The following is a 72089-nucleotide window of genomic DNA, read 5'->3' as shown; positions in this document are numbered from 1 at the left end:
CTTCAGGTTTCACTCCACCAAATGCACAGACCCAAACTGAGATGTACGTACGTAGACCATCCGTCACAATTAGGCCTGAACAATTTCAGGCTGGTGCTTCAATGACAATGAACTTTCAATCTGGATCAGATTCAAACGTAGGAGATAACCCAACTAATCCTGTTATCCCCGATTTCGATGAAGTGGTGAAAAAGGACAAAGCAAAGGCGGAATTACCAAAATAGCTAGAAGATATGTGTAAATGGCTGGAGGAAAAATTCAAAGTAATGAAAAGTACTGATAGTCATCATGGAATTGACGCTAAAGATTTGAGCTTGGTTCTAGACTTAGTCATTCCTTACAAGTTCAAAATACCATAATTTGAAAAGTACAATGGGACCAGTTGCCCCGAAGCTTATATCACCATGTTTTGTAGACAGATGACTGGATACGTTAGCAATAATCAACTGCTAATACACTACTTTCAGGACAACCTGGTCGGGGCAGCATCCAAATGGTACAACCAATTGAGTCGTACCAGTATTGGTTCGTGGAGGGACCTAGCACAAGCATTCATAAAGCAGTATAGTCATGTAACAGATATGACTCCTGATAGAATTACTGTACAGAACATGGAGAAGAAATCAAGTGAGAGTTTTAGGCAATATGCATAGAGATGGAGGGAAGTTGTCATCCAGGTTCAGCCGCCCCTTCTAGAAAAAGAACTATGATGCTCTTTATCAACACTTTAAAAGCCCCGTTCATCACACACACGCTAGGAAGTGCCATAAAAAGTTTTTCAAATATAATTATGAATGGCGAAATGATCGAAAATGCCGTAAGAAATGAAAAGATGGATGTAGGAAAGAGTAACAAAAGGTCAGCCTCAAGGAAAAAGGAAAATAAGGTGAACAACACAAGTACGTATAATAAGGGTTACTCAAAATCAGTTATTGTAAATCAGCCAAGAAAGGTGGTTTCTGGTCAACAAAGTTCATCAAGACAAGAACCCCGCACAAAGCAAATCATTGAAAAACCCCAATTTATGTCAATCCCAATAACATATAAGGAGTTGTCTCGAAGTTTATTCGATGCACATGTCGTTTCTCCTTTTTATTTAAAGCCAATACAACCTCTGTACCCCAAATGGTATGACACAAATGCCCAATATGAATACCATGAAGGAATCACGGGGCACTCGATAGAAAACTGCACTGCTTTTAAAAAGCTAGTTGAAAGGCTCATCCATATGGGCATTGTCAAATTCGATGACCAATCTAATGCAAAAAATCCGTTACCCAATCATATTGATAATAGGGTAAATGCGATAAGTGAAGATGTGGGAAGAAGAATCAAGGCAGACATTGTAGAAGTAAAAACTCCTTTGAGATGGGTTTGGAAGGAGATGGTAAAAATGGGGTCAATCATTTCGAATTCAGGAAGAAGTTACGAAAAGATGAGGAACTACTGTGAGTTCCATCACGAAGTGGGGCACGAGATTTGAGAGTGCGGGGAATTTAGAGCCTTGGTTCAAGGCATGATGGACAATAAAGAGATGAAGTTCTGTGAAGAAGTTAAAGAAGAGGGAATATATGCACGTCAGAATCAACGATGAATGTTCCAAAAGTCAATTATCCTGTAGTCATCATTTCGTGACCTAAAAATAATGAAGCTAGAGTATAGGTGACACCAAATATCATAATTCAGAAGCCTGCAGTCTTTGCTTATAAGGATAGTAAGAGGGTTCTCTGGAATTATGATTGTAATGTGAGAATCCCGGGAAAAGTGGATTTAGCCAATGCATCAAAAGATGATCAAGATGCAGGTTCTCATACATGTAGTAGGAGGCACTACGATTCGATATATGCCTGAACAAAACCTATAAAAGGAGAAGCCCTAATGGTGGAGCAAAAGAATGGAAAAGCAGCCGAACCTGAACCGCCAATTAATGAGCCAGTGAAAGAGGAGGAAACCAATGAATTTCTGAAGTTTTTGAAACACAGTGAGTATAGTGTTATGGAACAGCTGCATAAACAACCAACTCGCATATTTGTATTAGCTTTACTCTTGAGTTCGGAAGTACACCGAAGTGCATTGATGAAAGTGCTAAACAAGACATACGTGACCAATGGTATTTCGGTCCATAAACTAGACCGGATGGTTAATAATATAAGTGCTAATAAATTATTTTCTTCAACAACAATGAAATACCACCAGGGGGTATGGGATTCACTAAAGCTCCGTACATTAGTACCAAATGCAAAGGGTACACATTACAAGGGGTTCTGATCGATAATGGATCGGTACTGAATGTATTGCCCTTATCCACTTAATAGGTTACCTGTGGATAGTTCACACATGAAGATATGCCAGAATATAGTAAGGACATTTGATGGCATAGAAAGAAGGGCCATAGGAAGAATTGAAATACCTCTGTTGATTGGCCCAACTACCTATGAGGTGGACTTCCTAGTAATGGATATCAAGCCTTCGTACAATTATTTGTTAGGGAGACATTGGATACATTCGGGAGGGGTTATAACTTAATCACTACATCAAAAGTTGAAGCTAGTGTCAGAAGGTCGGTTAGTGACAATAAATGCCAAAGAAGATATTATTATGGGCGTAACCAGTGGTGCGCCGTACTTGGGGACAAATGATGAGGCAGTTGAATGTTCTTTCCGATCTTTGAAGTTTGTGAATGCAACATTTATTATCGAGGGGAGTAGGATTCTAGTACCAAAAATATCCCAGACTACAAGGATGGGTCTGCAGCTGATGGTAGGAAGATAAGCCTTACCAGGAAAATGACTAGGAGACATCTTCAGGGAAGAATTAAGGCTCCAGTGCTGAAGGACAAGCATGACCGTTTTGGCTTAGGGTACAAGCCAGATACAAGACAAAGTAGGAAGGAGTTAGAAAAGAAACAGAAAATAATGAGAGCATATTTGAACGGGGATGAGGTCAAATGGGAGCCTATGACCTTCCTCCATATATCTAAAACTTTTGTATCGGGAGGGGCTATTCATCCCGAGCGAAAGACGCTAAGGGATGAAAGTATTAAAGAAATATTGGGAAACGTTCACATCAATGCTATATACGAAGAAGCAACTAAGGGAGGAACCTTGTTAGATATCTGCCCTTATAAACTAGGGAGTGTGCTAAAAAATTGGACTGCGAAAGAAATTCCTGTAGTTTTTAGAGCTTACTCAGAGTAATGTTCAGAACACACTCGTTGCTTTTAGCCTAGAAGTGATAAGAATCCCTCTGTGAAATAGGCTCATGTCTGAACATCATTATTTCAATAAAATACATCTTTACAAATATTCTTTCATCCTGTCCATACTAGAAATTATTTTAGATTCTTTCATTCTTTTCGAATTTTCTTCCAAATCATTCTCTCTTTACATTTACAGTCATACCAATAATTATTCTTAAATTCATACATTCTTTGTATTTTTTGTACCTACAACAGGTTCCTGGATATCAACGACATAAGCGACGCTGCTACAGACTCAGAATCCCTTTTTGAACAAGACATATGTTTAAAGGGATCCAATGACTTTGAAGATGACGTAGAGTGTGGCTTATCTCCGGATTTGTTGAGGATGGTAGAACAAGAGGAGAAACAAATCCTACCTCACAATGAATCAATGGAAATTGTGAGCTTAGAAGAGGAAAAGAGGTGAAGATTGGAACTGACATTACCACAAAGACGAAGCGAGACCTCATTGAGTTACTACAAGAATTCAAAGATGTTTTCACATGGTCATACCAAGATATGCCCGGGTTAAGCACTGACATTAGAGTACACTGCCTTCCTATAAAAGAGGATTGGAAACTAGTTCAGCAGAAACTTCGGAGGATGAGGCCTGACATTGTGCTAAAAATAAAAGAAGAAGTTAAAAAGTAAATTGATGTTGGGTTCTTACAAGTGGTCAAATATTCAAAGTGGGTAGCCAACATTGTCTCGGTCCCTAAAAATATGGGAAAGTATGAATTTGTGTGGATTACAGGGACTTGAACAAAGCCAGCCCAAAAGACAATTTCCCATTGCCTCATATTGACACTTTGGTGGATAATACATCAGACTACTCACTGTTTTCCTTCATGGACGACTTCTCTGGATACAATCAGATAAATATGCATCCCAAAGACATGAGAAAGGTTATATTCGTAACCCTGTGGGGAACGTTTTCCTATAAAGTGATGCCATTCGGATTAAAGAATGCGAGAGTAACGTATCAAAGAGCCATGGTAACCTTATTCCATGACATGATGCACAAGGAAATCGAGGTTTATGTCGATGATATGATTGCAAAATCCAGAACAAAAAAAGAACATGTGCAAGTCTTGAGAAAATTGTTCTTAAGATTGATGAAGTTTCAGCTCAAGCTCAATCCAGTAAAATGTACTTTCGGAGCTAGTTCAGGAAAGCTGTTAGGCTTCATAGTCAGTGAAAAAGGAATCGAGATTGACCCAGATAAAGTCAAGGCGATACGAGAATTACCTCCACTACGTACTCAGAAGGAAGTTCAGAGTTTCCTAGGAAAACTGAATTACATTACCCGGTTCATTTCACAACTAACCGAGAAATTTGACCCCACATTCCGTCTTCTGAAGAAACATAATCTAGGTGTATGAGATGAAAAATGTCAGGAAGCTTTTGACAAGATAAAAAAGTACATGTCAAATACTCCAGTACTGTCACCACTTAGTCTGGAAAGGCCACTGATATTGTATTTAACAGTGTTTGATAATTCCATGGGATGTGTGCTAGGCCAACATGATGAGACATGAAGGAAAGAAAGGGCGATATACTATCTCCGTAAGAAATTCACCGATTATGAAATGAAATACTCGCCTATTGAGAAATTATGTTGTGCTTTGATCTGGACAACTCGGAGACTGAGGCAGTACATGTTGTATCATACGACTTGGCTAATTTCAAAATTAAACCCTTTAAAGTATATGATGGAGTCGACTGTTTTGAATGGGAGGATGGCCAGATAGCAGATTTTACTTTCTGAATTTGACATAGTTTATGTGAGTTAGAAGGCCGTGAAAGGGAGTGCAATAGCAGACTTTCTAGCTAGTAGAGCCTTAGAGGATTACGAGCCTTTGAACTTTGATTTCTATAACGAGGACCTGATGTATGTGGCAACCACTGAAGAAAATTCCCAAGTGAGTCACGTTTGGAAGCTAAATTTTGACGGAGCCTCAAACGCTGTAGGTAATGGAATTGGGGCAGCCTTAATATCCCCAAGCGAAGATCATTATCCTTTGCCTAGAAAATTGGATTTTAATTGCACAAACAATATGGAAGAATATGAAGCGTGCATCATGGCCATCCGTGCAGCCATAGAACGCAAAATCAAAATACTAGAGGTATATGGAGATTCTGCATTGGTGATATACCAACTCAAAGGAGAATGGGAGATAAGAGATCCAAAATTAATTAGCTATCGAAAGCTGGTTCTCGAATTGATTAATGAGTTTGATGACATTACTTTCTGTTATCTTCCACGAGATGAAAACCAGATAGCTGATGCATTGGCTACCCTAGCTTCCCTGATCAAAGTAAACAAACAAGAGGATGTTAAGCCTATCCAGATGAGTATCTATGGGACCCCAGCTCATTGTTACAGCATCGAAGAAGAGGAAAATGACGATCATCCTTGGTGCCAAGATATACTACGATATGTGAAGAATCGCGAGTACCCTGACCAGGCAACTGAGAATGATAAGAGGACATTAAGAAGACTAGTCATTTATTATGTCTTAGATGGGGAGATCTTATACAAAAGGGGAAAGGATCAGGTACTATTAAGATGCGTGGAAGCTGTGGAGGCTAAGAAAATCTTGGAGGAAGTCCATGAGGGTATCTGTGGAACGCATGCAATTGGTTTTACAATGGCTAGACAGATTATGAGATTTGGGTACTACTGGTCTACCATGAAAAGGGATTGCATCAATTATGCCATGAAAGGGGAATGCACCTCATTCACCTCTTCACATTATGACTTCTCCATGGCCTTTCTCCATGTGGGGCACGGATGTCATTGGGCCAATATCGCCAAAGGCTTCTAATGGGTATCGTTTCATCTTTGAGGTCATTGATTACTTTACTAAGTGGCTAGAAGTTGCTTCATATGCTAACGTCACAAAGTCGGCAGTAGATAAATTCTTGAAAAAAGAGATCATATGTCGATATGGGGTACCAGAAAGAATCATTTCTGACAATACGCTAAATTCGAACAACAACACAATAGCGGAGGTCTGCAGTCAATTCAAGATCAGACACCATAACTCATCACCTTATCGCCCAAAAATGAATGGTGCAATGGAGGCAACTAATAAAAATATTAAGAAAATCGTGGGGAAAATGACTGAGACTTACAAAGACTGGCATGAGAAATTACCATTTGCCCTCTTTGCTTATCGAACATCTATCAGGACCTCCACTAGGGCAACGCCTTTTTTTCCTGGTTTATGGAATGAAGGCAGTTTTACCCATCGAAGTTGGATGAAGTAGAATAGATTCAATCTCGATATGATCAATTGAACCTAATTAAAGAAAAAAGGCTAAAAGCTATTCACTATGGTCAGATGTACCAAAAACGAATGGTGCGAGCTTATAATAAAAAAGTTCGTCCCAGAGAATTCCACGAAGGGGACCTGGTATTGAAAAATATTCTTCCCCTACAAAAGGATTTTAGAGGGAAGTGGATGCTAAATTGGGAATGACCTTATGTGGTAAAAAAGACATTTTCTGGAGGAGCATTGATTTTGACCGAGATGGATGGCAAAAACTTACTTAAACTTGTAAATTCAGATTCAATCAAGAAGTACTTCACCTAAAGAAGGGGAAGGGACCAAGGCAAAAACCCGCAAAGGGCGCTTTGAGTCCTAAAAAAATAGAGAGGATAAGGTAAAAACCCGCAAATGGCGCTTTGAGACCAAAGGGGATTTAAATTGAAAACTCAAAAAAGGGTGGCTCAAATTTTGATCAAAATGGAGTGCAGTGATCTTACTATACCTAAATCTGAGGCATCGACAAAGTGCTCTTGATCTCCTAAACACATGTCAAGCTCAAAATGGTTTTTAGAAAGTTTGTACAGAGAAGTTCAAGCTGTGATATCTGGGGCACCTAGTCTACATATTACTTATATTGAATTTTTTATTCTTGGAATACTTTATTCTTTTAAAGATACATATTCCCAATCAATTTCTTTTTTATTTTTTACCATCATTGATAATTTATTCATTTCGAACTATGTTCCAAATCAATTCTATTCTTATCCAGTGTTATGATCCTTTGCAAGCATGTTGCATTGGAATGATGATTAATGGATTAGCAATACTTTCACAAAGAAAGTTTTGCATATTATTCTAGAAGTTTCTAAATGATACAAGAACCTGAAACAGGACTATTGTTTAGAACACACCAAGTTTAAAGGTTAGAAATATCTGAAAAGAAATAGTCTAAATTGAGACTATCCATTCGGATTTTGCTGTCAAAATGTTGATTGAACAAAATGATAAAATATTGTGTCGGTGATAAACCTTCAATAAGCAAACAAGCTATGGTCACCAAGCAATAAGAGGAGGAGGTTATTCTTGGAGAAGAAAATTCTACATTTATGCATAAACATCTGGTCACGACACCCTGGGAATGGTGTAAAAGACCCAAAAGATTCACATCTTGTACCCTTGAATTGCAGTAGGAAAGGATTGAGAAAGAGCCAGGTATTATATCTCTGAGTTATAGTGGGGGCAATCTGATTAAGTAGAACATAGGTGTTTCTTTGGAGATACCAGCGAAATAGGATGACGTTATAACATGTCGGTGATAAAGTCTTAATGAACAACGAGCAATGACAATTCAAACATTAAGGAATCATTCTCATGACATTCTGCATTCATTCATACACATCTAGTTAGGAGATTTTGATTCATTCTGATGATTATATCCTAATCACTAGGCATAAATAAGCCCATGAAATAGATTCTACAGGTCATGCTCCTCAAAGAACAGATCAATGGAGTTACAAATCCTATATCCCTGAAGTTGCAATGGGATGGATTGAAGTCATTTATGGCGGATCTTATCTCCCTAAAGTTGCAGTGAAGCAGATTAAAGCCATTAATCTTATCTCCCTGAAGTTGTAGCGGAGTAGACTGAAGACAGCGAATCTTATTTCCCTGGCGTTGCAGTGGAATAGATTAAAGCTACAAATTATGGCGGATCTTATCTTCTTGAAGTTGCAGTGGAACATATTGAAGCCACCAGCCTTATCTCCCTGAAGTTGCAGCGGAGTAGACTGAAGATAGCGAATCTTCTTTCCCTGGCGTTGCAATGGAACAGATTAAAGCTACAAGTTATGGCAGATCTTATCTTCCTAAAGTTGCAGTGGAGCAGATTGAAGCCACCAGCCTTATCTCCTTGAAGTTCCAGTGGAGTAGATCGAAGCTACAAATCTCTTCTCCCTAAAATTACATTAGAGCAGAATGACGCCACAATCCCTATCTCCCTGAAGTTACAGTGGAGCAGGATAAAAATATACAAACCTTATCTCCCTGAAGTTACAGTGGAGCAGGTTGAAATTACCAATTCTTATCTTCTTGAAGTTGCAGCGGAGTAGATCAAAACTACAAGTCTCTTCTCCCTGAAATTACGTTGGAGCGGATCGAAACACCAATTCCTATACCCATGAAGATGCGATGAAATGGAATGAGGCTACTTGAAAGAAAGAAACACCATAAAGTCAAGATTCAGTGAGACTGGACAAAATTGGTCTTCCTTGAAAGTATTTGCTCCATTCTCGTTACACAACAACAAGTAAAGAGGGGCAGCTATAGAGCCCAATTTTAGCCAGGGCCCAAAACCAAATAAATAAAACCCAAACTAAAAAATAACAAACAGACCATAACCCAAAAATTACAAGCCCAAATGCCCAATAAACAAAAAAACCCATATTACCAAACCCTAAACCAAATAACAAACCCAAATGGCCCAAATCATTAACCTAGCCAAGCAAAAAACCCTAGGCAAAAATAACAACCAGCCGCCGCCGCCTCTAGCCGTCAGCCACGTATGCCGCTACGTGACCACCGTACGGATTTGTACCTGCAAAACGAACTAGAAGAATTTAGGAGCAAAAATCATTGAATTAAAAATTTTCCAAACACTCAGAGGTAGATTTGTTTTCTTCTTGCGCCTATCTTTCTTCTTCTTTTTTTTATTTTTTCGGTTTCATTTCATTCAAAAATAAAAATAGTAAATAAAATAAAAAGATAAAACGTACATTTTTGTAAGAGAGGTGTCGATTCTGATGAAAATCAGCATTATTTGAGGTCGGGAAGTCGAAAGGCCCAAAAAATGGGCTTTTTTTGGTTTTCTGACCACCGTGGGTGGCGGCGTTGTCACCGGCGGTCGCCACGGTTGACCGACACTGAACCTGGCTAGATTCTGGAAATTTTTTTGAATTGAAGAGATTTTTTTGTTTTTTTTCTATTTTTTTTAAAGGAAGGAATGAATTTTTTTTTAAAAAAAATTGGTTTTATAGGCTAATGAAACGGTGTCGTTTAGGGCTGATCTCTATAGCCCTAAAGCGAAGTTGTTTCGATCCTTATACACCCCTAACCCGAATGTCGACCCGACCCGAGAGAGATTCGCTCGTTTTGTGAAGAAGGGTTATTTGCGTTTCAGGCCTTCCACATTCTCGGTCTGTTTCAATTTAGTCCTTTTGCATTTTTTCTTTATTTTTCAAATTGGACCGCAAATTTATCCAGGTTTTCAATTTGGTCCTAGATTCGTTGGACCTCTAGGGAAGGGACGCGTAGCCTGGAAATTGGGTTTATTTCCCGTTTAGCCCTCCTTTCTTCGTGCGTGTTTCATTTTAGTGCTATTTCGGTTTTTTCTTTAAATTTATTACGAATTTTGCCTCAAATTTTATTCTGATTTCAATATAGTCCTTTAATTAGTTTATTTTTATTCTAATTTAATTAATTTTATAAATTATTTTTCTTAATACTCATTTGTGTATTTATTTATTTATTTATTTATTTATTCTCTTGTTCTTTTAAATTTAATATTGTCTTGTTATGTGTTGTTTTATTTATTGTTATTTTTGTTGTTATTCGTTGTTATTACTTATGTTATTCTTTTTATTGTTAATATTAGCTTTAAAATGATGTATGTTATATTATCATTGTTGTTATATGTGCTACGATTTGCTCATTAATACACTCGTTGTAATCATTCGATAGTTTAATGTTTTATTCACATATCACTTTAAACATTACATTAATTTTCATCAAAATTCAAAAAAGGAGAATTTTTAAAAAATAAGCAATATTTCGTATTTTGGAATTCGAAAGATCGTTTCCTAAATTACGAGGTATCGATTTTTCGATAAATCTAAATATACGAACCATTTAAAAAAACACATTTTTAAAATTATCTCGAAAATTAAAAAAGATCGTGTTCCAACTCACGGGATATGATTTCTTCTCCAAAACCGAGATAATCAAAATTTCTAAAAGTAAAATTTTTGGTGAATATTTTCGTTTTGGGATTTAAGAATATATCCTAACTGACGGGGTATAATTCTTCTTCTCGATTGACGTGAAATACGTTATTTTTAATTTTTAAGTGATTCTCACAAAAGGGATCATATTTTTTTAAAATTCTTTTTCGAATTTTTTATTTTTTCGACAATAAAACATGAACTAATCAATTAGGTACCAATTTTGGGCGTTACGAGGGTGCTAACCCTTCCTCGTACGTAACCGACTCCCAAACCCATTTTTTTGAATATCGTAGCCCAAAATTATTTTAATAAATTAAACTGTTAAGAGGTGACCTGATCATACCTCATATAAAAAATGATCGGTGGCGACTCCCATTTTCGTTTTCATTTTTAAATGTAAAGTCGACCCCGTTTTACAAAAAAATTGGTTTCGACAATGACATTATGCATTCATACAAATATCATTCATATACATCTACTTAGGAGCATTTCATTCATTCTGATCATAACATCCTAATCGCTTAGCATAAATATATGCCTATGAAATGGATTCTACAGGTCATATTTCCTAGAGACCGGTGTAAAATATCAGTGAAACCACAAATCCTATACCCCTAAAGTTATAATGGGTCGAATTGAAGTCACCATAACAAACCTTATCTCCCTGAAGTTCCCCAGTGGAGCAGATTAAAGCTACAAATCTTATCTCCCTACAGTTGTAGTGGAGTAGATTAAAGCTACAAATCTTATTTCCCAGAAGTTGCAGTGAAGCAGATTGAAGCTACAAATCTTATCTTCCTGAAGTTGCAGTGGAGCAGATTGAAGCTACAAATCTTATCTTCCTGAAATTGTAGTGGAGCAGATTGAAGCGACAAATCCTATACCTCTGAAGTTGCAGTGGGTCAGATTAAATCTACCATAGTGAGTCTTATTTCCCTAAAGTTGTAGTGGAGCAAGATGAAGCTACATCTCCTATACCCCTGAAGTTGCAGTGGGTCAAAATGAATCTACCATAGTGAATATTATCTCCCTGAAGTTGCAGTAGAGCAAGATGAAGCTACAAATCCTATACCCCTAAAGTTGTAGTGGGTCGAAATGAAACTACAACAACAAATATTATCTTATTAAAGTTGCAATGGAGCATGATTTTGCTTTCCTAAAGTTGTAGTGAAGCAGATACAATGAAGTAGAGTAACCAATGAAAAGAGTGGGTTATTTGAAAAAGGGAAGCACTAGAGAAGGCGAGATTCAGTGGGACCAGACAGAATTGGTCCTATTTTGATATATTTGCTCCCTTCTCGTTACATGACAACGAGTAAAGAGGGGCAACTGTAAAGGTCCAAATTCGTCCGACCTGATAAACAAAACAAAAAATAATAATAACAAAAGTCCAGTCCATCATACAAACCCAAACTGAGGCCCAAATACATTACCCAATCTAACAAAACCTTAAAAGCCCAATACTACATCAACCCAAGCCCAAAACCCTAAAAAACTAATAGAAACCTTAGCAGCTTCGGCGCCGCTCCTTCACCACGTCAGCCAATGCACCGCCTAACGCCGTTGACCTTACCACAAATACCTGCAAAGAAAAAGGGATATAAAGCAGAACGTGGAAATGGCAGAAAAAGAAAAAAAGATAAAGTATTTTGTAATATATGGCTATAAAAGCCATAGCAATGGCATGTAATCGTTTACGGAAGATGCAAATACAAAAAAAAACAGCAACAAGTTTTACTATTTCTCACCTGCGTCATTTTGTTCTTCGCCGTGTGAGGCCAATGCCACTGTCTCCGATGAAAGACAGTATCGTCGGGGTTTCGTCGAATGAGAGAAATCGAAAGGTTTCTTAAAAATCTCTTAGGGTTTCGTCGTTTTATTTTAAATTGGGGTTAAAATGGGATAAAAAGGTTTATTTTTACTCTGGTCACCGGAGGCGATGGCTGCTATTGCCAATGACTGGTGGCCATGGTGGCTTGCGACGACTTAATGGTCAGACTGGGGGAGGGCTAAGAGAAAAAAAAAAGGGGTTCAAAGTTTTCTTTTTAAAATCTAAGCTGAATGAAAATTTTTAAAAAAAAAAATGGTTTCTATAGGCAGGACTAAACGACATCGTTTTGGCCAAGGTTCATAAGTCCCAAAATGGCGTCGTTTCGAAGCTTGAACCGTCGACCCGACCCGGATCTCCTGGGATCCGCGTGTTTTAATGTGAAGGGTCTAATTGCTACCTTGGTCCTTCCGCCTTTTAAGTGCTTTCCAATATTACTTCTGGTCTTTTTCCTTTTTTAAAAATTATACCACTTAAGTTTGGATTTTTTTTGTTTTGGTCCTGTGGCCATTGGTCACTCTTGGAAACGGTGCGTTTAATGGAGTTGGGAATAATTTCCCATTTGGTCCATGTTCCTTTTTGCGTGTTCTATTTTAGTCCTTTATTTTGCCTTATTGATTTTTTTTATATAATCCATACTTTAAATTTCATCTAAATTTCAATTTAATCATCCATTTATTTAATTTCACACCTTTAATTACTGTTTTTTAATTTTTTAGCACTTAAAATTTATGTTGTTTATATTTCTTTTATTTTTATGCATTTTTAAATGGTTATTACATATTTTTATTTATTTATTTTGGTATTATGATAATAATATGATTATTATTAGTATTGTGAATTAATATTTTATTTATTGTTATGGTTGCATTATTATTATGGTATTTATGCATTTATTTATTATTTATCATTTTTATATAGATGTTTTACCCACATAACTATTTTATATTATTTTGTTGTCGCTATATCACGTATCAAGTTTAAATATATTTGTCCATTTTCATACTATGCCCAAATAAGTTAAATGCACATCACTTTAATTGTTACATTCATTTTTACTCGATGCATAAAAAAGGAAAATTTTTAAAACTGAGGCAACGTTTTTTATTTAGAGATTCGAGAAGTTGTGCCCTAACTTACGGGGTTCAACTCTCTCTTTGAACCTAAATAACCGAACACATTTTTAAAAAACTAAAACACAAGAGATTTAAATAATAATTAAATAATGAGCAATCTTATTTTCGAAGACTCGAGATATCGTGCCTTAACTTACGGGACATGATCCTTTTCTGAATTGACACGAAATAAGGGGGCTATTTCCATAAAATTCAATTTAATTTGCAATCATGCAAGAAGGGGATAATATTTTCTTTGAATTCTAATTCTCGACACTAAGACATCAAGTAATCAATTAGGTATCAGTTTTGGGCATTACGAGGGTGTTAATCCTTCCTCATACGTAACAAACTCTCGAACTCATTTTCTGGATTTTTGTAGACCCAAAAATAATTTTAAATAAATCTAATATTTTATTAAAATGACAAGACCTTGAGGTTATCCGATCACACCTAATTAAAAAGGATTGGTAGAGACTCCATTTTAATTTTAAAAAATGAAAGTCGATTTCCAAAAAGGTTTCGACAAGTACCTTACTAGGTAAAAGGTTATCAAGAGTTTCAATTTCGTACAACTAAATATGATAATATGAGATTAGACGTGTTTACAACCTGTTTTGGGGAATTGGTACTAGAGCCTTGGGATGTGACATGAATTGGCATTAACCCACCTTAATAGATCTCTTTGGAATTTGGTAACAATCACATGACCTCCAAATTAGTAGCGATCCACTTTTGAATGAAACGAAGACTTCCCAAACAATTTTTATCGAGATGTAATGTAGTTAGGGTGTTACAAGTTTTTTCAATTTTCCAAACAACCTTGATTATGCTGTGCATTATAATTCAAATATAATTATAAGGTTTCTGAAATAATTTGTTTAAAATCCAAAACAATATACTGCTTTGTTTGTAGAGATACCAGGCAACATTTGCAACTACAGTAAAGAGCTTGAACGGCAGTGCATTAGATGTGGCAATGGGTTTGGTCTAAATTACTCAATTAGTCAAACTAACTTGAAATAATATCAGTTTTTCATTTAATTTTTTAAAAAGAGAAATTAGGTAATGAAAGCTTCTTTTATACAAATTTTCTATTTTATCAAAGATAATAACTGAAATGTGAAATTATCAAATAAAATTTTCCTTTTAGTATTTCCTTAGAAAATGAATAAATAAAGTATTCAAGAAATTTCAAGCTTAAAATTTGATATTGGCATAATAATAAATTTAGTTTTTAATGTTTATTTTTTTATCATTTTGGTCTTAATTTTTTTATACTTTATAAATATTTTTAAAAAATAAAATTACTAAAACATGCAACAAATTTAAAAAAAAGGTTTATACTTTTCTTAAAATTTATCCAATCTAATAATGAAGTACACATAGACTACCATGCATATTGTCACGTCAATGTTACTAAAATTTTAACAATTTAGTAAGCTTTTATGTAAAATAAAAAGCAATTTGACTAAAATTTGAAGGTTGAGGGTGAAAAGATTAACAAAGAAAAAGAATTAAGACTAAAATGATAATTTGATAAGTATTAAGTGTTAAATTTATCATTATGGCTTGAATATTTAATATTAGATATAGTGATGGTGAAACATACCCTAAATTTGTTTTTGTTTTGTTGGTGAAAGATGCGAAAACTTGAAATAGAATAGGATCCGATTGTTCTTACCCAAGTTGCCAATATCTATGATGAGGGACTCAAAATCGCTAGTGGAACTCGAATTGCATTGGTTGATTATTTGATTATGTCAAATTATGGAATAAAATTTTGAAAGTTAAAATATACTCTAAGTCATTATATACTTCATGCACTGAATTTAGTCCCCTACTTTTATTTTTAAAAATTTAGTCCTTCTACTTTTCAAATTTAAAAATTCAGGTCCACTTGTTACCACTATTAAACTCTTTGGTGTGAACTTTGAAATAAATAAAAATTCACTTGATAGTCATGTAAAATAAAAATAACATTGAAAATACTGATTAATATTTTTTCTTAAAACACTTATTTGAATTTGTCATGATAAATTTTTTTATTGGAACAATGTTCTTAAGAAAAATAGGCATCAACATTTTGATTGAAATAATTAACAATTAACTATTTAGACTAAGTAATAACATTATAAAAGTTGAGGGACTAAATTATGTAAGAGATTAAAGTATATAAACTAAATCTCAAGTTTCAACATAATCTAGGAGCCAAATTTTAAATTTGACCATTATCTCATAATGTCAAGAAAAAGCAATGCAAACCTAAAAGAAATAGGAAGTCATGTGTCAATCATATTAATTATTTAGACTAATTAATAATATTATAAAAATATAAAGACCAAATTAAATTAGAAATTAAAGCATAAATATTGAATCTTAATTTTAGGCGTAATTGAGAACCAAAACTAAAATTTAACTATTTTTTAAAATGTAAAAAAAAAATGAAGAAGAAGAAAAGAAAAGCATTTAGCATGTCAACAAAAGAAGGTCCCTTTGAACCTTTCTTTTATATATAAGTACTAGTGTCACAGGATTAGAAGTTTAGCAAACCGCGTGGTCTTAGACGATTTTTTTGCTTCAAATTCTCTTAATTCAACCTAACTCTCGAAAATTGAGAATTCCCAAAGGAAATTCTTTAATATGCCGAACTACAGAAAAGTTACAAGAAAACAATGCACATAAGATGTTTAATAAATGCTCTCAAAAGCTTTTGATTACTCAATAACAAGATGATTACAAATGAAGGGGAAAGTCTCTATTTATAATTGAGTTCTCCCAAATCCAGTGGTACAATTTAAATTACATCGATAGTCGAGATTAAGCCCATCCACAAGTTTGAGAATGCTAAGTGATTTAAACACTTTACAATATCCTTTACAAATATCCTTTACAAATATTCACTACGGTAACTTCGGTTTTGCTAGAGTGTTCCACTGGGCCACTAAAACTTTTAAGTATATGGGTTTATCCATGTGTTCTACGAATTGTGCCAATTCAAGTGAGTTAAATAAGCCTCATTTGATCAGTTGACCTCCATAGTTGAGTCTGTGCACAATGGTCATGGGCTTTGATTCGTGGCTTGTGACATCAGCATGTACTTCGCATTGGATTAATTATTTTTGGACTAAATTACATAGTTAAAATTTAAAGGCTACAATATATTTCAAGTTTCTCTACTCTATATATATTTGAAATTTAATCCTTATATTTTTAGTTTCAAGAATTTAATCCCTCCACTTTCCAAAGTTAAAAATTCAGGTGTAGTTGTTAACATTGTTAAATTTCTATTCTTCTCTTAATTTTGTAAAATTAAAAAATCTTTACTTAGTACCATGAGACAAAAAGAAGAAGAGTAGAATATTAATAGTGTTAGCAATTCTTTAAATTCATGTCAACATTTTAATAAAAATAAAGTATTTAGATTAATTAATAATAATTATAAACATTCAGGTGCTAAATTATGTCAAAATTTAAATATAAAGATTAAATCTCAAGTTTAAATATAGTATAGGAATCAAAATTAAAATTTGATCATTTTATATAATCTAAAAATAAAAAGGTCAAAGCTGAAATTTAACCTTTATATTATTAATGAAAAGGCATATTGACTTTTTAGCCTTCCAATTTTACAGAAAAAAGTCATTTTAGACTTTCATTTAATTTTTCGTCTTTTAGCCCTTGAACTTATATTATTATTTATTAAGTCACCCCAAATTGGATGAAAAAGTTAACATTTGTTAACTTTACTAAAGTGACATGCACATGAATTGTCGTGTATATATCACGTTAGTAATTATTTTTTTAAATTAAAGAAAAATCATAATTCTCTAAAGGTTTAAACGAATCTAAATCTATCTATATTAGATTTAAAAAGTTAGAGTAAACTACATAAATGATCGATTATTAAATTTTTCTTATTAGATCATTCGACTTTAAAAAATTATAAAATATCACCCAACTTTTATTTTCATTCCATATAATTTTAATATTATATTATAATTAAAAAAGGGTACTTACATCAATAGTCACTCAACTTAGGGTAGCTGACAAAACAGACACTCAGGTTTCAATTCAGTCACTCAACTTTTGAAAAATAACAAATCAATCACTTAAGTTATTGAAAAGTAACAAATCGGTCACTCATTAATATTTTCTGTCACAGACTTAACGAGATAGCTGATGTGGCCAGTTAACTTGCCACGTTGGACGAGTAGTTAAAGGGTCAAAAAGAAAAGAAAAGATTATTGATTTAGGGTAAAAAGAGAAAGGATGGATTGGGGTTTACTTTTTTCCTTCACTATGTTTTCTTCTTTTTCTTCTCATCTTTCTCTTCATCTTCTTCTCCCTCAACCTCTTTCTGCTTATGCTTCTTTTCTATTTTTCTTCTTCTTCTCTTCTTTCTCTTCTTTCTCTTCATCTTCTTTTACCATCTCTTTATCCTCGTGTTTTTCTTCTTTCTTCATCTTCGCCTCCTTGTCTTTTTTTTCCTTTATGTTCTCATCATCATCTTCATCTTTGTGCATCTTTTCCTTCTTTTCTTTCTTTTTCTCCTATTTATTCTTTATTTCTCCAATTTCATTATCCTCTATTTTTCCTTATCATTCTCTTTATGTTTTTCCCCCTTATCCTCTTTATGCTTCGGCTTTTCCTTCTCCATTGATTTGGTCTTCAATTCAAGTTCGACCTCAGCCTTCTCTTCTTTCTCATGGTTTTGGTCAATATCCTTCACATTCATTTTGAAATACAGTTCTTCCTTCTTCACCTTTTTTCCTCTACTGACAATCGATTCAAATGTACCTTGCAACTTAGAACCCTTTGCCACAAATTGAAACTTGAATGTAAGTTATAATCAAGGCATAATTATGCCTTGCAACTTAGAACCATCTGCTGGTACGAAACATCAAATACCAGTAAATCTAGGCATAATTTATTGGTACCCTTTGCCATAATTTACTGCAACAAGGCTGATGCCCAGTAAATCCATCACTGGTACGAAGCTCCTTCCATTTTCTCTTTTTCTTCTCATATTATTCTTTTATTCTTGTTCTCCATTTCTTCTTTATTTTTCTTTTTCTACTGCCCAGGGCTCTTAAATGGGGCTGTTTAAATGATAGCTAGCCCAACGTTAAATGCCATGTCACTTCCGTTACATCTGTCACGAAAAATGGTTAAAAGGATTGATTTGTTATTTTTCGAAAGTTGAGTGACTGAATTAAATCCTGAGTGACTGTTTTGTCAGCTACCCCAAAGTTGAGTGACTGTTGGTGTAATTTACCCTTAAAAAAACTTTTTTAAAACCCAAAACTACATTGTTTTGGGTTATTTCCATCTCCAAAAATTTCACCTTCTCCATCTTTCAAACCTCTTTTTTGTAGTTTTTATCTCAAGTAGTGATTCCACCTTTTGCATTTTCTAAGACAAGCACCTTACCACGAGACGCTTTTGTCAATCAAATTTCAATCTACTTCTGGGTACCGATGATTCCTTCACTCCCTTAACTTGAATGGATCTATAAGTCATTGTTTTTTTAATGATTTTTTTATTTGTTTATCTTTTTATCATAATAGAATGATGGGTTTTTACCTTTTTAGTTGTTTTTATTGAAAAAAATTTTATTAGAGGGAATTCGGGTGTTATAGGAAAATGTAAGGGAGTCTTTAGATGGGAATGGAAGGAATAAAGAACTTGGAGAGAAATTTGCTTTATTTGATATTTTAGGATTAGAAATAATGTGGAATGGTGTAGAGTTTAAGGGATTTGAATCTGGCGTGAGAAAGAGTATTCCTTAGAATTTGGTTGGATTTTATCTTGAGGATGGTTTTCTACTTGAAAGAAAAGATGATTCTGCTTTGGTTCCTTGGTTGGCTAGATGAAGTAGGTGCAGTTGTAGCCGTGGGTTGGATCTATAGAGTAGTAGTAGGAGAAGTTGTAGGTGGCGTTGATGTGGTCAAGGAACTCGCAGGAGTTGATGATGGAGGCGATGATGAAAGTGATTTCGAAGGTGATGTCAACGGAGGAGCTGAAGAAGTCGAGGGAGGTTTCATCGGAGAAACTATCGGAGTTGTTGTTGGAGTGGATTTTGGAGATGGAAATAACCCAAAAAAGGGTGTAGTTTTTGGGGCTTTTTTTACCTAAATAATACAAAAAAATAAAATTAATAACTGAAATGGCATGGCATGCTCATGAGATTATTTACCAAAATGATATCTTCGCTACAGTGTTTTGCTAGTACCACTTGACAAATTAGCGGCACCGGACTGAAATGTAATGATCTAAAATATTCAGGAACCTGATTTACAAATTTTCCATTTTGAGTGGCTGCTGGAAAAAAAAGTGAATGGGTGCCGCCACACTACATTATAAACCCTCATTATTTATTATTTTCTTTTTATTCCCCTTCAACTCACTACATTGTGTTTAAATAAGTCATTAACCTATTTTTGTAGTTAAATGAGTCCTTAACTTATGATTTTTACTCATAAAATCCCTTTATTTTAATATTAAAGTAAATATATTTTACCCATTTTAAAGGGATTTTTAGTATATTAGCCCTGCTAGACTGTATATTGTTGAACCTAGCACCTGCATTGCAGAAATTGTTTGATTATTTTCAATGCTTAAGAACCGATGAAAACATAGATGGGAGGCTAATATACTAAAAAGCCCTTAAACTATAATACTTTGTTTAAAGAAGCTTTTATACTATTTTTGCAAGTTAAATAGGCCCTCAAATTATGATTTTTACCCATGAAAGTCCTTTATTTTAATATTAAAGTAGAACTATTTAAAAATATAAACTAATTCACATTTTATCTTGATGTGAATTTGATGAGAATATTTTATTAAATCAAAACAAAATTTTAAAATTTCTTGAGAGTGCTTATATACATGACATTCTTAACGCTCTTTTAAAAATTTTGATTACTTTTTAGATTTTATGTTGATGTTAAAGTGTATATAATTTTTATTGCATTAACAAGAAATTAAGATAAGAGCTTGAAATTTAAAATATATTTACTTTAATATTAAAATAAATGACTTTTATGAGTAAAAATAATAGGTTAAGAGCTTATTTAACTACAAAAATGGTATAAGGGCTTGTTTAACCACAATGTAGTGAGTTGAAGGGGAACAAAAAGAAAATAATAAATAAAGAGGGTTTACAAGACAATTAGCCACATTTAAGGTTTGGTGCCACCACACTGTCAGGCAGCACCCTTTCACTTTTTTTAGCAGCCACTCAAAATAGAAAATTTGCATATCAAGTCCCTAAATATTTTAGATCATCACATTTTAATCTGGTGCCGCCAATTTGTCATGGCACAAGCAAAACACTGTAGCAAACATACTATTTTGGTAAATAATCTCATAGACATACCATTTCAGTTATTACTTTTATTTTTTGTATTATTTAGATAAGATTGCCAGTTTTGGGTTTAAAAATAGTTTTTTAATTATTTTATGACTAGGAAATTATGCTGAATAAAAATAAATGTTAAAAAATGAGACAATAAGTAATTTAATGGTTTTGGACTTTAAAAATAAAAGGATAAATCGGTGATCAAGATGAAACTTTTTAAAGTGGAGTGATCGATAAGAAAGTTTCTAATAATTAAGTGATTATTTATGTAAATTATCTATTTTATTGACTAATCATTTTTTATCATTAATTAGAGACAGAGCCCAACTCAATTAGATAGAAAACAAACAAGATAAAATTATAACAAAAATAATCAAATAAATAATTCAACTAATTAAAAAATAAAACAAATCACATTCTTTTTATGATGCAATTCTTATCAATAACTACATGCATTTTTTATTTTATCAATAATCATAAGCTTTTTTCCAAAATTTAAAAATATTTTATTTTATATTCTTTTATTATTTTTCGGATTAAGAGGGTAGTTGGTTTGCAAAATCAATGGTAATGTATGATTCTAGTGATCTGATTAGCTTCTTTAAATATTAAAACAACTACAAGAAAATAAATTATTTTTGTCAATTGAGTACCGAAATTTTATTCAGTTAAATGAAATAAATATAGTGATATAATGTTTTAAGTAATTTTATATTCCGATAATGGGATGTAATAAATACTTTGAATCAAATACGGTTTTTTATTAAAATATTATGTACGTAAATAATCAATTTCGAACTGTAAACATCGGTGATGTTATTTCCATTGACCTTATCACCTCCAATTTTAAAGAAAAAAATAACTTTTTTGGGCACCACCGTTGCCATTCGTATCACCTGACTAAAGTATAATTATATAAAACGTTTAGGGACCTAATGAAGCAATTACCCTTTTTAGATTGGAGGGGAAAGCAGTGACGTCAATCCTCTGCTTTTAAACGTTTTGTCTATTTACATGTTAGGTTTGTATCTTTTGAAATTAAATTTAAATAGCCCTTAAAGAATATAAGAATTTTAAAGACTCTTACTTTTTACTTGAGGAAAATTATTGAGGGATATATTTGGTAATTTAAATAAGAATTTTATATAGTTTTTTAAGTTTATGTTCTTAAAAAATAATAAAATTTGGAAAAGGTTTATTTTTGTTATTCTTGTATTCTTTAAGGGCTATTTAAATTTAATTTCAAAAGGAGACGGACATAACATGCAAATAGACCAATAGTTTAAAAGCTTTAGGGTGAGTTTGGATGGGCGATTGGGTGCGGTGCGGTGCGTTTAACTTACTTTTTGTCTCACTCTACAATATTGCTACAGTATCTAATATCACCGCCACTGTTGTTTTTATACTAACCGCAGATAAACACACCTCCCATCCAAACTCACCCTTAACTGGTGCCGCCAGGGGAGATGATGCCACTGCAATTTCCATCCAATCTAAAAAGGGTCATTGCTTCATTAGGTCCCTAAACTTTTTATATAAGTATACTTCAGTCCGGTGATATCAATGACAATAACGGCACCTAACAAGATTATTTGTTAAAAAATTGGAGGTGGTGACGCCAATTGCAATGACGTCACCTACGTTTATTGTTCAAAAGAGGTTATTTACATACATAATTTTCAAAGTGAGTTTTTTTTATACATAATAAAAAATTTTGGGTGTTTTTATAAAAACCCCCCACCTAAATGATATAAAATTGTACTTGGTATAAAATATAAATTAATGGAAGTCCAAATTACAAATTGATCCTCTTGCGGTACAAAGAAAAATTAAAAACACCGTTGATTCCCTTCCGCACATGGTTTTCTTGTTTTCCTTTTAGCAGTCGCCGACTTGGTTTTCTCTTCTTTCTTACATTATATATAAAAGGAAAGACTTTTCATTGCTTCTCACCACAAAAATCCTTTCTTTTTCTTTAAATCTATCTCTAAAAGAAAAAAAAAAAAGAGCTTAATTTCTGTGAAAAATGGTGGAACCTAAGAGCAAGATTGAATCAATAAGGGAATGGGTCGTTGATCACAAGCTTAGAACTGTTGGTAAATTCTTTTCTTCTTCAGTTTTCGCATGGATTTTTTTAAAAATTAGTGAGGATCTTAATGCTTTTGTTTTTTTAACAAAAGGGTGTCTGTGGCTGAGCGGTATTGCGGGTTCTATTGCTTACAATTGGTCTCAACCTGGTATGAAAACCAGCGTTAAAATTATTCACGCTAGGTAAATCTTGCTCTCTCTTTTTCCCCTTCTTTTAATTTCGGATTATTTCTTTATAATTTTGCTTTATTTGGGTTTCTGAAATTATGATTCATTTATGTTGTTTTGACAAATCTGTATTCGGAAGTAACGAAATTTTGCCCTTTGTCTTGGTGGCTGGAAGATTGAAGGGGTTTTATTTATTGTTCTTTTGCAAATATTGCTCTTGTCTTTCGTTTTGATAATTTCACAGCGGTTCAAAGCATCATTGTCGTATGGTTATTTTGGGTTTTTAAACTTGTGTGATTATTTGTGTTTCTAGCTGTTGGTTTCAATTAGATGAGGCTAACATCTCCATCACCGGTGTTAATTGAATTAAATTATTCTATATTAGGCCCTAACTGATTGGGATCTTATACCTATATATATATATAGGTATCCATATTGTTAGTAAGATATGAGAAGAAATTTGGGAGCCCTTCATGAGGTCTAAGGTTTCAACTTTTTCTTATGGAATAGAATCAGAGCTATGGTGGTGTGCTATTTTGCAGAAGGTTTCTAAAATCCAATTAATTGGCCTTCAAGAAGAGCTAAAAGACTATCTTTTTAACGATGAAAGAATTTGAAACCATTAGAGTGAGTTTAGTTTAGTTTATCATGAATGTAGTCTTTTGGGATATATGTTGAAAATACCCTGCCCTTTCACTTCTGATTTTGGTTGAACTTCAATTTGATTCTTCAAGTTTAGTTGAAGATCACGTGCCTAACAAGGAATAAAATTGGTTGAGAAGAGAGGGTCTCTTGACATGCACAAGTTACATACCTCTTCAAGCTTGTCCTCGACTCTTGTTTTACACCGATGAGGTCTCGAGGTTTTGGCTTTAATGGCTAGGCTGATGCCTTGGGAATTTTGAGATCTTAGGTTCAATTAGTTTGACATAAGTTCATAGGTTAAGTCGGGGCTGCATTGTTGAAACTGACTTGCATTTTTTGATACTGACCTTGTAAACAGCATTCCAGGATTTTACACCCTGGGTTTTTACATATTGTGCCTTGTTGTTAACTCATTGCTCTCTGCCATTAATTCAGGTTGCATGCTCAAGCCCTTACGTTGGCAGCGTTAGCCGGTGCTGCAGCTGTGGAATACTATGATCATAGGAACAGAGCCAAAGCTGATCCATATGCAAAGTTCCTTCCGGCTGATGGATACTCGCACAAGGATTAGAAGACTTGGATAGGCGTTTAAAGTCTGTAAACATACTCTGTTTAATAAAGTTTTTTTATTTTATTTTTTCTTTTGGTTGTGTATAGAGGCATTACGTTTGCCCCTTCACATCACATTCTTTTCAACTGTTCCCCCTCTAATATACCTGTGGTATAGTGGAGTTTGATACAGAGGATTTACAGAAAAGAATAGCCTTCTTTAGCAGCAGTGATCTGTTTTTGTTTGCCCATGACACGAGGGTAATTATATTTCTGTATAAATATGGTATTAATATCATATAAATAATCTCCACTTGGCTCGAGATGTATGATCATCTAAACCTAAGCTTATTTCAGACTTGGCTCAAGATATATCATCATCTACAAACATAAATGGAATTAGAATCAAAATCAACAACATTTGAAGATAAATTTGTATTTATATATTTAAGCCATTTGGCGAAAATAGTTATAGAAAATTTTGCTAAATATTTTCAACCGACTCGTAGAAGTACATGTTTTTGAGTCAATTTTCTGAACTCTTTTATACAAGTCTGAGAAATGGTATAGATACTTACTGATATTCGGAAACTTTTACCCATATAAGTCTATTTCTACTGATAAAGTATATTTTTACTCGTACAAGTCCACTTGTACCCACGTGTATTATGAGTTGTGAGATTTTTATTGATACAAGTCCACTTCTATCATACAAGTTCACTTTTATCTATAAATCTTGTGAGTTGTATCGATGCAAGTTTGTCTGCAATGCTTCTACCAGCTAGAAACTATTCTCGACTAGGTGTGTTTATAGTTCAGTTAAAATCGAATTAACTAACCAAATTAATCTAATTCGGTTAATCAATTGGTGGTCGAATTTAATCCGACCAAACATCGATTAATAATTTTTTAAAATTGAAGTTATTGGTTAATTCGGTTCAAAACTGAATAATTAATCAAAAAAAATCATATACATTATATATAATATATATCAGCCCACCTGGGCACCCCCAACCCAAGCCCCACCATAAACCCAAATACCCAATCCAAATATGCATTTATAGACCCAACCCAAGTCAACTTAATAATTAATTTAATTATAAAATTAACTTACATTACATAAAATCCATAAAAACTAAAAACAAAACGTCGAATACCCCTAATTCCTAAATATACAAGCCCTAATTTGAAATGTCCCAAAATAAAAAAATTTCTAATGCCAACTACCGACAGCCCGGCATGCTCACCAGTCACCACCATCCGAGGAGAGAGTTCCAAAATCTCCCAAATCACCCTCGTTCAAAATCATGCTTCCTCTCCATCGTTTTTAACCTTAAAATACGAAATCAAAAAACCCTTAACCCTCGTTAGAAAAAAAAAAGCCTAATCCATCCAAATCCATTAGTTTAGAACCAAATACAAAGATCTTTCTGTCTAAGCCTTGCGTTTCATTTGGCTTTTTTAATTTATAGGTTTGATTTTCTTTGATTTGTGGGGTTTTTTCTTTTATTCTCTTGCTTTGGTTTGATTTTTATACTTATTTATTATTTTAAAAGAGCTAGTGTGTGTCTATCTATGGATTTCGTTAAATTTTTGTTTGGACATTGTCTTATTATAGTCATGATCCAATTCTGGGTTCCTTTTCTTCTTTTTCGGTTGCCATTGATGTTGCGATTAGTCTTTAATTTGTTGCTTTTCTCTCTACTTTTTCATCTAGTGTTTGGTTAACTGACCGAAATAACCAAGATATTTCATTTCGATTAATATATTTAAAAAAAACTTCGGTTTGGTTAACAGTTAAAGATTTTTACATTTTGGTCCATGGTAATTTGGTTCGGTTATTCATTTGAACACCTCTATCCCCAACGACTATAAACGATAATAAATTTTTCCCTTATTATATATACACATAAAGAACTCTTCAAGATACTAAAGAAAAGCCTTCAATTCTTTATTTTCTTCATTTTCTCTTGTACATATCTTTTCTCACTCTCAAATCTTTATATTTAGGGTTTTTATTTGCAAACACACGCCTACTAGAAATTTATTGTTAGTTTGTTCATATTCTCTTTGTTGTAAAGAGCATACTTAAGACTTTTGAGGTATAAAATCTTAAGTAGATTGTAAAATATTTCTAGTTGAGCCACAAAAGCTTAAAGAATTTTGGTTAAGCCATAAAAACAAAAGGAAATGTTCCATGCAAAAAAGATAAAATTGTAAAGGTTACACATTTTTCTTGAAAGGGCGAGGGTTTGGAACTTGTTAAAAATGTTAGAGAGTAATCAAGATTTTTCATGGATGATTTGCGACAATTTCAACGAAATCTTGTACTCGTTTGTGAAGGAAAAGGCTTACCAAGAGAATAGGGACGTATGAAGGAATTTCAGAAGGTGTTAGAGGAATTTCGTTTAAAGGATATGAGTTTTTCAGGTCATTGGTTTACTTGGGAGAAGGGAAATTTGCCAGAGACAAACATTAAAGAAAGGCTTGATAAAGGAGATGCAAATACTGAATGGTTGACACTATTTTCAAATTTTTCTGTTAGACACTTGCCACATTCTTTTTTTGATCATTGCCTACTGTTTATTCAGACAAAACAAGATCATACGAGGAAAATAAAGAAAAGGTTCCGTTTTGAGGCATAGTGGGTCATGGAGGACTCATGTGAAGAGGAAGTGAAGCAACTATGGACATGCAGTTCAAGTAGAGTGGTTGATAGACTTTATGCTATAGGAGTTGGTTTACAAAGGTGAGCAGAAGGGATAAAGAAGAAAAGAGCTAGTTTGTCAAAAAAATTAATGAGACGATTGGAAGAACTTGACAGATTGGAAAGAAATGATGAGAACATGGCAAAATTGTTTGAGGTAAAGCTACAAATGAATATGGAAATTAACAAGGAGGAGAGGTTTTGGGAGTAACGAGAAAGGGCGAATTGATTAAAAATGGGGAACAGAAATACAATTTTCTTCTATAATTTTGCTTCTCAGCGGAAATGAATGAATCGTGTTGATGGACTGGAGAGTGATAATGGTCAATTGGTAACGAATCCAAAGGAGATGGTTAAATCTACAAAAAAGGTGTTTTGAAAATATTTTTTCATCACAAGGGGTTAGTAATCTTGACCATATTCTTTCAAGAGTTGGAAGGTGTATCTCTGAAAGCATGAATCAGGCTTTAATTGCAAATTACACTATAGTGGAGCTTGTTCTTGCCTTGAAAGGTATAGAGCCAACGAAAGCCAGCATTAGTAATGGACAGTTTCCCTACTTTATTTTTCTAAAGGTTTTGGCATATTTTAGTAGATGAGGTAGGAAAGTTCTGCCTTGATATCTTGAACCATGGAAATTCAGTAGAGGCCCTAAATATGATAAGTATTGTGCTAATGCCAAAAATATCCCACCCAACAAACCTCAAGAATTTTAGGCCAATCAGTTTGTGCATAGTTTTGTACAAAGTAATATCAACGGCGGTTGCAAATCATCTTCAAAAGTTCTGGAGGTATGTATTGATAAAGCCCAAAGTGCTTTCGTTCTGGGAAGATTGATTTCTGATAATATTCTCATTGCCTGTGAACTTATGCATACTTTCAAACAGAAAAGAGTGGGAGGGAAATGAAGTTTGACACTAAAACTTGATATGAGTAAAGCATATGATAGGGTGGAGTGGGTCTTCCTAGAGCAAATGATGTGAAAAATGAGATTCAATAAGTCATGTGTGGATCTTATAATACACTGTATTAGCTCGGTCTCATATTCGATATGCCTTAATGGAGAGGATGGGAAAGTTTCAAACCAAGACGGGGCTTACATCAAGGTGATCTGTTGAGCCCGTATTTATTTTTAATTTGCAGTGAATGACTTTTCTCTCTTATGAGATTAGCTATTCAAGAATGAGCAATAAAGGGAGCAAGGGTAAGTCGTAGAAAACCTTTTATCTCTCACCTATTGTTTGCTGATGATTGTATTTTATTTGGTGATGCGACAAGGAGGGGGCACATATAATAAAGAATATTTTGCGGGAATATGAAAGTTATTGGGGACAATGCATAAATTTCAAAAAATCACTTGCTTACTTTAGCTCAAATGTTTCGGAGCAAAAGAGGGAAGTGGTGTCATCTATCTTCAATGTTAGAATTTCGAGAGACCTAGAGAGATATTTGGGTTTGCCTAATATGGTGGGCAAGAACAAGTAAAGGACTTTCCAAATCCAGAAAGATTGAATGATAAGTAGGGTTAATGAATGAAGCGTAAAACATCTTTCACAAGAAGGGAAATAAGTCTGTATAAAATCAGTACTTCAAGCAATTCTGACGTATTCAATGGCTTGTTTCTTACTACCAAATTCGATTTGCAATGAATTAGATAATATTATTGGAAAAATTCCGTGACAAAAAAGGCATGGCAAGCGAGGAAGTGTGAGTGGAGGAAATTGTGCAATATGGAAGAAGATGGGGGTTTATGTTTTCGTTGCTTATCAAAATTCAATTCTTAGCGAAACAAGGTTGGCGTCTAATTTGTTACCCAAATTCTTTACTGGCAAGATCATTAAAGGCTAAATATTATCCAGAATCAAATTTTTTTGAATGTTAGGTCAGGCAATTTACCTTCTTATGCCTCGAAAAGCGTGTGAATGACGAAAGGTCTACTAAAGAAGGGTTTGTGTTGGCAAATCGGATCAGGAAAACAAGTCTTAATTTGGGAAAATAAGTGGGAGCTGGGTGCTATTGATTTCAAAGTCCAACAACGAGAAAATAATCAGCATATTTGTTATGTGTTGGATTTAATTGATTAAGCCACTAATTGTTGGAAGGAAGGAAAGGCTAATTAAAGCTACCTTCAATGAAGAAGAGGCTGACAATATCTTGTGTATTCCTCTACTATGCACGCCATAAGAGGACAGGCTAGTATGACGAGGCGAGACTTTTGGCGAATACTCAGTAAGAAGCAGGTATAAAATTCTATTACAAGAAACACTCTCGACTACTCTCAACAACGAACAACATGTTTACAAAAATTTTTACAAAAAATTATGGCTCTTGGATCTACCGTCTAAAATAAAAATCATGAATTGGATAATTTTTAACAACTATCTGCCTACTCAATATAACTTGTACCAAAGGAGGCTAGTGGGGTTTGCAAATTGTCATAAATGTATAGGCGAAGTGGAAAATGCTAAACATGCTTTCCGGGACTGTATAAATGCAAAGGAAACCTGGAGAAAGTTAGGTATTACTTGGCGATGGGAACTAAATGAAGGGCAGTTTAGAGACTGGATGTTATACCTTTACAATAATGCCTCAATACAACAATGTCGAAAAATAGCTTGTTCATTCTAGGCTTTGTAGACAACAAGAAACAAATAACTTGATGAGGGGATTCTTTAAAACGAATCAAAAATTGATTGCTTTATCACAAATTACGTACAAGAATTAGAGGAACTTAATAACAGGTTACCTAGACGAAGAACAGAGGGAGAACGTTGGAGACCGTCAGAGTAGTCATTTGTAAATATAAACTTCGATGTTGCATTTCACAAACAAAGTATAAGTTCATGCTCGGGGATAGTGGTCAGAGACTCAAGTGGGAGGGTTCTAAATTTTACCATGCGCCTAAATGAGCACATACCAATTGGGTTTGCAGCAGAGGCGATTACTTGTGTCCAGGCGGTTCAATTAGGGCGGATCTAGGAGTGGTGAGGGCTGAAATTGTAGGTGATGCATTATCAGGCATAAAGAAGGTGAAATCAAGAAATATAGATAAATCATAAATCAATGCCTATGTATTAAGTGCACAAGTGCTAAGTTTTGGCTACGAAACATGCCTGTTTAGACATACCTCAAGATTGACACACAAGGTGGCGCATGTATTAGCAGTGGATGGGTTAAAAACAATAGGGGGTACTTATCTGCCAAATGAATTTCCTCGGTCAGCTGCGATGGAGGCGGAAGAAGATTGCCGATGGATATTGCCGAGAGAATAAGTGGTGGGGTAAAGACTGCATGGTTTGACAGAGTAAATGAATCTGGCAAATTTGACAAGGGGTTTTCAACGTTAAAAGGGTCTAATGAGCGAAACTCCGACCAAAATAGTCCTTTAACAAAATAGAGTGGATGGGTAGAGGGGGTACCTCAGAATAAAGTCGATTGAAGAAGACATCGGCGTTTTAAGAAGTTTTAGACTATTAGGAGAGGTGCCTCTGATTCTGTCACAAGTTTTTGACAAAACAATCGACCAGTCAGGAGAACAGGAACTGCTGGGATTTGAATGGATTTGAAAAGAGCTTCGATCGTTGAAATGGCTGGCTTTTAAGTTGGTCTGCCGTTCGGGGTTTTCTTTTTTGTTTTTGGAAACTATTTAGGTTTCTTTAGGGCGGCGTTTTAGCTTCCTGTGTGTTCTTTTTGTACGAAAATATTATTATTTTATTTTTATTAAAATATTTAAATATATATATAGGTTAAAATATAGTCAACGGGTCAAAATACGGGTTAAAAATACTCGAGACCATTGGCGCCACTGGTCGCGCCTATCAGATAGGCGCCATTGCCTCCCCCTGCGCCCCTCTGTCCTGCACTAAAATATTTTTTTGTTATTAATTATTATTTATAAATTGTTTATGTTTAGTGTTTATGGTTTTGGGTTGATATGTTGTATGAATGTAATTTTTTTTATAAATATTTTAAAATTAATTTGTTAGTAATTTAGGATTATGTTATAAATTGTTGTGTTTGTAATTATTTTAAAATTAATTTATTAGTAATTTAGGATTATGTTATAAATTGTTGTGTTTAGTTTAGTATTTGGTTAGTTTTTATTAATGTAAAATTATTTTGTTAAATATTTTGTTAGAAATTTATTATAAATTGTAATGTTATAGTTATTTTGTTCAACCAGTTGCACCTGTCAGATAGGGTCCACCAGTCGCGCCTACCAGATAGGCGCCACCTACCCCATACCATTTTTGTATCTCTACACAAGTCATATACTAATCCGGAAAAAAAAATATAAGTACATGCCTATGAGAAAGGCGTCACTAATAAAATGATATTTTTTAAAAAATAAAAAAAATATTTTAATATACAAAATTGGTTGCGCCTGTCAGATAGGCGCGACCCAAAAAAAAATACTATTTTCGTATATAATCCAACTGACAACCTATTTCAGTATTTAATTTTTATAAAATTATTTAGGTAAATTAACCTTTTCTTGCTTTGAAATAAATGAAAAATAATCCTTGGTTGAGATATATCAAGATGGTGGAGGTAGGCAATTAATGCCGAATTATTATAAATCGAATTGTTTAAGCTTTTCTTCTCTTATCATTTACAAAAGTTTATATAAAATTTTAAAAATTAATTTATCCTCTCTTGGTATTTTTAGGCCTAACAATCTAGATTAAAATTAAAATTTACACATTTGTAACTACAATTTATAACAATGTAAACCAAAATTCACACTTAAAACCTTTGTCAACAATATTTAGACTTGAATTTGAAGACTTAGGACTATTGGTCAATGCTAAGATTTCATTGGTTTGATTTGTAATTTTAAATTGGTTTAATATATACTTTAGTATGTAAGTTTAATCTTCTTTTCATATTTGATAAATTGTATATATTTTAGTATCTAAAGGTAATAATATTAACTTTTTAGTGCTTGGTTTGATGAAAATTCGAATTAGCATTAACTTTAATCTAATTAACTCTAAAACTTGAATTAAACCACATCCATTAGACTCTATTTGACAAATTAAATGTAAAATTAAACAAATTCACAACATTAAATTTATTCTATTAACAAAATTATGAAAATTCAAACTTAATAATATTAGCAATTAGCATTCATCAATTCAATCATAAAACTTGAAGTAAACATTATAAAGTTAACAATAGCTATCTTTGGATAAGAAGATATATAACTTTTGTCAAATACATGTACCATATTGGACCAAAAATAACATAAGTATCACACTCGAAAAAAATGTCAAAATCAAGTACCAAATGATGTATTAACCCTTTTAAATTCTATAAATTTATTTATATATTTACGTGGTTAATTTAAGTTAGGTGGGTAATTTTTAATATATTTTATAAAATATGTTATGTTTATATTATTTCCAATATTTTTTAAAAGATATAATAATTTATTTGGTTGTTTAACTTTACAAAAAAAATATTTTAGCATTTTATTTAATGTTTAAGTAGTTTTATTTTTTTAACTTTGTTTAAATGTGTAATTTAATTTATGGACTTTGATTAATTATACACATTTAAAGAAATAAATATATACATTTATTTTTATAGTTGATTAAGATAAGTGTTTGCTTATGCAATACATCAATATAAAATTATACTAATTCGATAATGTTAGTGATTTGTAGAAATTGAATATAATTAAAATTTTATGTATAAAATCACACAAAATTAAAATTTATGTATTACATTGCACATTTAATCAAAGTTCGTGTATAGTTTTGATATTTATCTTTCTTATTTATTATTTAAATTTTATTTATTTAAGAAATATTATTTTGGTTGTATTATTTACCTTTGAATGAAATGTATAACCTAATAATTAAATTTAGTTGCTTTTAGAATAATTTAAGTTGTTACCTTGTATTTGCTTTTAATGTATAATACAATTTTTTTGAGTTTTTAAATTATTGTGTTTGTATGTTGGACTAACAATTATTGTTAATGTTATTGTTAAATTAATCTAATTTTTTATATTTTGTCAATACCCTTCAACCTCTATTTTGGGATACATATTTATATTAATATTTAAGTATCTGATGAGTTAGTATAATTGGGAACCTATTAAATTAGGAAAATTACTTAAATATTTTTTCGTAATTAAAATAAATTATATTATTCGATGGTGTTTTAATCTTTTTTATTTTACTTATTTAAAAAAATTAATAAAAAATTGTATATGATAAAATTTGAACTCACACCATTAACCATTAACTTTATCGCTCAATTAAAGTTTTATTACCTTTATTATGTATACTTTATTATCTGTATCAATTGTATATCATTACTATTATTTAAATCTCCACTACAAGAAATTAAGTTTTTAGCAGTGTTTTTAGTGGCGTTTGGACTGAAAACGCCGCAAAAGTTATACATTAGTGGTGCTAACCGAAAAACGCCGTAATAAGTAAAGCAATAGCGGCGTTTATGAGAAAGACGCCGCAAAAAGTAAGCAATAGCAGCTTTTTTTCATAAACGCCGCAGATATTTATTGAATTTAACTTAAAAGGCGTCGTTTTGAACGCCTCGAAATTCCTTTAGTTTTTTTCCAAATCAAATTTCTTCGAAAGCCCAAAATTATTTTTCCCAAATCCCTTTATTTCTTCCCCAATTTCTTTTCCCTAATTTCCCCCAACGGATCAAAATTCCTAACTTTTTTCCCCAAATCCCCTCCTTTTTGTCATCTTTCAAATCCTAACCCTTTTCTCTTCTGTATAAATTCTTCACCAGCAACAGCAACAAAAAAATTCTCATCGCCATTCTTTTCGCCGAAACCAAAAAAATTCTGGTATTTTTTCATTTCATTCTATTTTATATATATATATTTTTTAATTCATTCTATTTTTCAGTTAAGTAAGGTTTCTTTCCTTTTGTTAAGAGGAAAATATGCAGCAGCCTCCACAGTTGATGAGCATCACCACTGAGAAGATTCAAAAGGTTTTCTTTTTTTTATTCTTTTACAGCATTGCCCCCCTTTGGTTTTTTTTTTATAAATTTATTCTTTTATGTATATGCATTTTGGTTGACTGGATATTTAATGGGTTTTCTATTGATGAGTTTTGCATGCATTGTTTACTGTATGTATTATTTGTAATCAAATTAGATATCTCTAAGATTCTTGGCGTTCTTCATCATATTTACCACAGTTTCATGATCATGTCATTTGTTTTCTTACTTGGAAAAGTTAAATTTATTCTCAACAGTTGATTTTCTATTAAAGAAACAAGCATAATTTGTTTGAGAAAATTTTCTATTAAAGAAACAAGCCAACATAAATTCTTGTTTCCTCCAAATTATAAAAATCATTTACCTTTTTGTTTGAGCCTAATTTGTTTTTGTTTAAAGGACATATATATATACATAAACATACATTACATGTATACATATACATGGTATGTTATGTGGTGCACTTTGTGCTTTTTAGATTTTGGGTGATCATCGAGTTGTGAATACACCTTGGCATCAGTTGTGCTCAAAATGATTCAAACCTAAGAAGTGACTTAAAATGATTCGAAAATGACTCAAATGATGTTTAAGTTAAGTGCATTGTGTTATTATGCTGGTTGGATGCTTAGAAAATTGGGGAAATAGGAACATAAGTGTTTGATTTACTAAATTTTTTAGTAGCATTGTTTCTTTTTCTTTTTTCCATTTTCCTGCAAATTCCTGATTGATGCTTGAGATATGATGTAACCGAATCTTTGTTTAGCATTTTATAATTTGATCAACTTTTAAAAAAAATTAATTTGTGGTTCGTCCCTGTGGGAATCTGATTCATGCTTTTTATCCTCGATTGTTGAGTGTTGAAATGTGCTTGAAAATTGGAATTTTGAGTTTAAGTAACTGGTTTTCAGTTCACTTATTTAGTTTCTTATGTGATTAAAATAGCGACATATAGATATGTTTGTGAAATTTTTTATTGTTTTATTAGTCATGTATTTCGTTAGTGTAGACAAGGCTAGCATAGTTGAGTTTTTACGTCAGCAAGTTCTTGATATAGAGCACGGTTTTGCAGGGTAGTTACTGAGCTCCCAATTTTCTATTTCTTTCTTTTTTTGGCCAGACCGAATTAAGAAGGCCAGAGTTTGTAAAGGTAATAGCAGTGAATTTCACCCTTATATTTAAAACTGCTGCTTTCTCTTTGCTTGATATTTGATGCTTGAAAATATTGCGATATGCTAAATACAACACATTTTATCTGGTGGATACTTTGAGAATAGAGGTAAATATCAATAGGCTGTTTAGTTGTAAACCTTTTTGCATGCTTTGCCATTTCATGAAATTGAAGATGAGTGACAACATTCACATTGCGCATGCTATTGTCTTTCAATTTAAATAAGGGTGCACTTCTGTTTTTAAAAACACAAACTTGGACATCCGAATTTGTTGAATTAAGCATATAGGGTTTGGGTGCTAGATTTATCACGTCTTGTTTGTTGTTTAGATTTGGCAACATGATAGTATTGGAAAACAACCCCTTTCCCCTTTTCAGATGATTTGTTTTTTTGAGTATTTTTTCAGTTCCGGAGGTCTGACTCTTGCGTTGGGTTTGTCAAATGCTTGGTTTAAAATAAAGAAAGAAGCCAAAGGTTGGAAAAAGAAAGGGTAATGTTTGGAAGGAAGTTAGCTCTCCTAAAACTTAAAATGATACAAAGTTAAATAATTTATTTTCTTTTTTTTCCCTCTATAAATATTGTGATATTGTCATGATAAAAAGCAAAAATATAAGTACATTTGTTTTACTTCCTCTCCACTAATATTTTAATGATAAAAAATTAAAGTCATTAGTGTTTCTTATTTTTAAATGGGTTAACATGTAGTTTGTTCTCTAGACTTGTTCAAAAGTATCTAATCAGTATTTGAATCTTTTTTTTCTTTTTTTGGATCTAGTTAGTAATTGGACTTGTATTCCATCACCTATGTTGATATTGCCACACTAATGTCATTAGTTTATGCTAATAAGACACTAATAGCCAATACGATGGGGACACATGGCAGCCTCTCTGTATGCCATGTGGCAGACATAAATTTAAAAATATAAAAAAAAATATAATTTTTGCATCAAGAATGAACTTAGACACATGATTATCCAAATGCATCCAAATTTGAACGCTTTAGTTATCTATATTCATTTTAAATGTAATTTTTTAGTTCTTTTAAATACTCCCCGATTATTGTATTAGTCAAGGAAGATGCTAATGTTTTGTTTATATTTTTAATTTTAAGAGATTAAATTGTAGTTTTATCATGTTAAATGTATGATTTCATTTTTTAAAGGATTAAACAATTTTTTAAGAAAGTCAAAATATAATTTTACCATATATTAATTTTAATTTTAAATTTTTTGAAGAAATTTAAAAAAATCCATTTTTGGAACAAGTCCCTTCCTGGACTTGAATTTGCCCTTGTTTAAAGATAAGAAACATATTAATCAAGCACTTTGTCATAAGTTGATGTAAAGTTACTAATACTGCGTTTTTCCTCACTATTTTGACATAATTTATGTTGTTTTGATGATGGTTTTCTTTTCGAATATTTTTAAAACAAATATTTAATATCTTTAATAAAAAAAGTAAAATAATCAATTTAAATAAGTAACTTCATTATAATATCTTATTTTATTGATATCTTTATATTTAATCCATTTTTATTATTTATTTTAGTTTTGATTCTAAATTTTTATTTTTATTTTTATTTTAAAATTTAAGATAACTTGAGTTCTAACTTTTGGATTTATTTATCTTTTCATAAAATACGTAACATAATTTTAGTTTTAATATTTTTGTTTTAAATTCAAAATTTAAATTGATCGATTTTAATGTGTAGTATAAAGTTAAAAAGTTTATGTAAATTTAATTTTAATATTAACTCAAAATAGATGAAAAATTAAAAAACATTAACTTTATTAACGTATAATTATTAATTTATTAATTTTTGTCTTTTAAGTAAACATAAAGGTGATAAAATTAAAAGAGTATAATTAAAGTGTTAAAATTTAAAGATGATAATCATAACTTACATAAACATTTAAAGAATAAAAAGAACTTTGGATCATAACTTACATAATTCATAAATATATATCATATCATAACTTACATAAAACTTTGGATTAAAATATATAAAAATCACGAAATTTGGGCAACACTATTGTTTTCTCTAGTCTTAATTATCTTTATAAATAAACAACTTACTGAATTAGTTTACACCCATTAGATACTTGATATGTATTATCTATTTGAGTACAATGACATGATTTAAATAAATTTAGAACACTTAAGTAACCGTAATTTATTGTCAACTTTAGACTTCAAGAACTATGAAATGGATAAGAGTTGGATGAATTTGTCAAGGGTAAGCAACGACTATCGAAATGGAGTACAAACTTTTTAAAATTTTTCATTTCAAAATGTAAGCCAAGAGAATATGATTATTTGCTCGTGTAAGAAGTGTGGCAACATCAATTGGCATATTCGTGAAGTTATCTACGAACATTTAGTTGTTGATGGCTTTATTTTGGGGTATAAAAAAGGATTTTCCATGGAGAGTGTACACCTCATAGAACCTCTTCAATGATTAATCCGGTTTATCCTTATAATGCTTACCATTAGTCTATTAGAGAAAATGACATGGAAGGTATGTTGCGGGATGCATTTAATATGCGCAGTAATAGTTTGCAATCGTTTCTACCTGAAATTATTGCATTCGATGATTGTGATAATGCTTTTACCGAAACAGAAAGAAGTGTACCTGATGAAGAGCCAAATAGAGAAGCGGCGAAGTTCTACAAGTTACTTAATAAAATGAATGAAAAACTTTATGAGGGATCGAAACTTTCAAAATTGTCCTTCTGCATTCGTCTTTTTCACTTAAAATGTTTGGGAGGATGAACCAGAAACTCTTTTACACTACTATTAGAGTTTTTGGGAGATATGTTTCCGTTTGCAAAAATCTTTCATTCATGCAAAAATATGAAGAAACTGATAAAAGATTTAGGCCTTGGGTACGACAAAATTCATGTTGCCCAAATGACTGCATATTGTATTGGGGTGATTGGAAAAACCAATAGTCTTGTCATGTTTGCGGTAAATCTCGTTGAATGAATAGGAATACAGAAGATTTGAATGAGGATAAAGGTATAGTCAAGAAAGAAGCCAATAAAGTTTTTACAATATTTTCCACTAATACCAAGGCTTTAAAGGCTTTTCATGTCATCAAAGACAACCGAGTCTATGAGGTGGCATCATGATCAACAAACTGATGATGGATTATTAAGGCATCCTGCAGATTCTTTAGCTTGGAAATAATTTGACAGTAAATTTCCAAGCTTTGCAAGTGATCCTCAGAATGTGAGGCTTAGGCTAGCATCTGATAGGTTTAATCCTTTTAAAATCATGAGTACTTCGTACAGTACTTGGCATGTAGTGTTTGTTCCTTACAATTTGCCTCCTTGGATTTGCATGAAGCAATCTTCTTTTATCTTATCTATGATTATCCCTGGAGAGAAAGGTCCCGGGAATGATATTGATATTTATATGCAGCCACTTATTGAAGAGTTGAAACAGTTATTGGCGGATGTTGAAACATATGATGTTTTGAGAAACGAGAACTTTTATTTACGTGCAGTTTTGTTGTGGACTATTAATGATTTCCTAGCTTATGCAAATTTATCTAGTTGGAGTACCAAAGAACATTATGCTTGTTCTTGTTGTGCGGCACAAACATGTTTGAAGTGATTATATAATGAGAAGAAATTCTCTTATATGGGGCATCGTCGGTGGTTAGATAGAAATCATAGATTTAAATTTTAGATGACTCAATTTGATGGTACTGAAGAGTTCAGAGAAGCTCCTGAGCAGACCATTGGATCTGAAATCTTGTTCATGTTAAAATATATCAATTTTAATTATGGGAAGATGAATCAACCACCCAACATGCAAACAAAGAGAAGATCGATGGAGGCGTATGTTGGCGATGTTGACCGGCAGATTGATGATGAATCTGATGAAAAGGATGATCCTAATGATGCGGACTTGTGGAAAAAAAGTATTTTTTTTAGTTTCCTTATTGGGAGCATCACATTTTGCGACACAATCTTGATGTCATACATATTGAAAAGAATGTTTGCGAGAACATCATTGGGACAATTCTGAATGTCGATAGAAAATCGAAAGACAATCTTTAGAGTCGACTTGATCTAGTTGACATGAGAATTCGGCGTGATCTTCATCCTCAATTACTTTCGAATGGGAAATCTTGATTGTCGCCTTCTATTTTTACAATGTCGAAGAAAGAAAAAGAAGTGTTCTGCACGGTATTGAAGGATATAAAGGTCATAGATGTATATGCATCAAATATATCTCGATGTGTGAGTCTTAAAGATCGAAGATTATATTTCCTAAAATCACATGATTATCACATCTTGATGCAAGATTTACTGCCAGTTGCTTTACGGTATTGTATGTAAAAAAAAGTGACGTCTTGTATAATTGAATTATCCAATAATGAAAGCTATTTGTGGCAAAGTTTTGATTGTTGAAGAACTTAAGAAAGTACAAGATCGAACCGCCTTGAATTTATGCAATTTGGATAAGATCTTTCCACATTCGTTCTTCACTATTATATTGCACTTGCTAATCTATCTCCCTAATGAAGCAAAACTTGGTGAATCAGTTTTCTATCGGTGGATGTATCCGATAGAGATGTGCTAATTTATTTGTAAAATTTTTGTTCATTCATGAATATACCTTTAGTTACAACTTTTGATAATGTTATATATCGTGTTTAGGTTCCTATGCAAGTTGAAGTCTTATTGTCATAATAAGCGTTATCCAAAAGGATCGATTGCTGAAGGTTTGGCAGAGGAGTGTATGACTTTCTGCTCTAGATATTTAGAAGATGTTGAAACAAGACTGAATAGACCAAGTAGAAATATTGGGCTCACTAATCATAACTTAGCCGAAACTTATATATTTCGAAGTTATGGAGAACCAATCGGTAAAGTTGAAATTACACACTTAGATGATAGATCTTGGGTACAAGTACATCGATATGTTCTTTTTCACCACGGTTCAATTGAATCATTACGCAAGTTAGTTTTAGAATTTGATAAATATTCATCTTTTTAATTTGTTCATCTTCTAACCAAATAATCCACTTTTTAACATAGTGAGTACAAACAAGTCTTGAAATCTCGTTCACGCTCCCGAAGATTACAACATCGAGAGATTCATAAGTTATTTAGAGAATCTTTTCATGAATGGTTAGGGCAAACGGTATGCAACTGAAACTTTCATTGACAAATAATAATGTTTTCATATAACATATATAATTAATCAATTTACTTTCGATTCAATAGGTTTGGAGTGGAAAGGATATCAATGACGAAGTTAAATGGCTTTCCCAAGGTCCGGATAGAGCAGAAAAAAGATATACTGCCTTCATCATTAATGGATTCAAGTTTCATACAAAATCTCGCAAAAGATTGAGGAGGACTCAAAATTGTGGAATAGTTGTTAATTCTTCAATTACAAGTTATGCTAGTGCTAGGGACAGTAATCCTGTTGAAGGAAATGTGGAGTATTACGAACTTCTTATTGACATTATTGAGTTAGATTACTATGGCAAACGGAAGATTGTCTTATTTCGATGTGATTGGGCTGATGTTAATACTGCTCGCGGAATTAAAAAAAATCAATTTGGTTTTACAATAATGAACTTCTCTCGATTAATTCACACTGGACAACAATTGATAAACGAGCCGTATGTATTTTCTTCTTAAGTCAAACAAGTTTTTTACTCGAATGATCCAACTGATAAGGGTTGGTACGTTGTACTCCGTAACACCCCTAGAGACTTGTTTGATATGGGCAATGGAAGTAGAGATGACATCGGCGAAAGATTAGAAACTTTGTCTTTTCTAGAACAAAACTTAAATGAAACAATCTTTAGTACTAGTACACAATTTCAATGGGTTCGCCAAGATGTCAATGGGTTCGCCAAGATGTGGATGAAGATATTTCTGAATCATGATGTAGTAAGATTTTACGATTTTTTAATTATATGTAATATTTTAATTTAAATCTTGACCTTGTTAAATATTTTAACTATTTTATATATACTATTATTGTTGTAATTAGTTACTAATATTTCAACTATTTTATGTGTATTGAAGATAAAATGCATAGAAGAAGATTGCGAGATCTAAGTATTATTCAAAATTCTCTAAATTCGAAAGAAACAAATAGTGAACAACATACTGCTATTGGATCTTCGAATGTTCTGAATACAGCTGACGAACTTGCAGAAATTCAAAGTAAATTTTAATTTACATGCATGTTGACTTTTATTATTGATTTTTGTTTCAAATTCTTATATTATAATATACCATTTTTTAGCTGAAAGTGGTGGGAGGCGCAAAACTCGAGAACGTACTCTATTAAAAGATTTATACGAGTTAAATTCTGTCGAGCGTATCAAAATAGATAGAAATTGTCATAGTCAGCCTATTGGATTAGAAGCTCGACTTTTAGCAGGATACTTGGGCATTATTGCACGAAACGCTAATCTGTTGCCTATCAACTACGAGTCATGGCATCATATGCCTGATAGTAACAAAAATGAAGCTCTCGATAATATTAAGGTAATAACGTAAATATAATTTATAATACTTTGGTTTAAGTTTCATTTATATTTACTTTCTAAACTTGTGCTATTTGCAGGAGAGATTTGCTTTAGAGGTCTAAGATAATTATGTGAAGAAGACATTAGGAAAAAAATGGAGAGACCATAAAAGTGCTTTAAAGAAGGAATATTTTAAGAAAAATATAAGCCTCAAAGAGAAATTGCGAAATGTCCCGTCGAGAATGCTGAGGTACCAATGGGAAAATGCAGTTAGATTTTGGAATTTAAAAATGAGAGGTATTATGTACTTTTAAACTCTTATAATTATTGCGATTTATATTATTTACTATATACGTAATAATAATTTCATAATGTAGGATTGTGAGCGAGTTGGAACTACAAGTAGGCAAAAACAAAAATTCACGCACACAGCTGGGTCGAAAAGTTTTGCTTCTGTAGCTGATGACTAGGTATTTTGAATTTATTAATTGTGTCAAATATTAATTACTTTCTACTAAATAATATTTTTCCTACTATATTGTAGGAATTGTCTGGTCAAAAACTTGGAAACTTTCAACTTTTTGACATTACACATAGAAAGAAAGATGGATCTCCTATGACTATTTAAGCTGCAGAAATTATGGTATATTTACTTAATAAAATTTGAATTATTTTAAATATTTATCATGTTTAATTATAATGGTTTAATTATTCGTTTGTAATGCAAATAATGTTAAGTTATGTTGCATTTGTTTTGATTATATATCTCGTTCCTAACTCTTTGATTGATTTATTAGGAGAAACTAAAGGATAAAAGGGCGGAGTATGAAGTGATTGCTTCAAGTGATAGTTCTGTTAATCTTGAAGACATTGATAACTGAATTATTACTGAAGTTTTAAGTCTTGAAAGGTATGGTCGGGTTCAATTTCAAGGATCTTTTATTAACCCAACCCAATATTTTAGATCCAGCTCGCAGCAATACATGTCTTCGGGGAATCAGGATCAAGCTGAAGTTCGGAGGTTAAGAGACTAGATGGCTCAGATGCAAGCGAGCATAGTTGAGCAAATTGCTCAACTTAAAGCGGAGGCAGTATCGAGAGAAGCAAAAACTCAAAGAAAATATGAAGAACTCCAAGTACAACTTAAAGCGGAGGTAGCAGCGAGGGAAGAAGAGGCAAATAGAAAATATGACGAACTCCAGCTACAGCTTCAGAATATGATGAAGATGTTTCAGCAGTCGCAGAATCCGCTATATTAGACGTTTGTTTTCTTATTGTAAGAACATTTTAACAATATAACTTTTGAATATAATATATTTTGTTATTTCATTTATTAATTTAGATCATATACATATTTCTTTCGTTGGATTTGAAGTATCATTTAGATTTGCAGTTTTTAGTTAGATTTGATGTTACAGGAAATTATGTTGACAATTCGGGTTCTATATGAATGAAAATGGGTTGGTAAAAATCTGCTAAAGTTAGTGGCGTTTTTCCACAAACACCACCAAAGAACATGACCTTTAGCGGCGCTTTTCAAAAACGCCGCTAAAGGACATGACCTTTAGCCAAGTTTTAGGGAAAAGCGCCGCTAAAGGTCATGTTCTTTAGTGATGTTTTTGGAAAAGCGCCGCTAAAAGTCATGTTCTTTAGCGGCGTTTGTGGGAAAGCGCCGCTAAAAGTCATGTTCTTTAACGGCGTTTGTGGTAAAGCGCCGCTGAAGGTCATGTTCTTTAGTGGCATTTGTGGGGAAAGCACCGTTAAAGGTCATGTTCTATAACGTCATTTGTGGGGTAGTGCCGCTATAGGGCCAAAAAAAACGACACTAAAAACCTGTTTTGCTGTAGTGCCCTGACTGAGTTGGTATCACGAGTCAATTAAACACCAATTCAGATAAAAAAATTTATCAAAATGTCCTGTAATTAAAATAAGTTAAATTATTGAAAGGTATTTTAGTCTTTTTATTTTAACAAAAATAATAATAATATAGGGGTGAGGTTTGAACTCATGTCAATTGAATTGGTAAAATCTTAAATTTACCATTCAATCAAAGATTGATGACAACATTATGATAAACAATTGAAGTGCATCTACTATTTTTTTTTGAACAATATCTTTATAAATTCTGATCATATATGCTCTTTTTGACACAATACCTAAAACTACCCATAACTCCTTCCCAGCCCATAAATAGGAGAATAATGCGCTTCAGCGCACTCAAACCCACGTTCTACTATATTGACAATAATGCTCATGCCAATCAAGCTAAGACTCAATCGGCGTGCATTTACTATTTTTAATCTAATGTGTTTGTGTTTAAAATTCGTTATACTTACAATTTAATTTAACTTTTTCAATTTTAATATCGTACATATTGCATGTGCTACTATTAATTAGTTTCAAACCATATGCTTTATTATTTATTTGTTATTTTTTAAACACACTTGAGTGTTCTAAATATGTCGTTTCCACACGCGTACACGTGTGATAGATATTCTCGTATTGATAAAGTTGTTCATTGAGCTGATGTTATAAATTAACTCGACACCAACTAAAATGAATAGCAACACCGAGATAAACGATTATAGTGCATTTAGTAGTCTTAATCTATATATTTACATATTTAAATTTTATTATTTATTATATATTATTATTTTTAAACACATATTTATATTTTAAATATGTGAGATAAAAGTTCTAACTTTTATAAAATTTTATATCCACAATTAATTTTAAATAAAATTAACCTATTTTTAAGTATAATCATTCCATATCTAAAATTAAAGAAGAAACAAACATCGATATTGTTAAATATAATTTTCATAACCCTAGAAACTTGTGCATTGCATGCCCAAAATCCATCTCCAAATTCATCATTTCATATTCTTGGACTCTCCTCTTTTCCACCCCCTTACTCCCTCCCTTATTATCCACTGACCACTATCAAATTTTTACACCATTGCTTGCATTTTAAGGTTCTCTGCAACTTTCTGCATTTCAAGTCCTCCCTTTACCTATTCCAAATTTCAATTTCCAACGCCCCACTTCTCCTACCAAAATTAAACCACTTATCTAATAATCCATTAACCAAACCCCAAGTTAAATAAGCAAAAAGAGCCCCCAGTTTTTAAGGCAAAGTGGAAGATACGTACTGCCAGTCTGCCACTTTGCTTACAAATCCATCGATATTGACTGCCAAAAATAAGCTGCCATTTACATAAACTCTTACGCCATCTTGCTTTCCCTCTGTGACAAATGGGACACTTCTGAAATCTGAACCAAGCGTGTGCTTTTTCTACCCTTCAATGACAATATATATATATATGTGTGTATATTTGCTCCGTACACTCAGCCACGTAATAGAGATAAAGGGTTACAGTGGCCAACAAGTCAACAATGCAACGTATAAATGATTAAATTCGTAAGCATCATGTTGGAAGTAGGATTGGTCAAACCCACAGTTATTTCTTCTTCAAATGATCACGTTTTGATTTTTTTTTTTCCTTCCTCGTTTAACTGTACAGAAAAAGCCCTCTGAAATGGTGAAAATTCATCCTTGAATTCAATGTATTCATATTGGTTAAACTTTCAACAGTTTGGCCACAGTGAAGGTACTTGCAACATCTCGTGTGGTTTTATCAGCTACTGCCAATATGAGTGTACTCCTTATAGGCCATGCATATATAACTAAACATGTCTTCCATGCAAATTATTGATGATGACATTAGGTGCTTATTGCCATACTGCAAATATGGAATAACCTAACAAGAAATTGATCACTACTCTACACGTATAATACTTACATACATATATATCCATGCAAAGTGTTGTTATGAACCTTGTTTTCTTTTCCAACATTATACATTTCAAAAATGCAAATTGATGACATGGAACATTAATTTAAATGATTAATTATTAATTTGATCCTTAAACTATAGCTAAAATACATGTTGATTTTTAGAAGTTTTTCTTAACAACAATTCTGAAAATTTTAAAATATCTTAAAATAAATATAAAATAAGTTAAAATATTTTTAAAATAATTTGATAATTACTTTGCAAAATTCTTTATTATTAATAAAAGGAACAAGGTGATAGAGAACAAATGAAGGCGCAAGAGCATCAAAGTTTCTGGTTCACTGCTAACTACAACAAGATATTATATGGTTGCTTCATCATCAAGCTTATCATCTCAAGACTAATTAATGCAGGAGACAGTAGTAGTTAATTACTTACCACTGAAAATTTTGAGTGGCAAGGGCGTCATATGCCTCCTTCAAGGCTTCATGGTACTTGTTGATTAGTTACCATTGAAAATTTTAAGGTCAACATATTTTAAAAATATATTAAAAATTATTAAAAATATATTGAAGGTTAAATTTGTTGAATTTTTAACATAATTTTAATATTTTATATTTATTTTAATATACTTTTTAATTTTTAGAATTATTGTTAAGAATTTTTAAAAAATCAAAATGATATTAGCTATAGTTTAGGGATCAAATTAGTAATTAATCATTTAAATTAACGTTTCACGGATCATTTAACAGAGAAATTTATCAAAAGGATTAATTTGCACGTTTGAAATATATAAGAGCTAATTTGCCCAAATACTTTTACCGAAGATAAAACAATTCCTTTGATAAAGATGATAAATCAACCTAATATTAAACCAATCCCTTTTATATTTTTAAATTGAAATAAAACTAATTAATAACATAGAATTTCCAAATAAATGCTTAATGTATAGATTAGCCTTTAGTCATTTCTCGAGTTGGCCTTTGTAACGGCCCGTTTTCAATAAAATCGGAACAGTGGTTTTGGGACAACAAATGAGAAGTCAAAAAATTTATTTTAATATTATTTTAATATCTATAACATGATAGTATTATTTTATAAAAATTTTGTTAATAAATTTTACCATTTGTATGCTCAATTTGTGAAAAAGGACTAAATCGGGTAAAGTGCGAAAGTTGGGTTCTATTAGCTAAAGGTGTTAAATAGCTATAGAAATTTAAAGTGAAGGTCCTTATTTGATAATTAGACCACTAATTGAGTTAGCAGATGTGCATGACATTGTATTTATGAAATTTTTAAAGTTAGGTAAGGGTAAAAAAGTAATTAGGTAATTAAATATAAAAATTAAATAAAACACAAATGGTCATCTCTTTCATTCTTGCATGCACAAAAAATTACAGCAAAGAATGGCCATTTGAGAGCTTGAAATTTTGACAAAGAAAATCCCTTGCATGTAAATGATCATTTGTCCTGTTTTTGTTAATTTTTATGTTTTCGGGATCGTTGTAGCTTAAGCTAGCTAAATAGGGGACTAATTTGCAATATGAATGAAATTCTAGGGTTTTGCCATGATAAAGTTTTAATTTTTCTTAAAGTTTAATGGAATAAAATGAATCTTGGTTGTTAAATAAACAACTTTTGTTAAGTGAGTTTTGTTGAAATTGTCAATTGGGGATTAAATTGAGAAATATCAAAATTATGTGTTAAATGTGTGAAATTGTAAAATTTATGGGCTGATATAAGCACATATATAATTTGGCTAGGCTTGGTTGTGGATGAAATTGCATGAATTTCATTTTACGAGCCTAGGGACTAAATTGTAAGAAGTTAAAAATATAAGGGCAAAATAGTAATTTTTCCAAAACATGAATTTTGGATTGAATTGAATAGAATATAGATTAAAGTGGTTAAATTTGGTTATATAGATCAAGAAAAGCCACGTTCGGAATTAGATTGGGGAAAGGACAAAGTTATCGAATAAACTATCGTTTTTCGTCGTACGAGTTTGAGGTAAGTTCGTGTAATTAAATTGTGTATTTATATGCTTTAATTGAAATATATGTATGTGAATGATTTAATTATTATGTATAATTACCGAGCGCATAACCAATGACATACGAAGAATATCGAGCCCCGTTTAAACCTTAGGAATTTGTAGGATACAAATGACATATCATTAGGGTTACCGATTTGGTTGTGGTCCTGCATGTGTTGCAGGCACACCACAGCTTATATGAACTTACCGATTTTAGCTCGTGAGAGCTTACCGATTCACAACTCGTATAAGCTTACCGACATTTAGCTCAGAGGAGCTTACAGTTTATCGCTCGTATGAGCATACATGTACAAGAATTGATAGATTTACAGTTTAGTACATCTCGCGTATACTACCCGTGTATCTAACGATATTCTAAGTGGTTCAACAGGTATAGTGGTATTACGAGTTACACAAGTTCAATACGAACTAGTACATGTATTTACATGGAAATGGTTTATATATGATATACGAATACACGGTATAGATGGTACATGTACATGGAATTTAATAATTGTTGAATTCATACATGATTCTCGGTTTTATATGAATGCATGGATAACTTGGTTAATAGTTATGTCATAGGCTTTGGCCAAATTGAATTATGTTATGCTTTGAGTTACTTACCTAAATTTGTGGTTAAATGGTAAGTTTAGTTTTGTGTTATATGAACTTACTAAGCTTAATTACTTATTCTATTTATTTTCCAGTGTTTTATAGTGATTCAGAAGCTCGTTCAGATTGGAAGTTCTCGGAGACCGCATCACACTATTAAACGTTTATTTTGGTACTTTGGACTTATATATTTTGGTTAAATGGCATGTATAGGTCATTTTGGCTAATTATAGCCTATATGTTTTGTTGTCTATTTAGCCATTTGAGTTGGCTTGAAAATGGTATATGTTTTGATATGTAAATAGGTGTAAATGACCTTATGATATGTGGGGTATAATTGCTATGTGAATGTCTTGTTTGTGAATTGGTATTTGGGATACAAAATGGTTGAAATTGAAGTGTGGTATGCATGCTAAGTTAGGCACAATGTTTCATATATGAGTTTGGCCATTTAGGTATATTTTGGAAGTATATTTGACATGTTTTAAAGTGGTCAATTGATGTGTTTAGATATCATGTTGTATGTGTGGATATTACATGTTATAAACTTGATATTGGTTGGTTTTGAATGCCTATTTATGCCAAGGTTGTATGCACATTGTGGTGTCAAGGTTAGTACTTATTTGGGTGAGAAATGTGGCTTGGAAAATGATTTATTTTTGTCCACGCGGGTAGAGACACGGACGTGTGTCTCAGTCGTGTATGACACATGGCCAGGTGACACGGCCTTGTGTCCTCTGATACTTCTATAAAAATCAAGTCAGTAGCTTCACACGGCCTAGCACACGGGCGTGTGGCTTGGCCTTGTGGCGTGGCTTGGCCGTGTGGTACAAGTCAGTATACCCTCCAGTTTTTACACGGCCTGGCACATAGGCGTGTGAGGCCATTTTGAAGGGTACATGACTTGACACATAAGCGTGTGGTTGGCTGTGACCCAAGTCAGTGAGTTACACGAGGTCAGACACGGGTTGGGACACGACCCTTGCACTTTGAAAATTTTTAATGTTTTTCTAAAAATACCTTGAGTACTCGGTTTAGTCCCGAACCACTTTTAATATCTATTTTGGACCTCGAGGGATCGTATTAGGGACTACATGAATAAATTTGATTAGATTTTGTTTGATTGAGAAATGAATATAAAATGTATGATTGTTTGAGTTATAAGTTCCGTAATGCTTTGTGACCTTGTTCTAGCGTCGGATACGGGTTAGGGGTGTTATAGCCTTGGACTACTTTTTTTTTATCAAATTAATCCTTAAAATTGGTATCCATTATCCCAATTAATTTCTACTATTAACATCATATGTTTTTGAATAATTGGGTGATGTTGTAATAGCTCGTTTTTAGTAAAATCAGAATAGTGGTTTCGAGACCACAAATTCGAATTCGGAAGAAAAATTATTTTAATATTATTTCATGATCTACATTATGATAGAAATATCGCAAAAAAAAATTTGCAAAAATTTTTTACCGATTACATGCTTAATTTAATAGAAAGGACCAAAATGCATAAAATGCAAAAGTTAAGCTCTAGTAGCTATAAATATCAAATAGCTATGGAATTAAAATTTGAGGTCCATATATGGAAATATAGACCATTAAGAGGAGTTAGTAGATAAGTATGACGATTCATCCATGGAAAATAAAATTAAAAGGACTAAATTGGAAAGAAAAAGATGAAAAATAATAAAATAACATAAAATATCATCATATTATCATCTTTCCTAAAACAATAACATGGAAACCCTAGCCATGGAATTTGGGTTTTGAGCAAACTTATTTGGCTCAATTAGGTATGTTTTCTTGTCTTGTTTTTAATAATTTTCATATTTCCGAGATCATAATAGTTTAATCTAGCTATCTCAAGGATTAATTTGTAAAGTTATCAAAGTGTTAGGATTTTTCCATGGATGAATATAGTTGAATTATGAAATTCTATGGTAGAAAATGAAAGGTTGTTGATAGATAAACAACTTTTGTAAAGTGAATTTTGATGAAATTGTGATTTAGGGACTAAATTGTAAAGATGTAAAATTCATGGAAAAATTCTAAATTTATGGAATACATGGGCTGCTAATGTTACATGTAAAAATCAACTAGGTTTGGAATAAGGATTAAACTGCATGAATTTCATTTTTCGAGTATAAGGACGAAATTGTAATTAATCAAAAGTATAAGGGCAAAATAATATTTTTGCCTAAGATATGAATTGGATTGAATTGAATATGAATTATATTAAATTGAGTTAAATTTACTCGTATAGATCCGGATAGACCAAATACAGAATTGGATCGAGGAAAAGAAAAAGTATCGGATTAGTAGATTACAAATACACCAACACTAGTTGAGGTAAGTTCGTGTAACTAAATTGTGTATATTTATATGTTTGAATTGAATGTATATGTTAATTGTATAAATTTCATATATATATGAAATTGATCACATATCCGACAATGCTCGATAAATATTAAGTCTCATTTGGATAAATGAGATTCAATGGATACAGGGTTCTCGTATTGGTTGTGGTCCTGCATATGTTGCGGACACACCACAGCTTGAAAGAGCCTTCCATTATTAGCCCTCTTGAGCTTCCCGTTATATGGTTCTTGCGAGCTTCCCATTAATAGCTCTTCGGAGCGTCCCAATTGGTTGTGATTCTGCATGTGTTGTAGACACACCACAGCTCTTATGAGCGTCTCGATGTATGGCTTTTCGTGAGCTTCCTGATTAAAGGCTCTTTGTGAGCTTCTTGATTAATGGCTCTCCAGAGCTTCCCGATATGGCTCGCTTAAACTTCCCAATATATAGCTATCTAGAGCTTCCCGATTAATGGCTCTTTGAAGCTACCCGTTATTGGCTCGCATGAGCTTTCTGAATATAGCTCTTAATACAGCCCGGATAAGCTTCCCGTTACATGGCTCACATGAGCTTCCTGTTATATGGCTCGAGAGATGACTTCCCGTTTATGTGCTCGTATGAGTATTCCCAAATATGAATTGACGAATTACAGTTTTGTACACTTCGAGTGTACTACCTGTGTATCTATCGATATTTCAAGTAAATTCAATAAGCAAAGTTCCGACATGGGATAATCTGAACTGAGATGAATTCTTATGGAAATGTACATGTTATATGAGTGTATGATATGGAAAGTATATATATATATGACAAATTTTGCATGGTGAGCTCACCCTTGTTTCGTGATATTCACATGAAGTACATGACTAACATGTTTCTTGAGATTATATGTGTTTAGGCAAAATGCCAAATTTCTTTAGATAAATATTTGTATGCTTACCTTATGTGTGAAATAATGGTAAGTTAAATTCCATGTTATACGAACTTACTAAGCATTAAATGCTTACTCTATTTTATTTCCTCTATTTTATAGTAATTCGGAAGCTTGTTGGGTTGGAGGCTTGGCAGAGATATCATTACACTATCCATCAGCTCATTTCTGTGCATATAGTAATTACATTTTGGTTACAATGGCATGTATAGGCTAAAAATGGTCATGGATGGTATCTATGTGTTTGGTTGAAATTAACAATTTGGTATGGCTTGTAATTGATATGTTTTGATATGTAAAAAGTGTTTTTAGTATGTTGATGTGTGTTTGAAATGGATAAATGATGGAAACTATATATGCATGTTGATGATTGGTTTGTGATAGTATAAATTTGGTAAAATATGCCTATAGGTATGTATGGTTGTTTTGGTAAGTTTGGATAATTAAACATATGAGTTGATATGTCATGTATAAGACTTGGTTTTGGTTTGATTTAAATGTTTTATATTGGATTGAGAATATGTTTAAGTGATGATGTAGGTGGAAGACAATTTGGGTGAGAAAAGTGGCCCTGTAAATGGCCTATTTTCGTCCATACGGGTAGAGACGCGGGCGTGTGTCTCAGTCGTGTGTAACACACGGCCTAACACATGGGCATGTGGTCTGGCCGTGTGTCACCTGTATCTTTAAAATTTCCAAACAGAATGCTCAGGATTTTTCACACGGCCTGACACACATACGTGTGGCTTGGCCGTGTGACCCTTGCACCTATTTAATGCGAATTTTCATGTTCATACGGCCTAGCATACGGGCGTGTGACTTGGCCGTGTGACCCAAGTCAGAGAGTTACACGGGTACGAACAAGAGCTGGGACACGATCGTGTGCCCTATTTCGAATGCCCACACGGCCTGACCACATGGGCGTGTGTCCCTTGTATCTTGGAAAAATTTTGAGATTTTGCAAAAAAATCTCTGAGTACTCGGTTTAGTCCCAACTTGTTTTTAATGCATATTTTGGGCATCGATGGCTAATTTAAGGGGCTTTATGAATAATTTCTGACTTGAATGTTAAATAAAATGAAATGTTTGTAATTGATCTGTATATTTTGAAATGCTCCGTAACCCTGTTTTGGCTACGAATATGGGTTAGGGTGTTACAGATGTGACCAAATATGAAAGTGACACGTAAACAAATAGGGAACAAACATGTCCTCCTCCTTAATTATTCTAAAAACTTCAAAAAGAGCTAAAAAAAATTGGTTTAAAAATATATAAAAGGAAAATAGAAATTCAAAATACATATAAATGAAAAAGTTAAAAGAAAAAGTTAAAATTTTAGAATTTTACAAAATAAAATCGAAAAAAAATAAAAAAAAAAGGTTACAACTCTCCCTCTCTCTTTTTTTTTTTTTGTTATTTTCTCTTTTTATCAATGTTGATTAAATTGGTCCAATTAGGGTTGGGAATTGATCGAAGATTAGTCCGATTAAATCAAGTTTTTTTTAATAATTTTTTAACCAGATCGGTTGAATCGATGAACTTGTGGATTGACAAGTTCAACCACCAGTCCGGTTTAGAAAAACATTACTTCTTATCTTTTTTTTTTCTCCCAAAATAAAACTCTAACTACCATTGCTTCCACCACCTCCAATCACCTTCTTCGGTTGTTCCACCACCTCCGAATAAAGGTGATCATGGGTTAGGCTAGGTCAATGCAAAACAAAATTAGACTTGATCGAAAAAATGATTCTAAAATTTTATCCAAAATCAACCCAAATAAAAATACGAACTCTGAACCCTACCCACTCCAAGACCTTGTTAAGATTCACATAGCAGGCCGTTATGAGCTTATTTTGTTTAAGGCTCACTTCCACTTGCGTCCTTCCACTAATTTTTTCACCCTTCTCTTTCATCTCTTGCATACTTATATAAGATTTTAACCATTTCAAATAAATTGTTTTAAGATTTGATAATATATATTAATTATGCAAATATAAATAGTTTCATTACATAAATTAAGCATAAAAAAAAAGATAAATAAGAAAATTGTTGAGAAAAGAAAAGATTAAGAATAAAAATTGGAGTGTCGATTGAGTTTTGCGTTCGAGTATCCTGAAGCATATTATCCTCCTATTTATAAGATTGTGGAGGGGCTATATGTAGTTCTAATCATTGACTCAAAAAAAACAAATCAAAACCTATAATGAAATTATTTAAAATAAATAAATAAAATTGGAGTATCACACTATCATAGATTTGGAAAAAAATAAAATTATTTTCATTTATTTTAATAAACCTATGAGAAAAAAAAGTCGGAGATCTGACTACTTTTTTTATTATCCATCTTAACTTTTATCTCCACCTTTTGCACCTATCATTAATAACAAATACTAATTCACTTTAGAATTTAGCTATTTAAAAAAATTAAATATGTAAGGAAAAATTGTTCGAGAAAGATAAAGGAATAGATAGATCGGGAAATCTCCATTTCTTGATTTTTTTTGATTTTTATATATTTATATTATTTTTGAAATATTAAAATATTAATTTTTATTATATATTTTAGAATTTCCTAAACATAAGTACCAATTTAGCATAATATAAATTATGATATAAATATGCCACATCAGTTTTCTATCTCATTGTTAAACAAGTCAGTGACCATAACGTGAAATCAATAACGTTTGTGACCATATAGTAATTTTTAAAAGTTTAGTGATTAAAACATAATTTTAGACAAATCTAAGTGACTAAACTTGTAGTTTATCCTAAAGTGTATAGGGCCGCATTTAGTTGGGCCCAATTTATTTGGAGATAGTATCCTAATGGGCTAAAGAATCAAAATGTTTATTTATTTTTTTATCTTTCGTTTCAAGCAGAAGCTTCAGACAAACCCTCTTTCTTTCTTCTTCTACTACCTCAGTTATCATTCATCGCGGCCGCTCTTAACCCTCCTTTTCAGGCGAGTCTCCAAATCTCGCATTTATTTTTTTGGGAAAATTTCTTCGTTATTTTTATTTCAGGTCGGGCTATGAGGCCGACTTAATTTTTTTTATTTGTATTTTAGATTTTATGTGAATTTAATGGATATGTATTAGGAAATTTTAATACAATTTCAGATCGTAGTTTTATTTTATTCTTAATTTTCTTTGGGGACTTGTATTTGGCTTCCTTCCTAGATTGAAGATAAAGTTTTTTTTTTAGATTATTTATTCTTTAAATTATTTGATTAATAGAAAACGGCGTTGTTTGTTTTAGGCTACCAAGGGCGGTTTTAAGAAATTGATTCAAAACATGGCGAATTTTGCGAAACCAGAGAATGCCTTGAAGAGAGCTGAAGGTTAGCTACAAATGTTTCCTTTGTTAGTTTGTTTGTTGTTTTTTCAAAACTTTTTTTTGTCAATATATGCTACCCATTGTTTGGCATTAGAACGATTATCTGCTGTTATTGTGAATCTGGGTCTTGCAGCCATTGCCCTAAATTGTTAAAAGTTTATGTTGGGTTGTGATATTTAATTATACTTTTATTGTATAATGCGTTTGTAATGTATTGACTTTGTGATTTGGCTGATGCAGAGTTGATTAATGTTGGGCAGAAGCAAGATGCTTTGCAGGCTCTTCACAATCTAATAACTTCAAAGAGATACAGAGCTTGGCAGAAGCCGCATGAAAAGATCATGTTTAAATATGTAGAGCTGTGTGTTGACATGCGGAAGGGTCGTTTTGCCAAGGATGGTCTGATTCAATATCGTATTGTATGTCAACATGTGAATGTCAGTTCTCTGGAGGAAGTGATCAAGCACTTCATGCATCTTTCTACTCAGAAAGCTGAGCAGGCTCGAAGCCAGGCAGAAGCCTTAGAAGAAGCATTAGATGTTGATGACCTTGAAGCTGATAAAAGGCCACAAGATTTAATGTTAAGCTATGTCAGTGGAGAGAAAGGAAAGGATAGGTCTGATCGTGAACTTGTTACTCCTTGGTTCAAGTTTCTCTGGGAGACCTATAGAACAGTGCTTGAAATATTGCGGAACAATTCCAAGTTAGAAGCACTCTATGCGGTATTTCCTGTCTAAATGACTTCCATAAATGTTCACCGTTTGTTGCAACTATATCTGTAAATTTTCAATTTTTTACTACTACATCAAAATTGGCAAACCTGTTTTCAGCATTATCATAGAAGGGACTCTAGGTTCTTGCATACTATTTTTGTGTTTGTAGTCTTGCGTTGCAAGATGAGTGGAACTGTTAATTGATTTAGTATTTAGATTTGAAGTTATTCTTTGTATTAGAATCTTTAAGCTTTAAAGGAAAAGTTTCGAGTAACATAGGTACTTACTGTTGTTATTTGGTGAGTTACAAAGAACTAACGAGGTTGCTGGAAAAAGAAGGTACACAGGCAAAAAAAAAAATGATTTTGGTATTGGGAAAATGAGAATTTAGCATTTGGAATTGATTCTTCTTTTTCTTTCTTTCCTTTTTTTTTTGGGGGAGGAGGTTAACAATCTTTTAGCTTGAAAGGGTAACTTTTCAGGAATATAGGATTAGCTTGACCAGAAAAATTGGTTTTGGTCTGGTGTAGGTGGCTTCACCTGCACATCCTTAGAGTTGAAACATAATGGCATTAATGTCTCTTGTTTTGTGCTTGCACTTGATAATGTCTTGTTTCCATGATTTTAGTAATATTTTTACATATTTGAAATAACAAATCTTTGTGTTTTTTAAAAATATCCTGTAGATGACAGCACATCGGGCATTCCAGTTTTGCAAGCAGTATAAACGGACAACAGAGTTCCGAAGGTTGTGTGAGATTATAAGGAATCATTTAGCAAATCTAAATAAATATAAAGACCAGAGGGACAGACCTGATCTTTCAGCACCTGAAAGTTTGCAACTGTATCTTGATACGAGATTTGAGCAGCTAAAGATTGCTACTGAACTTGGACTCTGGCAGGTATGCTTCTTGCCATATCCACCTTTTTGTGCTTAATGGATGAGTTTGCTATCTTGTAATGGATAGATCTTACCTGCTTCTTATTGTTTCTTGCTATGTTGGTCCTTACAGGAAGCTTTTCGTTCTGTTGAAGATATTCATGGATTGATGTCCATTGTGAAGAAAACTCCCAAGGCTTCCTTGATGGTGGTTTATTATGCCAAGTTAACTGAAATATTCTGGATTTCAAGCAGCCATCTTTATCATGCTTATGCATGGTTAAACCTATTTTCACTTCAAAAAAGCTTTAATAAAAACTTAAGTCAGAAGGACTTGCAGTTGATAGCATCATCAGTTGTTTTGGCTGCACTGTCAGTTACCCCTTACAATCAAACACGTGGTGCATCACACTTGGAACTTGAAAATGAGAAAGAACGCAACCTTCGAATGTCAAATCTTATAGGATTTAATCTTGAATCTAAACTTGAGAACAGAGAAGTGGTATATTGTATTTTCATTTGATGTACTTTTTGTTTTTCTTGATATTAACCGACTCTGACATTTTGTGCTTCTTACAGTTGTCAAGGTCGGCAGTTCTCACAGAGCTGGTATGTTTAAATTTTATGAGTTCTTTTTGCTTTGTTTCTTCTTTTCTATGCATGTTATTTTTATTTATTTGATGGCTTGTTTCTCATGAATTTTCAAAGTTTAAATTGTTCAAATAGCCTTTAAAAATGAAGCAGCAAGAGCATGGATGGTAATGTTGTCAATTGCTGGGTTGTTTATATGTCTTAAGTACTCTTAACAATGACATTTCTCAAATCAATTTTAATATGGTGGAACTCAACCCAACTAGGGCTGTTAATCACAAACTATTTCGGTTTGGCTACATCACATAATTTCTCCATTGTTTAAGGCAAATAATCAATTGCTATATAGGCGTAACTCTTTATCTAGGTTATCATAGCCTTAAAAATCTGCTATATTCCTAGATCTCTTTTTGGTCCTGAATCATTATGTTCATGAAATGATGGTCTTTCGTTGCTATGTTCTTTAAGACAAAGAAATTAGTCTTTGCATTTTTGCAAGTGAGGCTTGAGTTCTCTCTCTCTCTCTGAGTTGTATAGGATACCAAAGAGTATTGGCTTTACATTTATGTGACTAGAATTTTTATTGTCTTTTAGAGTGTTGACCTACTGCCTTTTGTTATTTCCTTTTTATTTAGGTATCCAAAGGTGTACTTAGTTGTGCAACTCAAGAAGTGAAAGATCTTTACCATCTTTTAGAAAATGATTTTCTCCCTCTTGATGTTGCATCTAAGATACATCCTTCGTTGATGAAAATATCAAAGCTGGGTGGGAAGCTGACTTCAGCTTCATCTGTACCCGAAGTTCAACTCTCTCAATATGTTCCTTCCCTTGAAAGGCTTGCTACCCTCAGATTGCTTAAGCAGGTCTGTTTCTGTTTTTTGTTTATTTTCTTTTCATTGTTCTTTTTTATTTTTTTACTCGTGTTAAGCTTAAGCATGTGTGATCTTGTGATTATACTTGATTTACTTGCTTCTCCAGGTTTCCCAACTTTACCAGACAATGAAAATTGAGAGTCTGTCTCAGATGATCCCCTTTTATGAATTTTCTATGGTTGAAAAGATTTCTGTTGATGCTGTGAAACATAATTTCATAGCCATGAAAGTTGACCACATGAAAGGCGCTGTGCTGTTTGGTAATATGGTGAGTTAGGATTTTTATGCTTATTTCTTTGTGGATATTTCTAGGATTTATGCATTCTGTTCATATTTTTTAAAGGCCTCTGTATGGCGGAAGATAATATATATTTTTTCATTATGCTGTCCTTTTCAGGGTCTTGAATCTGACAAGCTTCAAGATCACTTGACTGTTTTTGCCGAGTCTTTGAATAAATCAAGAGCAATGATATATCCCGCTCCGAAGAAAGCATCAAAGCTGTGTGAAGTTTTACCAGGGTTAGGGGAAATTGTAGACAAGGAACACAGAAGACTTCTTGCACGGAAATCAATCATTGAGAAAAGAAAGGAAGAACAAGAGCGTCAACTATTGGAAATGGTATCCCCATTTAAAACATGAGGTTTCATCATTTAGCAAAATAACAGAAATTTCATAAACTTGTGCCCATGCTTTTGTTTGTTTTGATATGTTAGGAACGTGAGGAGGAGTCAAAGAGGCAGCATTTGCTGAAGAAAACTGAAGAAGCAGAAAAGAAGAGGCTTGCTGCTATGTTTGAGCAACAACGAGCTGAAAGAATTCGTAAGGAAATAGAGGAGCGGGAGCTTGAAGAAGCACAGGCACTACTACAGGAAACTGAAAAGCATTTGAAAAGAGGGAAAAAGAAGCCAATTTTGGATGGGGTAAGTGGCCAGTTTTTCTCATCCAATCACATTTTTTTATTGATATTGAATTTGGTTTTTGACTATGAATATGTATCCAGGAGAAATTAACAAAGCAAACCTTGATCGAGCGGGCTTTGAGTGAGCAGCTCAAGGAGAGGCAGGAACAGGAGAAGAGACTACAAAAAGTTGCTAAAACAATGGACCATCTAGAAAGGGCAAAGAGAGAGGAAGCAGCCCCCTTGATTGAAGCTGCTTTTCAACGGAGATTGGTAGAAGAGAAGGTGCTTCATGAACGTGAGCAACAGGTGAATATTCCAGTTCTCGGTTTTGTTATTGCACCTGTTTTTGCATTTAAAACATACCTTGTTTGCAATTTAATAAACATATAAAATACTTTGATGTGCTCAAGTTTGCCTCAAGGGATGCCCGCCCTTCATTTGCCTATTTATCACTAATGGATGGACTGTCGATCTATGTTACACCATCTTTGTTTGAGAGAGGTTTCTGTTGCTATTCTCAACCTTTTGATGATATCATCGTTAATTCTTTTTTTCTTCTGACTTGTAGCTGGAAGTTGAGTTGAGCAGACAGCGCCATGATGGGGACTTGAAAGAGAAGAATAGGCTGGCACGTATGCTAGAAAACAAGGTCAGTACCTTTGGGATTAGTGGCTTTATGTTCTTGAGAGAGGGAGCTCTTGGCAGAGATAATCTTCTTTGGAGGTTCCTACGTCTTTTCCAGTGTTAGCCATTTAACATACGCATTTTGGTTCTGCTTTTCTGCAGATGATTTTCCAGGAAAGAGTAATAAGTCGTCGGCAAGCTGAGTTTGACCAGAGGAGAGTAGAGAGAGAGGAGAGGATCAAACAAATAATTCAGGCCCGGAAGCAGGAAAGAGATATTAAGAGAAAGAAAATATTTTATGTGAGGTCTGAGGAGGAGAAAATAAAGAAGATGCGCGAAGAGGAGGAGGCTCGTAAACGTGAAGGTATATATTTTCAATGAGATCTTTTCTTTTGAAAAAAGCCAGTTAACTTGATTCATAAATTTCCCCTTCTCACAAAATAGAATTGTCTCACCTCTTATCCACTCATACAAATTTGAGTACTTTGTTCAGAGTCATATTGGTTATGTTTTTCTGTTATTTAAATTATGTTCTCGTCATTATTTAATGGATCTTTGAAACTTGCAGAGGCTGAGAGGCGGAGGAAAGAAGAAGCTGAGCACAAAGCAAAAATGGATGAGATTGCTGAAAAGCAAAGACAAAGAGAGCGTGAATTGGAAGAGAAAGAGAGGCTGAGGCGAGAAGCTCTCTTGGGAAGGGCACCAGAGGGGATTTCTAGGCCTTCTGAACTTCCTGCTGGGTCCCACACAACCGAGCCTGTAGTTGCGGCTCCTGCTGCTGCTGCTGCTGCTCCAACTCCTGGGAAATATGTTCCTAGGTTCCGGCGAGAAAGGCCTGAAAGCTCTGGTCCAGCCCCACCTTCTGAACCTGATCGATGGGGCAAGCCAGCACCGTCGGAACCTGACCGACGGGCTGCTGGTAGCAGGGCTCCTCCACTCCAATCTGATCGCTGGACTAGTGGCAGTAGGGCTCCACCTCAGGATTCTGATCGTTTGGCAGGTGGTGGTAGCAGAGCCACACCTCCAGATTCGAATCGTCTTGGTGGTGGTAGTGGGAGCAGCAAGGCAGAACCCTGGCGATCTTCAAGGGTCAGGAACCCACAACGCGGTTGATCCGACTGCTGATCGTCAGATGGTGGGTTGGAATGAATGCAGAAATTTTTGTACTTGGGAACTATTTATGGTTGTCAATGACAAATGACAAACAGCCATGATAAAGTTGTATAATGTTTTTTATTTGTTTATTTATTTTTCTTTGATGTATTACTGCATTTTGTATGTCGAACCTTTTAGACAGTTGTTAAGGCTGGATTTTCTTTCTTCAATTTTATAGATAGGGTTTTATTTCTTCAATGTCGAACTCTTAACCAATCGGAAAGGCAAAGAGAAAAACTAGACCTGTTGACTCTAAACGATTAAGCTTCTCTAAGATTTGTTGATATCTATCATCGTCACTGACAACTTTCACCGTTGGAGGCTTCGTTTTGTATGTGAATCTCTCATTTGGCCACATATGAATTCATAGTCTTGTCATCTATGATTTTATAGACTCGTTCGTATGTGTCGTACATGATAGGTCCTCCAGTTGTTCCGTCTAAGCTAGACCTGATGTTATTGTCTACACTATAGTAAAAGATTTGTATTTGGAGCCATGCTTGCAATCCATGATGATGACACTTCCTTAACATTGACTTCAAATGCTCCTATGCTTCGTACAAACACTAATCTTAGTATTGTTTAAAATTGATGATTTCTCATTTGAGCTTGATGGTTTTGTTGATAAGGAAAAACTTATGTAAAAAAATTCCGTTAGCTCGTTCGTCCCACGTGGTGATGAAACCTGGTTCTTATGAATCTAACCAATCCGTTGCGTTGTCACACAAAGAAAACGGAAATAATCGAAGACGTACAACATCATTGGTTACTCTATTATACTTGAAGGTGTCACATAATTGAAGAAATCACTTCAAGTGTTGGTTTAGGTCTTTCACCACGTTTCCCTTGAATTGCAAGGTGTTTTGGATCATCTGAACCATAGCTGTTTTAATCTCAAAATTATTGGCATTGATTTTTGGTCTTTCGATGCTACCTTGCACTGCTTCTAGTGTTGGTAATGTGAACTTGTACCACGTCTTTTGAGCCATCAATAGGTCTCCAATTATATTTTCTTGTTGTTCTGGTCGATTGTCAAATAACAGATTTTCCCGAGGTAGATCAACTGTCACGGGTGGATTGTTGTGCATCAACAGATGATTGCGCCTAATAATTTGCTATGGATCAGGATATGGCTCAATTAGAGTGCTTCCACTTCGGGTCATAAACAAATTAAAAACTGAAAATAATTTAAACAAATAAAAACAAAAATAAATAGACAAAAATAAAAAAATAACAGAATTAAAAATAATATTGTATCTATAGTTTTTAACTTTACATATTCTATTGTAAAAATAAATTCTAGATCTAATGCTGAAACCTCTCCGACAATGGTGCAACAACTTGATCGTCGCTAAAAGTGAGAACGTTTGACTGAAAAATACTACACCAAAAACATATATAATAAAGCAGCAGTGTCCGCCAAAATACAAATCAAATTGTAACATAGTAAAATTTTACAACGGAACACATGAAAGTGTTATAAGGGTCATATTCAAAGGAGGATGAATTAAATCTTACGAAAATACTTTTACAATAACATGTTTAAATAGTAATAATTAAAATACTATATTATGATAAACAATAAAAGAGATAAATATCATAAACTAAATTAAAATAAAATAAATAAAAAGAAAATCAAACAAACAACCAAACTAATTTAACAAGGAGAAAGAGTAATCTCCCCTAAGGGAATTAGCTACTCATGATTTTAATCATCTCAATCTCAAATGAAATAAACATGTAAAAGAACACAATTAAATCTAATGAGAAAAGAGATAAAGAAATAATCTTGTCGATGTCGATTAAACACAGAGTAGTAACTCTCTCGATTGGTAAACTAATATTGTCATTTGCAAAGGAAAAGAAACTGAAATACTTCGATTGAATAAAAGAAATTTTGGATCAAAACTTATTCCAAGACAAAAGAACAAAAGCTTTTGGAAAATAAAAGAGAAAAACCTAAACCTAATTCTAATCTACAAGGGGTTTTAGATGTGTAAAAGATACTTAGTTATATTGAACCCTTAAGGTCTTATTTGTAGAGCGAGTAGAAGCCCTAATTAGGTCACATGCACGTCCTAAGTTTTCGAAAAAGTGTGATTGTGTAGACGAAAATAGCCTTGAAGATCTTGTGCACCACGTCAGGCTGTGTCGTGCCACACATAAGTTGTGTTGCAACACAACACTAAATTTATGGGCTTTGAAGTCCATGTCGTGCTTTTGCGGGTGGGGAAGCTTGTGCAGCCCTAATTCCTACGTCCATTAGGCTTGAAATTAAGCATACTGCACACTCAAATACACAAATTAAAACTACCTAAACCCCGTGTCGGCCTAATAGGTCTACTAATACTCAAAGTATGTGTAAAAACACTTATTTTATTTACTTTTACTCATCACGTACTAACTACTGAAAATGCAATAAATAATATTAAAATGGCTAGAAAACAAGCTCGTTAAATGCCGTTACGTATCTAAACTACCACTACAATTGACGGTAGGTCATGTCGCTACATTTCGAGTTGGAACTAAAGGGAAACTTTTTTTTACACATCTGGTGCCTCCACATAAAGAGGCGACAAAAAAAAATGTAAAATAAAAACTAAAAAACAATAAAAAAATAATTTAGACCCACTAGTGTAGCCACTTCTAGTTTTGTTACCAAGTAAAAAAAAGTTGTGCCACCACTTTTGGTGCTGTCACCAAGTTTATTTTTTTTTTACAGATTAGATGCCTCCAATAAAAAAAAATTACACACTGGTGTTGTCACTTCTAGTGCTATCACCAAGTAAAAAAAAGTTTCACATTCGGTGCCACCACTTTTGTTGTTGTCACCAAGTGTTTTTTTTTTACATTTTGGGTGGCTCCAGTAAAAGTGGAGGTACCAAAAAAATAATAAAACAAAATTTACACCCTCTAATGCCATCACCAAATAATTTTCTTTTTACAGATGGGTGCCTCCACCTGAGGAGGCGACGCCAAGAAAAAAAAAAAAAAGGTTCCTTCTAACTGGTGTCGTCACTTTATGTGTTGTCACCAAAATAATTTTCTTTAAATTTTTTTTATACCTCGAGAATACCCATAAAAATATGAGTATTTTAGAAAACACATACCGCTGTTGCCTGAAAAAGTGGCGGCATAAGAAAATATTTTTTTCCTTCTCAACTAATCATGCTCGAATCATTAAAAGATGATTGCGATGTGCCGCCTTGAGAAGTAACGGCACCAAATGTCATTGTGAAAATTAAGTCATTTATATAAATAATCTTGAGGTTGAATCATTTTCATAATTAAAAAAAAATAGATTACTTTTCTGAAAAAAGTAAAATTGACGATAAGAAGAAACAAACATCAATATTTTTAAACAGTAGTTTTCACAACTAGACCTGTCCATGGGCCAGGCGGCCCGGCCGGGGCCCGACGGCCCTCCCGAAATATGGGAGGGTTCGGGTAAAAATATAGGCCCAAAATATGGGCTTGGGCAAAAAAATGAGGCCCGTTTAAAAAATGGGCCAGGCTCGGGCTCAACTTTTTTGGCCCGAGCCCAGCTCGACCCGGCCCGGCCCGGCCCAAATATAATAAATATATATTTTTATTTTTTAATTTTAAAATACTTTAAAAACATTTTTTATTTTTTATTTTTAAAATATTTTTTTTGTGTTTATTAAAATCGGGCCGGGCCGGGCTCGGGCTTATTATTTTTTCAGGGCCGGGCCTGGGCAAAAATTTAGGCCCATATTTCGGGCCGGGCCCGGGCCTAAGAGTCGGGCCGAAATTTTTTTCCGAGCCCGGCCCATGGATAGGTCTATTCACAACCTTAGAAAATTGTGCATTGCAAGTCTAAAATCCATCCTCAAATTCATCATTTCATATACTTGGACTCTCATCTTTTCGGCTTTTTTACCAAAATGATCCAAATTTTTTTATTATTTACAAAAGTGACTCACTTTTTCAATTAAGTACGTAAATGACTTGAATTAAACAGTGAACATGGGTGGTGCCAATAAGATTACCGTCACACACTATCACGTCAACTAATAATTGGTTGGTAGAATAAAAAAACAATTTTTTTTAGGTGGTGCCAATATATTTAGCGTCACCCATATAAGTAGTCGTATTTCATATAAGGCAAAAAAAATAAAATTGGGTGGTGTTAAATAGATTGGCGTCACCCATATCAATTTTTTTGTGGTGCTAATTAGATTGGCGTCACCAGTCCTTTAACCTTTGCTTTTCTGTCTTCATTTTTATTGCCTTATATCTCCTCTGCCGTTAACCTTGATTCGAAAAAGCTAATGTAAAATGAAAAGAAGAGAGGAAGAGAAAAAGGCAAGGCAAATGAGAGAAGAAGGAAAGTTTTTTAGAAAAGTTGTGTTTCCAATATTAGTTCTTATAAAAAATAATTCAATGTTATGACTTAATATGCTTTTTTAATTCACATTAGAAATATAATTAGTTAGTTAAGTAATTATTTGTTATTATTATTTTGCCAAAATAATTATTTGTTGACATAATTTTGACTTTAGTAAAATTATTTGTTATCATTGTGGCTTTTTCCCAGAAAAAGTGCTTGGAAAAATAAAAGCATTTCAACATGCAAACATAATTTTCATAATAAAAAATATATTTCTAGTTAATGCTAATTAATCTCTCTATTTTTCATAAAAGGTGCTTGGAGAAATAAAATATTTTCTTTCATTTTTCTGGAAAATTCTTCTTCTCTCATTTTTCATTTTCCTTTTAGATCTTTCCCTCTCTCAGACAAAAAAAAGGTTTTTTTTTTTTTTGAAAAACTCTTCCTCTTCCTATAACTTTTGTGGAAAACTTTCCTCTCATTTGCCTTGCATTTTTCTCGTTTTCTCTTCTTTTCATTTTTTATTAACATTTTCAAACCAAGGTTAATGACAGAGAAAGAGATATAAGATAGTAAAAATGGAAGAAAATGAAAAAACAAAAGTTGAGGATGATGACGTCAATCTAATTGGGCACCACAAAAAAATGACATGAATGACACTAATTTATTTAGTACCACCTAATTTTTCTTTTATTTCTATGAAATACGTGTGTGTATATAAATAACGCCAAATACATTGGCACTATCTAAAAAAAATTATTCTTTATTTTATCGGCGAATCATTGATTGACGTGATAAAGTGATAACACTAATCTCATTGGCATCACCCATGTTCATTGATCCATATCATTTTGGTACTTAATTAAATTATTTTTGTAATTAATAAAAAAATAGATTTTTTATTAAAAAAAAAACCAATCTTTTCCAACCTTGCTCTCTCCCTCCCTTGTTATCCACCGATCACTGTCAAATTTTTATACCATTGCTTGCATTTTAAGGTTCTCTGCAACTTTCTGCATTTCAAGTCCCCCCTTTACCTATTCCAAATTCCAATTTCCAACGCCCCACTTCCCCTATCAAAATTAACCCACTTAGCTAATAATCCCTTAACCAAACCCCAAGTTAAATAAGCAAAAAAGTCACCCCCCCCCCCCCCCAATTTTTAAGGCAAAGTGGAAGATACGTACTGCCAGTCTGCCACTGCCACTTTGCTTACAAATCCATCGATATTGACTGCCAAAAATAAGCTGCCATTTACATAAACTCTTACGCCATCTTGCTTTCCCTCTGTGACAAATGGGACACTTCTGAAATCTGAACCAAGCGTGTGCTTTTTCTACCCTTCAATGACAATATATGTGTGTGTGTGTATATGCTCCGTACACTCATCCACGTAATAGAGATAAAGGGTTACAGAGGCCAACAAGTCAACAATGCAACGTATAAATGATTAAACTCGTAAGCATCATGTTGAAAGTAGGATTGGTCAAACCCACAGTTATTTCTTCTTCAAATGATCCATGTTTTGATTTTTTTTTCCTTCCTCGTTACTGTACTGCTTAGATCATATACTGTTTAACTGTACAGAAAAGGCCGTCTGAAATGGTAAAAGTTCATCCTTGAATTTAATGTATTCATATTGGTTAAACTTTCAACAGTTTGGCCACAGTGAAGGTACTTGCAACATCTCGTATGGTTCTATCAGCTACTGCCAATATGAGGGTACTCCTTATAGGCCATGCATATATAAACTAAACATGTCTTCCATGCAAATTATTGATGATGAAATTAGATGCTTATTGCCATACTGCAAATATGGAATAACCTAACAAGAAATTGATCACTACTCTACACGTATAATACTTTTTTTTTTGAGAACTCTACACGTATAATCCTCACATACATATATCCATGCAAAGTGTTGTTATGAACCTTGTTTTCTTTTTCAGAGATTATTCAAATGCAAAAAACAAGAAGAATAGATCATGGAAATTAGTGAAACAAAGAAACAAAGGTGAAGTTGTTAGGCATTGATATTTGACAGGTATCAGAATGGAGCCATATGATTTACCTCTCCCAACATATCTGCAATAAAAAAGGTGAGGAACTCATGGTGGAGAAGGGGAGCACGTGCAAAGTTCATTTTTGACATGTACCAAAGCTTACATAGAATGTACAACTTGCACGTGCCCTGCTTCTCCAACAAGAGCTACTCACCCCTCCACCATGGCGGAAACTTCGTAGAAGAAGAAAATTGAAAATTTTTAAGTAAACTACAGATGAGTGGAGAAGAGCAAGGGAAACCCTCTTGTATTTATACACAAAGAGAGAGAGAGAGGTGAAAAAGAAGAAGAGAAAGAGTTACTGAGATTGAGTCTAGAAGTGGGCATTCTTTAAAGACACTTCCCAATATAAGTTTTCAGATATCATATATAGACACCTAAAAGGTCCATACCCCTCCTTCACTACCCCATCCTTTGATGAATTTTCAATAATGATACAAAACACAATGCCACATTCATTACTTCCCATGATCAAAAATTGATCACCACTCGCCCTATCAAATTAGAATCAAAGCTATGGAGGGTCCTACCATTGGTGCAATAACGTGGCATGCAAGTGCAATGTGATGAAAGTGGGGATTGAATCATTGATGGTGCATCTCCTCCAGGCAGTAATAGATATGACCTTGAATTTGACACAGGTTTCTGCAGTGAATCTTATTCTTACCGGTTTTTGATTAGTGGGTTGATATAATATTACCCTATTACGTATGAATTGGGTGATGCCTTCTTCTTTTTTCTGCCGCCAAATAGAGCAAAACCCAGTTTTCTTTTAATCCAAAACTTGCTCATCATCATCATCATCATCATCATCATCATGTCATCACTACAAATCTGCATTGAAACTTTAAAATTCTTAAAATCTCATCATTTTAAAACTCCTAGTTCAACACTTTGTTAAGAAAAAACAAGTGGTGTTTTTACTTAAACTACTGGTCTATTTGCTGCTTTTGGGAATGGCTAGGGAGACAATGGTCCTTTATTTACCTCTAGTACCATCCTGGTTGCATTAATTTATTTGTGATGTATAAAAGGGATTACAAAAAGAGAAGAGACGGTGTTATTTAAGAAGGGGGGGGGGGTTGAGTGTAAGGATGGGAGATGGAGTAATGGGTAATGAAAAATCTCCACAAAGGTAAAGATTTGCCTTGTAAGTCAAGTAAAAAAAAATGGGTGCATCAAATGCAGGCCTAATCTTTAGATTCTGAAGAATCCAATATGGAAATGCTGGTGCTGGGAACTTGACATTTGACCAAAGGATTGATGGATGTGAATGAAAGATTGAGTGGTGTAGTAAAAAGGGGGAAGGGAAGAGACTTTGGCTTTTTGGAATGGTGAAAAACAACCAGTAGGGATGGATGGTGATGACCAATTGCAGACAGCCAGATACAGGCTAAAGTAACAGTTTGAAGAAATTGCACGTTGGGGTTGCGTGTTGGACCCCCTAAGGTTTTTTTTTTTATTGAAGAAAGATAAAAAAGAAAACGGGTTTGCTTTTTTTCTTCTTCAAACAAGTTTTTATTGTTGGTTATGGAGAGAACAGGGAGAGTCCCTAGGTAGATATGATTCCCTATCTTTGGTAAGAATTTATAATTCCTTGCATCACCCCCCTTTGTTTACGGTAGTTTTCACATCACCAAGTCCCCGGCTCCCTTCTTTTTTTTACCTTATAAAATTACACTGATATGAGGACTCACAAAGACACAAAATCACACTGATATGATGACCTGAGTTTAAATACATTGAAATAAATTTAATTTGATTGAAATAATTATTATTGCTAGCAAAATAAAATATAACTTTGAATACATTAAAACGCATTATCTTTTATTTATTATCTTTTATTTAAAAATTAGAGAAATATTATGAATAATTTTAGACATTATGTAAAAAAGAAAAGGAGATTATTAAAACCTACAGAAAACAATTGAAAGATCCTCAATGTCTAATTCAGGCAAAGATTGAATTAGGTTGAAGAAAAATGATTGAATCAATGGTTGATTCTTTCTATTTTTTAAACTTTTTTAATAATTTATTCAACCAAAATCAAACCAATCGATTGAACCTATCAAATTGAAAACAAATGGTCGGTCCGGTTTTAAAAATTAACTCATGAATAAACGATTACCAATTTTCTAGCATAAGAACAAGATAGTCATTATCTAATTTCCAACATATAAATCACACTTTTAATAGGCCAAAAATCATTTCTAAGCTTAATTGACAAACTCACAACATAAAATACATTCAATTGGTAAAACAGAGCCATTGCAAAATCTCATGTTTCAGTAAATAACAAAAGTTTTTATAAACCTGGTTGTCTAAAGCCCCAACAATCAAACAAAAAAAAAAGGTGGCAAATCAGCTAGCATTAAAACTGGTTGTTCACCCAAGAAATCAATCTTCTTCCTCTCCCTCGTTCTCAGCAATGTTGAAGTACCTTAACTCGTAAACAGTTCGATCTTTGTTGGAAGCAATTACTCGGAGCCAATCCCGTACATTGTGTTTCTTCAAGTATTTTTTTGTTAAGTACTTCAGATACCTGCACAAAAATGAAGAAAATGAGTGAATGAACATGTCCAAGCACAATCTGGATGATCCAACTCGCAAGGCAAACTACAAGCAATACAACATAGAAAAATGACAGTTGAAGATTTTAAAAGCAAATGAAACTAGTGAGGGAACTAAATTGAAACATCCCATGTTTATAAAAGATGAGTCATCATCCATGCCAACACCAGAGTTATCACCTGGAGGTCGAAGCAAATAAGACTACCATAACAGAAGACAATTAAAACCAACCTCAATTTGAAGTATCTTCAATGCTTTCTAAGTGTCCATACTCCAAGAAAGCTTATGATACAAAGAGATACTCATGCCAACAGAAAGATACAATCCTATCTTAAAGCAAATCAAGCAATCTCTTTTTGTTTTACCTCTTAGAGAAGTCGCCATCGGAAGTGACAGTAATTTTGCTCTTCTCGCGAGTGAGCGCTACGGTTTCACCAAGTGCACCAGCCTTGCCTCCAACCTTGATTCTCTCTTGAAGGAACTTTTCCAGAGAGGCAATGTCCATGATTTTATCCTCCACTGGCTTCGAACAATCGATAGTGAAGGTAACTCCCTTCTTCTTCCCCTTCGATCCCGCCGTTCGACTCATTTTCAGTTTATCCTATTCAAATAACCCAATATAGAAAATATTAAAATCAACCAAATTTACTAAAGTCCAGTCAGTACAACAACATGAGACTAATTTTTTTCCCTCATGTTCTTGACACGCAAACACATACAAAGGTAAATGTGCTGTATTCCAATAAGCCCAAATGAAAACATTAAATCAACGATTCGACTATCCTATACTTGGCATATACTATGTTGGGTCATCGTGACAAAATTAGGAACTAAATTACATTCAAAAGAAAACCTATGGAAACAGAGGAATTGCTACATTGATTAAAAAAGAGGAAAAATATTAAAACATTATGAGTAACAAATGGATTTTCCTTTATTGTAGTTTTCAGACATTCTATGAAAAGTTCCCTAATTTCTCGGAAAGCAACACATATAAATAACCATATATTATTGCTAATGGGAAAAGAGAGCTACCCGTGAAAGAATGCGTTGAAGCTCTGGGGAATGGCGGCAACCAAGAAGAAGAAGCAAGCTAGGGTTTTTAAGGCTTTTTATTTGTGCATTTGCTGCTTTCTTTTGATCTAGCGCAACAGCGGTGTACCATTTGCTCTGTAGAAAGTAATGGCGATCAACGGCGAAGATTCAAAGAAATTACTGACTCAAAAAAGGAATTTTCTTCTTATTATTGACATAATAATTTATTTGTCTTCCAATTTTATAAAAAAAATTATTTTAGTTTTTTAATCAATTTTTTTTTACCTCTTTTAGTTCTTAAATTTATATTATTTGTATTCACAAAAAATAATATTATTTATATTTAAAAAAATAAATTATATATATTTTACTTTTAAAATTTTAAATTTTTTAAAAAATTAATTAATTTCTATTAAAATTAAGAGAAATAATTTTTACCTCACTTTATGGTGAACTAAATTTAAAAATATGAAAAATTAGATTGAAGGGTAAACCAAAAAATCGTTATGGTTGATAAACAATAATATCAACATTGGGAAGAAAAGTATGAAAAATATATTTAATATAAACATTTTGTTTATCAGACAAGACGATTGAATAGCTATATTTATTTATGGTAATTCACGTATGTGCTTTAATTAAAAATTAAATAAATAATAATAATATCAAAACGTATATTTATTGTCAGTCTTTTTCAATTTATTGCGGAGATGTTACAAAACTTAATATTTTAAGACTACAAAAATTAAATCCTAATGCAACTGTATATTTCTTTTTCAAATGGTGGGTAAATGAGAAGAAAATGTCAATTTTAAAAAAATTAGAGAAATAGGTTACGTTTTTCAAAATTTAGGAAAATAGATCGATTTTTAAGAGAGTGTGTGAAAGTGCGTCCCATAGGGTGCGCTTTTAGATGGTTAAATGTTAGTGTTTTTGTTTTTGAGTCTCAAGTTTGATTCCTCTTTTAAACACGTTCGTTTTAAAATTTTTTTTATTGTTAATTAATGTTTTAATTAATAAATATATCATTTTCAATTTTTTATTTTTAATTAATAACTTCTTTATTTTTATAAATAAATTAATAATTATATAATAAAAGTATATGTTTTTTTATATTTTTTATTATGTTAAATATATTTTATTTTAAAAAACATCAACTAATTTTTTTGATATATACAATATTTATATTTCAAATATTTATTTTCTCCACCTATATTGTGGGTATCGTGATTCCTAATATTATAAAATGAAATAATTATTTCAAATATCATTATTATTTTTATATGTGAAATATTTCAATTAATTATTCCAAATACATATACAAAAGATATAATACTAAAATTTACTATATTCATGATATGAATTAAAAATAAATATTATACATACAAAATTATATTTACTAAAAATAATGATATTTGCAATAATTATTTGATTTTATAAATAAAAGAGTTATTAATTAAAAATAAAAAATTGAAAACAATATATTTATTAATTAAAAAATTAAAACAATATGAAATAAAAAATACAAATGTGCTTAGAAGATAAATCAAACCTGGAACTCAAAGGTGAAATCAATATTATTTAACCATCTGATCAAAAGAATTAATGTGTTAAAAAAGTCA

The 72089-nt window shown here is 32.9% G+C and overlaps 4 protein-coding genes, 1 long non-coding RNA gene and 1 other non-coding gene across 20 annotated transcripts; 4 read left to right on the top strand and 2 right to left on the bottom strand.

Moving 5' to 3' along the window:
* The first annotated feature begins 22664 nt into the window (after positions 1–22664).
* LOC105761058 (hypothetical protein) lies at positions 22665–24499 on the top strand. Its single transcript, XM_012578723.2, has 3 exons — positions 22665–22916; positions 23001–23091; positions 24157–24499. Exons 1-3 carry the CDS (start codon positions 22847–22849, stop codon positions 24290–24292), a joined length of 297 nt encoding a protein of 98 aa, XP_012434177.1. The 5' UTR covers positions 22665–22846; the 3' UTR covers positions 24293–24499.
* Positions 24500–25327: 828 nt separating this feature from the next.
* Positions 25328–30651, bottom strand: LOC105761059 (uncharacterized). The gene is made up of 2 exons (XR_008190844.1): positions 30397–30651; positions 25328–30291 (listed from the first exon to the last, which is right to left on the bottom strand). It is a non-coding gene; the product is annotated as an uncharacterized LOC105761059 (long non-coding RNA).
* Positions 30652–33543: 2892 nt separating this feature from the next.
* Positions 33544–42975, top strand: LOC105761060 (uncharacterized). 15 transcript variants are annotated; one of them, XR_008191122.1, is made up of 11 exons: positions 33545–33806; positions 33897–33955; positions 35034–35111; positions 40185–40290; positions 40374–41051; positions 41190–41330; positions 41413–41657; positions 41737–41935; positions 42016–42108; positions 42183–42281; positions 42436–42975. XR_008191122.1 is itself a non-coding variant. In XM_052624193.1 (8 exons), exons 2-6 carry the CDS (start codon positions 33905–33907, stop codon positions 41758–41760), a joined length of 534 nt encoding a protein of 177 aa, XP_052480153.1. In that variant the 5' UTR covers positions 33544–33806; positions 33897–33904; the 3' UTR covers positions 41761–41935; positions 42016–42108; positions 42436–42975. The 15 variants fall into 15 exon arrangements, 1 of the variants encoding a protein (XP_052480153.1); XR_008191120.1 differs by lacking the exon at positions 40185–40290 and adding an exon at positions 35540–35623; XR_008191126.1 differs by lacking the exon at positions 40185–40290 and having other exon boundaries at positions 33544–33806; positions 35039–35111.
* Positions 42976–54225: 11250 nt separating this feature from the next.
* On the top strand, positions 54226–60645 carry LOC105761062 (eukaryotic translation initiation factor 3 subunit A). Its single transcript, XM_012578724.2, has 14 exons — positions 54226–54336; positions 54633–54714; positions 54951–55432; positions 56110–56325; positions 56437–56805; positions 56883–56912; positions 57530–57757; positions 57873–58034; positions 58164–58385; positions 58481–58687; positions 58768–58974; positions 59237–59317; positions 59455–59656; positions 59861–60645. Exons 2-14 carry the CDS (start codon positions 54669–54671, stop codon positions 60403–60405), a joined length of 2997 nt encoding a protein of 998 aa, XP_012434178.1. The 5' UTR covers positions 54226–54336; positions 54633–54668; the 3' UTR covers positions 60406–60645.
* A 306-nt stretch (positions 60646–60951) lies between these two features.
* On the top strand, positions 60952–61058 carry LOC128035060 (small nucleolar RNA R71). The gene has a single exon (XR_008191464.1). It is a non-coding gene; the product is annotated as a small nucleolar RNA R71 (small nucleolar RNA).
* An 8023-nt stretch (positions 61059–69081) lies between these two features.
* LOC105761063 (60S ribosomal protein L22-2) lies at positions 69082–70634 on the bottom strand. The gene is made up of 3 exons (XM_012578726.2): positions 70468–70634; positions 69798–70033; positions 69082–69403 (listed from the first exon to the last, which is right to left on the bottom strand). Exons 2-3 carry the CDS (start codon positions 70019–70021, stop codon positions 69259–69261), a joined length of 369 nt encoding a protein of 122 aa, XP_012434180.1. The 5' UTR covers positions 70022–70033; positions 70468–70634; the 3' UTR covers positions 69082–69258.
* Between the last annotated feature and the right edge of the window lie 1455 nt (positions 70635–72089).

Source organism: Gossypium raimondii, chromosome 11, assembly GCF_025698545.1.
Source record: "Gossypium raimondii isolate GPD5lz chromosome 11, ASM2569854v1, whole genome shotgun sequence".
Lineage (NCBI taxonomy): Eukaryota > Viridiplantae > Streptophyta > Magnoliopsida > Malvales > Malvaceae > Gossypium > Gossypium raimondii.
Note: the sequence above shows the minus strand (reverse complement) of the source record. Positions and strands in the feature narration are given on the sequence as shown.

What these genes read in the sequence shown, in the direction of transcription:
- LOC105761058 (XM_012578723.2), top strand. Translation starts at nt 22,847, where the DNA reads ATGGTGGAACCTAAGAGCAAGATTGAATCAATAAGGGAATGGGTCGTT. An exon ending in TCACAAGCTTAGAACTGTTG is followed by an intron (nt 22,917 to 23,000) that starts GTAAATTCTTTT and finishes TTTTAACAAAAG; the next exon opens with GGTGTCTGTGGCTGAGCGGT. An exon ending in GTTAAAATTATTCACGCTAG is followed by an intron (nt 23,092 to 24,156) that starts GTAAATCTTGCT and finishes CCATTAATTCAG; the next exon opens with GTTGCATGCTCAAGCCCTTA.
- LOC105761060 (XM_052624193.1), top strand. Translation starts at nt 33,905, where the DNA reads ATGCAGCAGCCTCCACAGTTGATGAGCATCACCACTGAGAAGATTCAA. An exon ending in CCACTGAGAAGATTCAAAAG is followed by an intron (nt 33,956 to 35,038) that starts GTTTTCTTTTTT and finishes TTTGCAGGGTAG; the next exon opens with TTACTGAGCTCCCAATTTTC. An exon ending in AAGCTCTCGATAATATTAAG is followed by an intron (nt 41,658 to 41,736) that starts GTAATAACGTAA and finishes TGCTATTTGCAG; the next exon opens with GAGAGATTTGCTTTAGAGGT.
- LOC105761062 (XM_012578724.2), top strand. Translation starts at nt 54,669, where the DNA reads ATGGCGAATTTTGCGAAACCAGAGAATGCCTTGAAGAGAGCTGAAG. An exon ending in CCCTCAGATTGCTTAAGCAG is followed by an intron (nt 57,758 to 57,872) that starts GTCTGTTTCTGT and finishes TTGCTTCTCCAG; the next exon opens with GTTTCCCAACTTTACCAGAC. An exon ending in AGCGTCAACTATTGGAAATG is followed by an intron (nt 58,386 to 58,480) that starts GTATCCCCATTT and finishes TTGATATGTTAG; the next exon opens with GAACGTGAGGAGGAGTCAAA.
- LOC105761063 (XM_012578726.2), bottom strand. Translation starts at nt 70,021, where the DNA reads ATGAGTCGAACGGCGGGATCGAAGGGGAAGAAGAAGGGAGTTACCTTC. An exon ending in GATGGCGACTTCTCTAAGAG is followed by an intron (nt 69,404 to 69,797) that starts GTAAAACAAAAA and finishes ATTTTTGTGCAG; the next exon opens with GTATCTGAAGTACTTAACAA.